Source organism: Dryas octopetala, chromosome 2 (assembly GCF_963921425.1).
Source record: "Dryas octopetala chromosome 2, drDryOcto1.1, whole genome shotgun sequence".
Lineage (NCBI taxonomy): Eukaryota > Viridiplantae > Streptophyta > Magnoliopsida > Rosales > Rosaceae > Dryas > Dryas octopetala.
This window is the reverse complement of record NC_141367.1, coordinates 29164993-29220224: the sequence shown is the minus strand read 5'-3', so window position 1 is coordinate 29220224 and position 55232 is coordinate 29164993. Positions and strand designations below refer to the sequence as shown.

The 55232-nt window shown below is 36.5% G+C and overlaps 12 protein-coding genes and 1 pseudogene across 16 annotated transcripts; 5 read left to right on the top strand and 8 right to left on the bottom strand.

Annotated features, from left to right (window-relative positions):
* Positions 1-758: 758 nt before the first annotated feature.
* On the top strand, positions 759-4500 carry NIK2 (NSP-interacting kinase 2). The gene is made up of 11 exons (XM_086232205.1): positions 759-1173; positions 1266-1398; positions 1501-1572; positions 1656-1799; positions 1884-1955; positions 2048-2107; positions 2214-2311; positions 2602-2751; positions 2854-3195; positions 3348-3727; positions 3822-4500. Exons 1-11 carry the CDS (start codon positions 1071-1073, stop codon positions 4140-4142), a joined length of 1875 nt encoding a protein of 624 aa, XP_086088331.1. The 5' UTR covers positions 759-1070; the 3' UTR covers positions 4143-4500.
* Positions 4501-4759: 259 nt separating this feature from the next.
* LOC147295349 (F-box/RNI-like superfamily protein) lies at positions 4760-7190 on the bottom strand. Of its 2 annotated transcripts, XM_086232941.1 has the most exons (4): positions 6997-7190; positions 5561-6395; positions 5269-5427; positions 4761-5158 (listed from the first exon to the last, which is right to left on the bottom strand). In XM_086232941.1, exons 2-4 carry the CDS (start codon positions 6371-6373, stop codon positions 4865-4867), a joined length of 1266 nt encoding a protein of 421 aa, XP_086089067.1. In that variant the 5' UTR covers positions 6374-6395; positions 6997-7190; the 3' UTR covers positions 4761-4864. The 2 variants fall into 2 exon arrangements, with proteins under 2 accessions (XP_086089068.1, XP_086089067.1); XM_086232942.1 differs by lacking the exon at positions 6997-7190 and having other exon boundaries at positions 4760-5158.
* A 1909-nt stretch (positions 7191-9099) lies between these two features.
* On the top strand, positions 9100-12382 carry LOC147295348 (uncharacterized; annotated as a pseudogene).
* Positions 12383-13130: 748 nt separating this feature from the next.
* Positions 13131-19642, bottom strand: LOC147295347 (Phosphoribulokinase / Uridine kinase family). Of its 2 annotated transcripts, none has more exons than XM_086231753.1 (12): positions 19459-19642; positions 17715-18071; positions 17102-17216; positions 16586-16781; positions 16389-16502; positions 16104-16277; positions 15759-15953; positions 14852-14974; positions 14634-14746; positions 14324-14447; positions 13926-14198; positions 13131-13707 (listed from the first exon to the last, which is right to left on the bottom strand). In XM_086231753.1, the coding sequence occupies exons 2-12, from the start codon at positions 18049-18051 to the stop codon at positions 13486-13488; spliced, it is 1986 nt and encodes a 661-aa protein (XP_086087879.1). In that variant the 5' UTR covers positions 18052-18071; positions 19459-19642; the 3' UTR covers positions 13131-13485. The 2 variants fall into 2 exon arrangements, with proteins under 2 accessions (XP_086087879.1, XP_086087880.1); XM_086231754.1 differs by lacking the exon at positions 19459-19642 and adding an exon at positions 19347-19413.
* Positions 19643-25007: 5365 nt separating this feature from the next.
* LOC147295346 (Peroxidase superfamily protein) lies at positions 25008-26617 on the bottom strand. Its single transcript, XM_086234051.1, has 4 exons — positions 26192-26617; positions 25812-26003; positions 25553-25718; positions 25008-25435 (listed from the first exon to the last, which is right to left on the bottom strand). The coding sequence occupies exons 1-4, from the start codon at positions 26423-26425 to the stop codon at positions 25008-25010; spliced, it is 1020 nt and encodes a 339-aa protein (XP_086090177.1). The 5' UTR covers positions 26426-26617.
* A 521-nt stretch (positions 26618-27138) lies between these two features.
* Positions 27139-28358, bottom strand: LOC147295345 (trigger factor). The gene has a single exon (XM_086233542.1). It carries the CDS (start codon positions 28234-28236, stop codon positions 27418-27420), a length of 819 nt encoding a protein of 272 aa, XP_086089668.1. The 5' UTR covers positions 28237-28358; the 3' UTR covers positions 27139-27417.
* A 526-nt stretch (positions 28359-28884) lies between these two features.
* LOC147295344 (ASC1-like protein) lies at positions 28885-33551 on the bottom strand. The gene is made up of 7 exons (XM_086232036.1): positions 33316-33551; positions 31600-31829; positions 31286-31441; positions 30826-31011; positions 30180-30364; positions 29617-29692; positions 28885-29310 (listed from the first exon to the last, which is right to left on the bottom strand). Exons 1-6 carry the CDS (start codon positions 33451-33453, stop codon positions 29661-29663), a joined length of 927 nt encoding a protein of 308 aa, XP_086088162.1. The 5' UTR covers positions 33454-33551; the 3' UTR covers positions 28885-29310; positions 29617-29660.
* Positions 33552-36602: 3051 nt separating this feature from the next.
* LOC147295343 (Acyl-CoA N-acyltransferases (NAT) superfamily protein) lies at positions 36603-37440 on the top strand. Its single transcript, XM_086233153.1, has one exon. It carries the CDS (start codon positions 36722-36724, stop codon positions 37298-37300), a length of 579 nt encoding a protein of 192 aa, XP_086089279.1. The 5' UTR covers positions 36603-36721; the 3' UTR covers positions 37301-37440.
* A 125-nt stretch (positions 37441-37565) lies between these two features.
* Positions 37566-38692, bottom strand: LOC147295342 (chaperonin 60 subunit beta). The gene is made up of 2 exons (XM_086233154.1): positions 38305-38692; positions 37566-37874 (listed from the first exon to the last, which is right to left on the bottom strand). Exon 1 carries the CDS (start codon positions 38461-38463, stop codon positions 38320-38322), a length of 144 nt encoding a protein of 47 aa, XP_086089280.1. The 5' UTR covers positions 38464-38692; the 3' UTR covers positions 37566-37874; positions 38305-38319.
* Positions 38693-39250: 558 nt separating this feature from the next.
* CPN60BETA4 (TCP-1/cpn60 chaperonin family protein) lies at positions 39251-43752 on the bottom strand. 3 transcript variants are annotated; one of them, XR_015120306.1, is made up of 14 exons: positions 43482-43752; positions 43258-43383; positions 42752-42889; positions 42496-42591; positions 41758-42313; positions 41456-41625; positions 41267-41344; positions 41093-41164; positions 40904-41008; positions 40595-40687; positions 40381-40473; positions 40081-40288; positions 39550-39973; positions 39251-39438 (listed from the first exon to the last, which is right to left on the bottom strand). XR_015120306.1 is itself a non-coding variant. In XM_086231491.1 (14 exons), the coding sequence occupies exons 1-14, from the start codon at positions 43632-43634 to the stop codon at positions 39951-39953; spliced, it is 1833 nt and encodes a 610-aa protein (XP_086087617.1). In that variant the 5' UTR covers positions 43635-43752; the 3' UTR covers positions 39503-39950. The 3 variants fall into 3 exon arrangements, 2 of the variants coding, with proteins under 2 accessions (XP_086087617.1, XP_086087616.1); XM_086231491.1 differs by lacking the exon at positions 39251-39438 and having other exon boundaries at positions 39503-39973; positions 41758-41992; positions 42071-42313; XM_086231490.1 differs by lacking the exon at positions 39251-39438 and having other exon boundaries at positions 39503-39973.
* A 1070-nt stretch (positions 43753-44822) lies between these two features.
* Positions 44823-47527, top strand: LOC147295340 (F-box/kelch-repeat protein At3g23880-like). The gene is made up of 2 exons (XM_086232571.1): positions 44823-46230; positions 47249-47527. Exon 1 carries the CDS (start codon positions 44934-44936, stop codon positions 46218-46220), a length of 1287 nt encoding a protein of 428 aa, XP_086088697.1. The 5' UTR covers positions 44823-44933; the 3' UTR covers positions 46221-46230; positions 47249-47527.
* A 1739-nt stretch (positions 47528-49266) lies between these two features.
* Positions 49267-49737, top strand: LOC147295339 (phytosulfokines 2-like). Its single transcript, XM_086234412.1, has 2 exons — positions 49267-49457; positions 49606-49737. Exons 1-2 carry the CDS (start codon positions 49329-49331, stop codon positions 49735-49737), a joined length of 261 nt encoding a protein of 86 aa, XP_086090538.1. The 5' UTR covers positions 49267-49328.
* A 2243-nt stretch (positions 49738-51980) lies between these two features.
* Positions 51981-53053, bottom strand: LOC147295338 (uncharacterized). Its single transcript, XM_086232291.1, is given in 2 exon segments — positions 51981-52448; positions 52450-53053. Coding segments are annotated over 2 exon segments (630 nt in total). The 5' UTR covers positions 53008-53053; the 3' UTR covers positions 51981-52376.
* Positions 53054-55232: the final 2179 nt, after the last annotated feature.

Here is a 55232-nt window from a genome sequence, read left to right as displayed (position 1 = left end):
CTTAAACTTCTTTTTTGGTTTTCTTTATTCTAATTTGAGGTGGAAAAATTCGAATGTAAAAATCTCTTTCAATAAAATCGAGAAAAATATATGTAAACCAATAATTATTAACATGATCGACTAATTTTGAGATTTTTGAGAATCAAAGCGAACCATAAAAATGAAGTTCTCGACCCTTCATATAAATATAAGTATAAAATATCGATAAATTTAGAACCTTTAACATTTTGGGATCATAGTTGCCTGCTTCACCTACTTAGAGCCACCCTCATGGTTGATTGGTTTGGTATAGTAAAATTAAAAACAAAACAGAATTGATTGCAAATCTGACGTGATTCTAACTCACTTAATGGAATCAACTTTGTTTGATAGTTACTAGAAAATATAAGATGGAATTTGAGAATCAATATATAGCCAACTTAAGGGAATATGTTGGATTCCCAGGAACCACTATGGAAGCTTAGCATATCAGACCCAAATGCTGTAATGATTTTCCTTCTCTCTCTCTCTCTCTCTCTAAATGACAGCAAAGCTTTCAGACCAGAGCATAATTTTTGATTAAGTTGTCTTAATTTAACTTTTACAGTGCTTAACAGGTAATACTTCATTTGCTTTACATTTTATAATCAGAGAATAATGAATAAAATATTTTCAAGCACACGCAGTCACGCACCTTTTTCTTTAAGCCAATACATGATTGAAGGAATTTTCTTTTGCAATTATCTAGACTTGGTTAGTGACTTAGTGTTGCTCTTAGCTTTTATATATTCCTTTTACTTTTCTTTACTGAAACCAGTGGCAGGGCATGCTATTGCTACTTCTCTTTAGCTCTGCTTCTTGGCTCTTGGGTACACTCTGACACTAGGCTGTGAGTGAGTGAGTGCAATTCTTGTATTGGAAAGCACGAGGGGTTGTACAAAAACAAAGGTTGAAGTTTTTTGGAATAGACCCAGTTGGAGATTGGTTGTGTGGGAGTTTTCAAACTACTTGTACCAGCTCCATAATTGTTTCTTCATAGAAAAGGACCTCATATCATATCTGGGTACCTGTTCTTTTGGACCTTCAAATCAATGGAAATTAGGAAGGGAGGTACTGGTTTGTGCTTTGTGAATCTTTTGTGTTTGTGGACTTGCGTAAGTGGTTCGCTTTCTCCAAAAGGTGTCAACTATGAAGGTAATTGATTTCTGCAGACTTTGGTGTTTGCTTAATTAGCCATTTAGCCATTTAAGACATTGTCTCTTATATTTTTTGAACAATTTTTTTAGTGCAAGCCTTGGGGAGCATTAAAGCCTCTCTGGTGGATCCTCGTGGTGTTCTTCACAGTTGGGATGATACTTCTGTGGATCCCTGCAGCTGGAATATGATCACTTGTTCTACTGATGGTTTGGTCACTGGCCTGTAAGAAATTGAAAAATGAATGCACCATGCATAAAAATAAAGACAAATAAATTAACAATTAAGCATATTAACTATTAAGTAGTTGCAATGGTTTTTATGCAGAGGAACTCCAAGCCAGAATTTATCAGGCACTTTGTCACCAAGCATAGGCAACTTGACAAATCTCCAGCTTGTGTGAGTGACCAATTCTTACTGAAGTATTTTGGTGTCTGCTTATCATGTTTTACTAAATAAATGAGGTGTTTTGCAATTTGCAGGACCTTTCAGGATAACAGTATAACAGGATCAATCCCCTCTGAGATTGGGAGGCTCCACAAGCTTCTTAAACTTGATCTCTCTAACAACTTCTTCAATGGTCAAATTCCCAGCTCTCTATCCCACCTTAAAAGCCTACAATACCTGTGAGTTATACAATTCAGAAATTTTCTAAACTTATTTAATTTTTTTTTTCAAAATTGAAACTTATATATTTGTGTTGCAAGCAGGCGGCTAAACAACAACAGTCTCTCTGGAGAAATTCCTTCATCTTTTGCTAACATGACCCAGCTTGCCTTTCTGTAATTCTCTTCAAACTTTACACTTTAATATCAATTATACTTTCTATATATTCCTGTTGAAATATGATCTGAATAATTCTTTAATGGTCTAGGGATATGTCTCATAATAATTTAAGTGGTCCAGTACCCAAGTTTCCTGCTAAAACATTCAAGTGAGTCATTTCATTGTTGTTTTTTTTTACTCCTTCCATTTTTTCCCTCTTCAATACAGAAGATGAACAACTAAAACTCATTCATTTAGTTTTTGAATTGACACAGTATTGTGGGAAACCCTCTGATATGTGCCACTGGAAAGGAGCAAGACTGCTTTGGAACAACCAGGATGCCGGCTTCTTTTTCATTAAATAATTCGCAAAGTAATTATAGTTCCTGCTTGTTGCTGGTTTCTACTGTTCAAAATTTGAAGTTCTGTACTTTAAGTTGTGTTGCTTCTGTTTCTTTCTCAAAATATTACCATTTTTTTTTTAACTTTAGTTTCAAGTTAATGATTGAGTGCCATTCACCGGCTTTAAGGTTATGATACTGTCTGGGTCTATTTTGAATTTCTCAGTCTACTTTTTCATGTTGTTCTCTTGCAAGTTGTAATCTTCATGATTCAAAAACTTCTTGCAAATGCCCTAATTTGCTTTTCTTCATGTTTCTTAAGATGCTCAACCTGCTGGGAGACCCAAGAGCCACAAAATTGCCTTGGCCTTTGCCTCAAGCCTAGGCTGCATCTGCCTTCTGATTCTTGGTTTTGGTTTCCTTCTCTGGTGGAGGCAAAAACACAACCAGCAAATATTCTTAGATGTTAATGGTTAGTATATAAAAAGGAACTGATTCAATTAAATAAAAACTGGAAGTTTAATGAAATCGATTAGCAGCGAGCTGTCTTTACTTACACTAACTAAAATTTCAGAACAACATCATGAAGAAGTTTGCCTTGGAAACCTGAAGGCATTTCACTTTAGAGAACTTCAAGCTGCAACAAACAACTTCAGCAGCAAAAACTTGGTTGGGAAGGGTGGTTTTGGAAATGTCTACAAAGGATGTCTCCGAGATGGTACAGTAGTAGCGGTCAAAAGGCTCAAGGATGCTAATGCTATAGGCGGTGAAATCCAATTTCAGACAGAACTTGAGATGATCAGCCTAGCAGTCCATAGGAACCTTCTCCGGCTTTTTGGATTTTGCATGACAGCCAAAGAGAGGCTTTTGGTTTATCCCTACATGTCTAATGGGAGTGTTGCTTCGCGTCTCAAAGGTAAAGAGCCTTTCTCCACTCTGTTTGTATCCAATATACTTGTATTAATTTATATAGAATAAGATGTTATGATGTCTAATCTAATTGCTTGCACTAGAGTCTCTACTTCTTTAGCGTCTTTAAAACATTCATAATTTACTTCCACTGTGTAGCCAAGCCAGCCCTAGATTGGGGTACAAGGAAAAGAATTGCATTGGGAGCTGCAAGGGGCCTATTATATTTGCATGAGCAGTGTGACCCTAAGATCATTCACAGGGATGTGAAGGCTGCAAATATTCTGCTTGATGATTACTATGAGGCTGTGGTGGGAGATTTTGGGTTGGCAAAGCTGTTGGATCACCATGATTCACACATTACAACTGCTGTGAGGGGCACCGTTGGGCACATTGCCCCGGAGTATCTCTCAACTGGCCAATCCTCTGAGAAGACGGATGTTTTTGGGTTTGGGATCCTTATACTTGAATTAATATCTGGCCAAAGAGCTTTGGAGTTTGGGAAGGCAGCAAACCAGAAAGGAGCCATACTTGACTGGGTGAGCCAAACTAGAAGAAATTCTTGGGTTGATTCAAAACCTCCTATATATTATGCTTCAGTTGGTGTACTTAACTTATGAATTTTTACTGCAGGTGAAGAAAATTCAACAGGAAAAGAAGTTTGATGTGGTAGTTGACAAGGAACTGAAAAACAACTATGATTCAATCGAGCTTGAAGAAATGATTCAAGTGGCTCTCCTATGCACTCAAAATCTTCCAAGTCAGAGACCCAAGATGTCTGAAGTGGTTCGAATGCTCGAAGGGGATGGACTCGCAGAGAAATGGGAAGCTTCTCAGAGAGCTGAATCAAATAGGTGTAGAGCCAATGATTTTTCTTCTTCAGAGCGGTACTCTGATCTTACTGATGACTCTTCATTGCTTGCACAAGCAATGGAGCTGTCTGGACCAAGGTAATAATACAAGTCTCAGAATAGAGAGTTAAAAAGAGACCCAAAGGATATCCAAAATAGAAGCTCATACCAAGAAAATGAGTCAGAAGTAAGTTTGTTGTATGATTGTATCGTTGTATATTAGCATCATTATCATACTGAAGCTCCAATGAGCTGTATTGCTGTACAGAATCTGAAATGAGTAATTGACATGTAAATTGAGTTGTTACATTGCCATTTTCGTATCCTCTTGAGTGAAAGAGTTTTATCTAGACTGTCCAACTTGGGGTCTTGAGATTGTAAGAATAATGTTCTCTGGTTGAATTTTGTTAGATTTCTTGATTTCAATGGCATTTTGAATCCTTTAATAGGTTCACTGTTCACTTATCATTGTCACAACAGGAATGAAGATTTTATCTGTTTTTGTACTAGCAATTTTCATATACTTTTCAAGGTTTGGCCTTAGCAATTACGTCGAAACAACACTAAATCATTGCGTATTTCATGCAAACAAACTACCACCTCTATTGCAAGGAACAACCCTGCCGTTTATTGTTGTCTATTCAATGAATGAACCTGAATTTTCAATTCATCTTTAAATGTGACAAGTTATTAAATGTGAATTTTTTGCTTTCGACATGAATGAGAGACCCTGTAAACAATATTAAAAAAAATTCATATTCTAAGGAAAAATTTGCTTCAAACAAACACGAGTGAAAGCCCAACTCTGTCAAGCATACAGACACATTAATCTTGGATGAATTCAATTACTGCATCAGGAGATGCCCGTCTAAACCTCACCAATTCAATCAACATATTCAACCGTCCATCCATGACATATGTACAAGGCGTAATACTCATGGTCACAAGCACTGGTGATTTTCTCAACAAAAATTTGATGAATTCCATCTCATGTGGCACTCCAGACATATCTGTCATCTTCACAACTTTAAGTCTTTGGAATGTGCAATCCGAAGGGCATTCTTTCTCCCAGAAATCCAAATCAGGGGCTTCTATTGCTGCTAAAGTGTTTGAAGATCCCTATGTTGGCAGTAACCTTTACTATTAACACAAGTGTAAAACTGAAAACCAAAATGTCCATGAGTGAAACAAAATACGAAAAACCCTACAATATGTTGAAAATAACTTACCGATATTTGAAGTTCCTTTAAATTAGGAGAGTTCGTAATCAAGCGAAGAACAACAAGTATCTCTTTCATATCTTCAAAACTTACTTGATATAATTCAATGATCTTTAAATGGTTATATGTAATTGGAAGGATTCCTGGGTCATTACCTACACTCAAATACTTGAAAAAAAAAAAAAAAAGAGAAATAAGAAGACAATATTGCTATTAGAATCATAAATGTACCTGTAGACTACCTACACTAAAGATTGAAAGAAAGGTAGAATTAACAAACAAAAGCAACTCATAATGTTACCTTTGTAAAGTAGATATGCCCAATAAGCCTCTCAAGAAGTGGTATGCCACCAAGAAACTTGGTAAAATTGTAATTTGAACTTTGCTCAAAGTGCTCAAAAATGTCATCAGTCATATACATAGCAACAGATATTGCAACCAAAAGGGGAGTATTTTCAAGACATATGTCCTTGAATTCACCTTCAAGACACAAGTATTTGAGATTTGGAGCACGAATATTTAGAGCTAAGCTATCGAAGTATGACAAAGCCAGACTCTCAAGTAGAGGGCAACTAGAAATAAGACTTTCAATTGCCTCAGGAGCAACCAAAACTTGATGAAGATTGAGGCTCTTCAAACACAAAAACCCTTTAAAAGTAGGAGGTGGATCCAACTCACAACGAAATAACTCCAAACGGGTCAACTTTTTACAATAGAAAAGACATGAAGGCACCCTAAACCACTCACCTTCTCCCAATTCAAGAACCAATTCTTTTATGTCATTCCTTGAAAGGAAAAGTATCCATTGATCTATATCTGGGCAGCTCTGTAAGTATGAAGTAGAAAGCTGGAAGTTGTGAATGGGTCCTTGGTGAAGAAAGAGAGCTCGAGTGATAAAGTTTATAAGGCTTTTTTCGACAAAAGTTCGGTCATTAGATAGAGTGACACATTTTTCATCGAATACAAGATGGGTGAGCGTAGTCCATTTGTACCTCCATTTCCTTGATAATGAACTAGTTCTGATAGCATCTCTTATTGGCAGACGTGTGAGAATGCTCTCTATGATGCTCTGAGGCAGATTGCTTATCAAATCACGATCCAGAGTATCGCCCATTTGTATATTCCAACTAAATGGACTGAAAAGCAATGTAACAAACCAATGAGCAGCTGAAGCACTTTAAGGAAACTAAAATGCCACAGTATAATATATATTCATCAATCTCCATAAAGCTACAACAAGATAAAAAATAGAGCAAAACCCACGACTTTTCTGTATATGTTCTATTTGTTTATGAAGAACAAAATAGGAAAAGTAAAGAAAATTCCAATTCCTAAATTATAGATTTTTCACCATAAGGGTCTGAAAAAGAAAAAAAACAAAAATCCACTGCTCAGCTGACTCCAATATAATGTTTTCACTCTAAGCTATAGTGAATTTCATAATTATTCATATAGCAAATCAGCAAACAACATAAATTTCCACTCTTTCTTTTTTTCTTTTGCTTTCTATGGCTTTCTCAGACCAGAGGTTTTACTGATATTTATCTCTCATTTCACCAAACCATGCCCGTCAATCAAAATTCTTTAAAATTGCAGTGTAGCCAAGAAAACCCAATTAACCAAAAATCAGATCTTGGAGTGAATGAAAACAAATGAACAAACACCAATCTGGGTAAAAAAATAATAGTAAAAAATATATAAATATTTAGAAAAAAGAACATTAGAAATGAAAGATACCCAGATAGAAGAATGAGTGGGAGAGCTTTGTTGTCTTTTCTAAACGTCGATTTTTTCCTTTTTCTCTGCGTAAGAGGAGTGAGAAGTCCAGGCTTGCTGAGGTTAACACTTAACACTGAACAGAGAATTCAGCTTACAGATCGGGTCGGGGCATTTCCATTCCGGGTTTCTCTTATGCTCATGGGTTAGGTGCCCACAAGTACCCAATGCGCATCGAGAAATCAGCGGCTGAAGTAGGGTTTTAAATATGAGAGTTTGGGTTTTGCAAATGTAATGGCTGAAAAAAATTGGGCCAAAACTTTCATTTAATCACTATTCCCCAAAATCTAACATCGAGCTTTTTATTTTTAATTTTCTAATTTTACCTCTCTTATTAATTTTTTATTTTTTTACATTCATTAAAAAGTAACAAATGTTAATTCAAATAGTGAAAGGCTAAAAAATGTATTAACTTAGTATAATGTAATTAAAAAAATATTTAATAACTTAAAAAAAAAAAAACACAAAAACTAGAGGTGGCCAGCCGCCTCCCTCTCAATCAAGGGTTTAAATTTCGAAGTTTTCGGCGAAATTTCGCCGAAAATTTCGTTTTTTAGGAGTTCCAAAATTTTAACACCTATTCGACTAAATTTCGGAAAATTTCGGCGAAATATTCGAAATTTCGAATGCCCTTAACAACCATTTTTTTTTAATTTGAGCAAAATTTCGCTCAAAATACCCAGATTTCACATTTTCACCCGAGCTCCAAAACAGTGGCAAAACCTCAAAATCAGAAAATCTCAGATTCTCAATTCTCAAATACTGAAATACCCAGCCTAACCCTCGCAGCCTCGCTCAAATACGGTACCCAGCCTAACCCTAAGTCCCTCACTGCCTCACATTACAAATCACAATCTCACCTCGGCGGCTCGGCGCACACCTTCGATCCGATCTGCAGCCAGCGCAGCGCCTCTCTCCTTCTTCTCGGCTCTCTCTCTTCTCTCTCTCTCTCGCCTCTCTCCTCCGTCTTCTCGGCTTGCAGCGCCGATCTCGGACGTCTGTGTCTTCTCGGCTTGTAGCGGCGTTCTCGAAGCTTCCGGCCACCTCGAAGCTTCTCGGACGTCTGTCTTCTCGGCTTTGACATCTCTGTGTTTGTGCGAAGTCCAGTCTGTGAGTATTTTGGGTTTGTGCGAAGTCAAGTCTGTGAGTGTTTGTGGCTTTGTGCGAACTGCGAAGTCAAGTTTGGTTAATGGCTTTGACATTAACCAGTCAAAATGTCTTGATCTATATCTGAGATTCTGAGTATATCTAAATTGATCTATGAGTATATGATGTATATCTGAGTATATCTATATGAGTATATCATTTAGACATTTACCCACTTTTAAATATTATCTAACATCAATTGATTAATATCATATTTTGGGTTTATATGTACATTATGTCATTATGTCATTATATTGATCTTGGGTTAATTTATATAAGATAAATTATATTGATTTTGGGTTGATTTATATAGATTTGGAATTAATTGTATAATTTTGGGTTGATTTTGATTTGTATAATTATATGATTTTGGGTTAATTTTGAATCTTTAATCGTATAATTTTGGAATTGATTGTATAATTTTAGGTTGATTTTGATTTGTATGATTTGTGTAATTTGTATGATATATAAATATTGATATGGAAGTTGAAAGTGGTGATTTGATATGATATGGAATTGGAATTGGTATGATTTGTTAATAATTTATATGGAATTTGTATGATTTGTTAATAGCATCTAATATGTATCATGTATGGAATTTGCCGAATTGGTAATTTAAAATTAGTGAAACTAATATGGAGTTAGTAATAAATTAATAATTAATATGAAATTAGTAATATGGAAATGAAATTGGTGATATGATATAAAATTACAAATTAGTAATATGGAAATATGGAATTGCCAATTGGTAATATGAATATGATATGAAATTACTAATTAGTAATAAGTTAATAACTAATATGATATTAATTTCTTGGTGATATACTGATATGATATTAATATGGAATTTAATTGTTATTGTTATTGTGTTATTGTGTTATTGTGTATGTCTTTTTGTTATTAGGAATTTAGGATTCAATGGCCAGTGAAAGGAGATCACGTGATCCAGCTTGGGATCATGCCGATCCATTACCGGGTAGCAGACAAGGTTCAATATGCAAATATTGTGGCCTTGTAATGAAGGGTGCTGGAGTGACACGATTAAAATACCACCTTAGTGGTTTGGATCCTGGACACAATGTGCAATGATGCAATAGTGTCCCACCAGAAGTGAGACAATTCATCATTGCAGGGATGCAACACAAACAACACCAAAAAAGCAAAAAAAATACAAAGGATGGAAGAGCTCAGAGAAGAGCTTCGAGGACAAAGTCAGATTGAGCTGAGTGATGATGAAGATGATGATGATGAAGATCATAATGATGATATGGGGCCTCAAGAGCGAAGAGAATTTCGAGCTGCACTTCGAGCCTCTAGAGCAGCAGAATGGGAGAGAGAACACTCACATAAAGTCCCAAATAGGGGACAAGGTTCTGGGTCTAGTAGTGGTGCACAGATGCAAAGAGCATCAAGCATGAGGGAATCACGAGATTCACGACCAACACCTCCAGTGGCACCAAGCTTGTACAAGGCAGCTCAAGCACGCCAAAAGAGTGTTAAAAATCTCTTTTCCGGAGGGTCAATCAAAGATGGGATGCAACGCTTGATCAGCAAGTTCTTCATATATGAAAATGTTCCTCCTTCAAAAGCAGCATCTCATCATTTCAAAAATTTGGTGATAGGATGTCAACAGGCAGGAGTAGGAGTGGAACCTCCAACACCCTATCAGATACGCACCGGATTTTTGGACCAGGAGTTTCAAGAAATGCAAGAGCATGTTAACAAATTGAAGACTGATTGGGCAACTTATGGTTGCACAATCATGTGCGATGGTTGGACAGGTCCAACCAAACTGTCTATCATTAACTTCATGGCCTACTCAAGAGGGAAGTCGGTATTCCTTAAGTCCGTTGATTCTTCAGATTGCATAAAGGATCATAAATATATTTATGGGCTACTGAAGGATGTAATCACGGAGGTTGGAGAGGAGAATGTTGTTCAAGTTGTGACCGACAATGGTTTCGCATTTGTCAAAGCAGGTAAGAAGTTAATGAACAAATACAATGTGTACTGGACGTCGTGTGCAGCACATTGCATTGATCTAATGTTTGAAGAGATGGGGAAGAAAAAGCAGGTTGCTAATGTGATTAAAAAAGCCAGAATGATCACGAATTATATTTACAACCATAACTGGTTGTTGGCAAAGATGCGAGAGATCACGAAGGGAGATATTGTTCGTCCTGGTGCCACCCGATTTGTTACAAACTATATTGCATTGGATAGTTTGTATGGTAAGATGATGGGGCTGAAGCAATTGTTCACCAGTGATGATTGGGGTCGTAGCAATTTCCGGCGTTCAGATGCAGGCATCACAGTTGAAAATACAGTTCTTGATCACTCTTTTTGGCAACAGGTGCATAAGGTGTGCGGTCTTTTTGAACCTCTCTACGTAGTTTTACGTATTGTTGACACAGAAGTATATCCTACAATGGGATCAATTTATGAGTTGATGCGTGTCGTGAAGGAAGAGCTAGAAAAAAAACAGGGTGCACGGTGGGTAATAAAAATCATCAACGATCGATGGTTTAAAACGTTACAACACGATTTGCACGCAGCAGGTAACCTAATAATTTATTTGTTATTTTGGTTCTGCATTTTTTTTAATTGATTTAGCTTTCAATTAATGAACTAAATTACTAATTATATATTTCTATATTTACTTGATACATGATTGCAGCCTATTATTTGAATCCTCGCTATCAATATAGACCTGGCGTTGGAGATGATGGTGAACTTATTCGGGCTGTGCACAACGTATTCTCCAAATTGGATCCCTATTCACCAGAAATTGGTCAATTTGGAAATGAGGTAAAAATAATTTACCATAAGGCCCATAAGAATCCTTACGAAAAATATTAATACTTTATATAATTTGATTGTCTTAAATTATTTATTTGATTGATATTGTATAATTTGTATTGTATTTGTATCTAGTTAACATATTTTAAAGATGCCCGAAAAATGTTTGGAGAGCGAGCTGCAAAGGCTGCTAGATCACGAATGTCTCCTAGTGAGTATACATCTTACTTGTATTAGTTAGATTAACTTAATTATTTATTTTTATAGTTACACTTACACAAACAAATTTTTCATTTCAGGTGAATGGTGGATCATGTAGGGGAGTGATGCGCCTACTGTGAGGAAGTTAGCCATCAAAGTTTTATCACAAACGGCGTCATCATCAGCTTGTGAAAGAAACTGGAGCACTTTCGCACTCATACACACCAAACAACGAAACAGGCTCTCATATAGTAGGTTAGAAAAAATGGTATATTGCTACTATAATATGAGGCTTGCACTTCGAGACAAGAAAGCAGAGGAGGATCGCGTTGATGAATATGATCCGCTGGATATATATGATACTGCTATAGGGGATGATGATGTGGAGGAAAACCAGCTTTATCAGTGGATTAGGCCCCTCCATTTAGATGATGATGCAGGCAATCCAGACCCTGATATTGCAGCTCAAGCACGTCAGGAAGGTATCAATGTGGACAGAGTTCTAAATGAGGAGGTGAGCCCTACTACAAGTTTGAATAAACTTATGCAACCAAGGTCGACACATCGTACTGAGTCAGTTCCCACTAATCCTTCTCGATCAGGCAACTCTAGCACAAGATCGGGCACTCCTACCAACAGTGGAGGTAGAGGTAGTGGTGGTGGTGGTGGTGGAAATGAAGATGTCACTGGACATTCTCAAGAGTATATGAGCCCATTTTCTGTCGAAGCACACTACACACATGCAACACAAGATGAGGATCATGGGAGTAGGCGTGCCGGACCAGGAATTGGTGCCATAGAAAAAGACTATAGTCGCAGATAAAGAGGTCATGAGAGTTTGGCACAAGAAGAAGAGGATTCATTATCCATCACTTTTGGCTCTATGGGGGTAGGAAGTGACAATTACAATTATGGGCAAAACCCTCCAATATTCTACCCACCACATCTGCCTTATTTGGTTGAGTCTGATAGTAACTTATTGGCACAACAAGAGACAAACTCTTCAAATGAGTATGCTTATGGGCAAATTCAACCACAACAGGTTCCTGATCCATATGGTTGGCATGTTGGCAATTACATGCAAAATTATGTTGGAGAAGTAGCTTGGGATGATTATTCTTCACATTATACCTACTCTGGACATGATGATACTGAAGACAGCGGAAATTTTGAACCTCCTAGAAACTCTATGTGGTATTGATTACTTTTGTAATTCATGTGGCAATATTATAGTAAAAATAAAATTGAGGTGTTATTGAAGTAATTATTAATTAGTGAAGCATTTTTTTAACAGTATTTGTCTCCAGCGCGCATTATATTCATCACATATCACATGAAACCTACCATATAATTTGGTTTTTTTAATGTTTTTTATCAATGTAGTAGATCATATGTTAAATAAACATATGGTGAAATTTTTCAAAAATTTCCGTCGAATTTATTTCGAAATTTAAAAATCTTCGAAATTTCCGTCGAAATTTCCTCGAAACCCGAAATTTTATTCCTTGCTCTCAATCACATGGGAGTATGGGACTGAGACCCCCATTTTGGGGGCAATTTTCTTTTATCTTTTTTAAGTTTTATAGAAAAGAATAAGAATTAACGAGGGGAAAATTGAAAGCTTTGGAAAAACTTGGATACCAAATGTAATGGCCGAATTTTTCGGTGAGTAGCAACACTTTTTTTTCTCTTCAAAATCTCTGACCATGTTGTATTCAAGTTCAATGGGCTTTATAGTTTGTTTTCATGCTATGAGTCTATGACCAACAACACATCTCCAAATTGGTTTCAGAAACTAGACGCATATGCGGCAGTATGTTAGGATTCCTTTATTGTCCCTTGTTAGTATAAACAAATAAGACTACAAGTAAACCTTCAAAATAAGTGTAGTATTGAATTTAGCCGTATATTTTTTGGCGAGGGAATTTAGCGGTACTTTATTATAGAATTAAAGCATAAAGCAAAATTAAGAGAACGAGGAGTTATATTAACGGAAGAAAGGAGATTAACTATAAAATTTCTCTCTTTCAATATCTGCTTTGGAGAGGATGTTAAAACTAGAAAATTAAATGCAATAACTATAAACTAAAGGAAGTAGCCCACAAAATTTCAAAATCGCTAGGGTACCCTTCTTTACAAACTCTCAGAGAAGCTAGAAAGCTTATATGTGCTTCCTAGCAGTATCTCTATCTGTTAGCTGTCTTTCCCGAGCAGAAGGGTAGTGCTGCAATACACTTAGTAGAGAAGCACACGAGGGGAAATTAAAGTAAAAGTTGATCAGTTTAATGAATTTTGAAAATGAAATCAATTTCGAGATATACCCTTGTATATGAGGACTCCTAAAGCTCCAACAGCCAGGGTCGTCAATGCAAGACGGACTGTCAAAGGTTCAGGATGAGCTATTATACCTTTCCTACTGTTTGTTCTTACAATGCGATTTTTCTCTCCCATGCTTTCCCGGAAAAGATTGCTGAGGTTGTCTAACTGATGCATGATTTGACGTTGTCCCCGTGCAATACTTGACATCTGACAGGATACAAAAAGAAAAAAGAAAAAAAGGAAGAGGCAAAATAAGAAGACTAATGGACGAGTCAAGAAGTGATGTAGCCAGAATTGCATTTTCAGCAAGATTTTATGATCACATGCTTCCTTGCTACTTACTAATACGCATGTCATAATTTGTTCCCCACAATCATTAACTATGCAAATGTTGATTGTAGGTAAAATGAGATCAATGATGGTACCTCTTCCATTACCGGAGACTCCTTAGGCAACTGCGAGGAAGACGAGGAATTAGGCATTATGGATCCAGTTAAAGAGCCATTGCCTAAGTTAGAGATGAAATAAGAAGTGGGCGCAGAGCCATTGCAGGTTTCAGCTTGAAGAGCCATGTTTTGTTGGCTAGGGGAATTTTTCTTCACAGTCAACTTGGAATTCAGCTCTTCAATTCGACTTGTAAACTCATCCATTCTATCATTCAGCGAAGAAATTTGTTCTGATAGCTGGGTGATGACTCCCTGCCACAATGGAAATGGGAGGGGAAAAGGAAAAAAGAAAAGAAAATATTGGTAAGTTCATATATTAACTTGCTAGGGCCTAAATGCCAAAAACACAACATAATGACCATTATGACTGACTCTACCTGGCTTGCTAGTGTTGCTTGTGACTCTGAATTTCTGTCCTCAAACCTTTGACTGTTGGAAGTATATCCAGTAAGCTTAGATGAACTTTTATCCCTTTGGGTTGTATATGACTGTGACATACCTCTGTCCAGAATAAATTCAGGTCACTGTGTTTAAGGCAGCCAGCTTTTAAAGGAACGTTAGAAGAAAAATGAAAATGAACAAGACAGAGCAGGTTTCTATCCTCGCTAAAATGCACTGTCAGCATCTAAATTCCAATTTGTACAGGGAACTAAACTGAAGATGGATTAAAATAAAATAAAATCAAACCTCTTGAGATGCTTATTTCTTCTATCGGCAGAGGCTCTAGAAAGTGCTTCTTTGGGGCTTGAAACAAGATCCTCATCAAGGCTAAGTTTTGTCTTCAAATCATCTGGCAAGGCCTGCAAGATGATCAAATCAGGAAAACAAATGCAAGATAAGGCATCAATGCTTTGGAGCTTCATCCCACTATGATACTCAGAGAGAATAAGATGTGCTTATCATACCATGACCTCATTTACAAGCTTTTCCAGTTGAATTTGTTCAATATAGGTACGAGGAATATATGAACCTTCCAAGCCAAGCTGCTCTGCAACACATCTTACAACTACCCTATCTTTTCCTTGCACCTTTTTTGTCGATATGCAAAAAAGTAATGTTAATATGAGTTGCATAGTAAACTACAAATGAGAATTAAGAAAAGATGAACAAAAAGGTTGCCATTTAACCAATATATGCACTCAGATAGTGGAAAAAGATGAAAAGTAAGGTTGCCACTTAATCAACACAGTCAGATATGTAGTACTCTTCTATCTGAGTAAGCAATGCAGCGTAGTGATGCAGGAAAGGAAAAATAATAAAAGAGAGAGTGAAGCAGAATAAGAAGAAAGAAAAAGAAATAGATGAAGAATAGAGAAAAGATGAGAGAGAAATGCAGAAAAGAAATTGCAGAAGAGAAGTTAGAGAAGAGAAGAATGGTTTAGAGAGAAGAAGAAACAAAACAAGAGGGAGAGGCATTAATTTAAGGTTAACTCAAAATTTGTATCCTTAATCAACACGGCACAAACTCAGATCCAATTACACGGGGGCCTATTTATATTCACAACCTATTATACAGTCCCGCTAGAATAATAACAACAACACAACCCTTAAGCACTAATAATAAAAGTTAATTAAACAAGTTTAATTTCCACCTTTTCTCTGTGCCAGAATGTCCTTGTTTTGCTCACCAAAAAAAATGTCCTTGTTATGTTTCACATCATGTAATCTTGTATATATTAGTATCAAGAGTAGAAATTAAGATGAGCTATAGTGTCCATATTAAAACCCAATCATATGATATGAAGCATCTAAGCATTAAGGTAGAATTTGGATTCAACAGAAAATGAGAAAAAGAGGAAAAAATAGCAGTACCTGAATATATCGACGATTTAGTTGCTCTAGCCAATCAATCTTTACACACACCCCCTCATTGGAGAATACATGGCTGCTTCTTTTAAGGATAGTTGCAATTGTGTATCCCAAGGCCATTAGTCCTCCAAGAAGACGCACACTGACCTCAAAAGTTATTCTCGGTGATATAACAAATGGATTATCTGTTACCCATTCCTGAAATATGCAGTATACAATCTAATTATGCATATACATTTACTTAGTCCCAAGTGCTTGGGACTTGGCTATCTGACTCTTTTGACAATGCAGCTAAGTTTACTTTTAACCCTCACACAAAATACAGAAACTAAGCTTTGAAAGGCGAACCTCAAACATGAGACTATATTTCCCATCTTTATCCCGCATCCTCAGATATGATTGGCAAGATTCTGGATCTTCACCAGGGGGTAGAAGGTATATATCATAGGTCTCCTCCTTTGATTCTGTATGATCTTCAGAAAAGACAGCCTTTACTTGATCCACTTGCAAGTTCTTTGCTGACTACAATAAAAGGTAGCACTCAATTTTCAATGTAAATGAAGATGTAGCAACTTAAGGTTAGAAATCAACACGAACACAACTATACTAATTGAAAAAGGACTGGAGATCAACCTTTAAAATGTAAGTGGGGCTCTGAAATCCAGTAAATGGGTTGAACTTGTTGATAATTTTTATATGTGCTGTTTGAAGATCTGGCTCGATAAAGGCCTTGTACATTGGATATACCTGTAGACAGGAGAGAAGTTCATAACTTCTGGAAAAGCCACAACTTGTCAAGTGCTTAATGATATAAAGGAGGGAAAAATTACAGTTTCAGATATTTGATGAATTATTTCTTCTGGTTCTTGGCCAGCTCTTTGTATGTCCCTTAAAACCCTTTTGACAAGGTCAAAGTGGACACCGCCTGTGACTGATACTCGTAGATCCAGTAAAGGCCGCAACTTTTCACTCAAAGCATAGATGCCCTCAATGATCACAATACGGGAGCTTGGGACTTCAACTGTCCTGTCACCAGTACATTCTTCAACATAAGATTTAAGCCACACCAGAAAATATAAAAAAATGTAAAAAATTCAATCTCTTTCGATAAATAATTTTACGAAGGCATAGCACTATGCAAGCACCCAGGAAGCATACAAGTGAAGCTGTGGACCATACAATCTAGACTAATCATGAGTATTAAAATCACATCTAGGGGGGGTTCTCCTGAAGTTTACAATGCCTTAAAGCATCCTAAGATAATGTAACCAAAAGATTTCTCAAAGAATTTAGAAATCCATGGATGCGCTAAACTATGCAGGTTTCCAAATGGAGAGGCATTCAACCTGTATCCTGTGCGGGAACTAGACTTGAAGTCATAAACTGGAACCTGAACCTGATTCCCTGCTTTTAAGTCATTGACATTCTGGAGCAATGTGTCGTAGTCCGTCAAGCGCGGATCTGTTAGAAAAAAAAAGATGAACAAAAATAAAATGAACAAAATTATAAAACCAAAAGCATTATGCACTGTATTGTCTCCCTACTTGAAAACATGATCTCACTGTCATGGATGGCACTTAACCAAAGATATAAATGTTGTTCAAAAATAACATATGGAAGGATCTAAAGAGGATTTCATGCCATCTTCACAATGAATATATACATAAACATGCTCACTTCTCCCACACAATGATCCACGAGAGACTTGTTTTTAGTCTAATATAAATCACAATCATTTCTATAAAGTAATTATCATAACCAATTAAACCATGCATCACAGAATGAGAATGAAGAATCTTACATAGTTTTCAATAAGATTGTATGAATATTACAACAGAACTTATCCATTTAGGAAACTTATGCAAGAACATCTAAATTATTGTACTTCCAGAGAAGAAAAGGAAAACAAATATACTAAAACTTCATAACAGGCGAAAACTAAGTGAGGTGATGATTTACCATCAAAGTTTCCATCAACAATTCGACTGGCATCATTGTAGTTGTCCATTGATATGACAGCAACGCTGGGCATAAAGTTGAGTATCTTTTCTGTAAACACAGTCTTTCCAGCCCCAGAAGGACCCGCGACTCCTACCAAAACAATTCCATCATTCTTTTGGGATAACAACTGGCATGCACGGATTACTGCAAAGAAACCCTTCTCAAATGACAAAGGGTTTTGGATTGCTGCAATCTCATAATGATTGGAGTCCTTTCTCTTAACCAATCGAACTTGATCTTTTAAAAGGCCTGGCCGCTTTTGATGTGAATCAGAACCAGACATATCATGAGCCATTAATACTATGTTGGCTACCTCTGGTGGGGAAAAAGAAAAGGAAAGGTAAATAGATATAAAAATTACAAAACAGAAAGACCATGAAATGTGACAACTAAAGAGTGTCAGTGTGAAAGCTTAAAAGGCAAAATGTAACAATTAGATAGCAGGTCACAACCACAGGCTTCTTCATACCTACTAGTGCATGTACAGGATGTGTGAACACACCTGAGCACATGTACAGGATGATGATTATGTTTCAACTTAGATGAAATTCAATAAATTAAAAAATGGCATCCAAAAGTTAAGGAACTGCCAATATTAACTATTAAGCATCAGCGAGGGATGACTGTTGCACCAAGAGACAATTTATCCCAACTATGCGATTTACAGCACTGATTACAACTACTATTGATAATAACTCCACGACATAAACAAAATTTTCAAAGATGGCAAACCTCTGTGTCATATGAACCATTTTCGGATGCTGCCAATTTTCTGTTCACTAGAGCATAGTGAGAATTACTATAATTAGTCTTGAAATCAAGAACTTGACAACTATATTCCTAAAATCGTTAAATTATCGAAAATTTCATTGACCTTCGGCCACAACACCCATAGTATGATTGCATAAGTTACATACTAATAGGCAAAGGCAAAACTATGTCAACATAAAATATTACTGTTCCACATTCTCGTCTCACTTCTATCCTTATACAAGACTGAGAGTATACTTGCAAGTTTCCATGATGAGAAAGTTAAAACATTCCCATAAAAAATTAAGTCCTTTGTAACATAATCATGACAATTCGTAAAGATTAATTATCTCATTACATTTCTAATAGTCAGGTATAGTCACATACTATAACTAATTTGTAGCACATATGACAACAATGCCACATACATGGTAGCTCCAATTTTATAACCAAAATGTTGCAAAAGGACCTGTAGACTCTAATGAACAAGGCATACTATGTTTTCTTTAAACTTTGTCAGAAAATGAACATGATCAAACTATGAACAAAAAAAAATAACAACAAACACCTTTTGTACTCTTCTTGAAAAATACAGGGCAAAATCTTGATCCAAACAACATCCACCATCACAAAAGATTAATTAAGGATCACCCAGATAGCAAAATCACAAGCACAACATAGGCAGAAAACAAAATCAACAACAAGAACACATCCATACAGACAAAAATCCATAAAAAAGGCTTAACAAATCTGTTCTAACCCCTTCTTTGGATCTAACCATGAGTGCCAAAGCAAACCGCCTCAACACAAAACGAATTAAATGACAAAAGTAACAATTACCCAGAAATTGATATGGCAGAATAACCAAAACCAAGTGCTGAGTAAAAATTCCAATGATGATAGGGATCAAAACCAAACCAATGTGTGTGCTTGTGATGATAGGAGCACTGACCGACTCAGTTAAACGGCAATGAGTCGAAGTGAGTTCAGCAACAATAACTCAGAAGCCTGGCCATCCTATTAAGGTCGGTTTCTCCTGTAAACTATTTAATGTTCTTTGATATTTTCCTTTCCTAGAATAGAAAGGAGTGTGATCTTTTCTTCCCTGAATTTTTTGGGAAGTGGGAATTCTAGAGAATCTGCAAACTATCGAGAGAGAGAGAGAGCAGTCTAAGAAGAGAGAGGAGGGGCAGAGAGGAGGGGTATTTAATAGTAATTAATTTCTATATTCTTTACCGGCCAAAAAAAAAATTTCTACATTTTTTGTTATATAATTAATTTCTGTATTTACACCATAATAATATATTTGTTTAGAGTTTAGACTTCCTTTCGATATTTACCGTCAGTCAAGGATTCTACTTCCACTAAACCACACGGTCCACACTTCTACCTCCAAAAATATTAGAGAGAAATATTGATGGATTTATGAGTGAATGTTTCTAGTACATCTAAAGAAAAGTGTGTTTATATTTCTTTTTCATGATTTCTTCTATTTGTTGGTGAAAATAATCAAAATATTATCCATTTAATTTGAAAATATTATGCACATTTTTTGCAATAGGAAGCAGAATATGTTCATACTCTCTAAGTGAAATGGTTGCATGTTGTATTAGAGATAGCAAAAAAAAAATATATATATATATATATATATATATTAGTTTAGCATGTTCCGAGACTTTTTTTCTTTTTCCTTTTCTCATTTTGGCTCTACCACTTTAGTAGTGGAGAAGTGGCATTCATGCTGTATTCTCTCGACTTATTGATTTATGTATGTCATCCTCTTAAGAGTCTTAGGCAGGGGCTATGCTAATTATCTAAAGCAAAATTATTAAGAAGATCGACATGTTTACATGTACTCTCTAATCGAATGCTTGCACGTTTTCTGAGTGATAGAAGCAGTGAGTTTAGCTTGCTTTGAGGCTCATGTTTTTTTTTTTTTTTGCTAATTTAAACATGACATGAACATGATACATATTAAACATGGCACAAGCATAAGCACAAGAATAAAATGATCCCAAATTAAGCACAACTAGTTTAACATTTTTTTTCCTTTTTTAAAAAAGATTCAACAAAAAAATTAAATTTTTTCGAGCAAAAATGTTATTATGTAATAAAAAGAAGAAAGACAGATAACGTACATAAGATAAGTTTAGCATACAAACTGTTAATATAATTATATGTTGTGCGAGTGTAACCGAACTCTTAAATGCATTGTGAGACATTAGACTTGTGAGTTCTTTTTTCTTTATTTGGTTTTGATCAATCAAGCAATAAAATTAGCATGTTTAGCGAGACAATAACATTACTGATTCCTACTTAAACTCATTTCCTTAGTTGGAAAATTCCCAAAGCTACAAGCCTACAAGCAAGGAGGAGAGGAAGTTCCCAAAAACAATGCAGCATCCTGTGTTTTGTCAACTTATAGGGGTGTGAATGTGAAGCAAATAAGAACACATAGTACTCGTTGAATACTGCAGGATGGGCATACAACAAAGCAATCTCTATGTATAGAAATTGCATGATAGCGTACTTTACTATTTAGGTGTTTATGCCTCACATGTTACATGAAGAAAGTGTCAATGGTACCCTTGCATGTTCTCCCATTGTAAATTTGTCATGGCTCATAAAAGCAAGAGAGGTACATAAATGTTGTGCATGTGCCAAAGAACAACACGCCTTTACTTACGTGTTGTAGCAATGCAACATGGGTAGCAATAGCATACAACCACACATTGTAATAGGACAATTTCTTACCTATTAGAGCATGCTCAATGCAAGAGTAGCAATAACAATGCAATAGAAGCTTTTTGACATCCCATGCACTTTATTGCATTATAATTCTATGTTGGGCTCCAATGACAAATGTCAATAGGAGAGGGAAAATGATTAAATGTGGCTTAAAAAATCATTAAATGTTAGACTACAACCTACGTAAAGCATCTGCTGCACAGCCTTGACCAAATTTCCGTATGAACCTCCTACAAACGCTGCAAAGCTGGTCGGTGGATATCGTGGCCTCTCAGCCTTTGTGTGTGCAATGCAATATGTTATGCAATTTGTAACATCGTTTATGCCATTACAACCTGATTTCTTCTGCATTGGAGACCTCAAAATCACTGAAAGTGTCATTTGATTGCATAAAACCTAGATTGCAATCCAAGTTAGGGATGCTTCATAATTAAGGACTGATATATTAATAAATGGGATATTGTCACGTCAATTAGTATTAAAAAATTGGATAAGAGTTTGTATACATGAAGAAAGTGTCAATGTGACCCTTGCATGCTCTGCTATTGTCATGGCTTACCAAGGTAATTAGTAAAAGAGGTGCATGTTATACATGTGTCAAAAAACAACATTAACTTTGATTTTATTGGATAAGAACAACGTTTACTTACACGTTGTAGAAGTATAACATGGATAGCTAACACACAATCGTGCACCCTGATAGGGATGGTCTAATGCTATACGATAATTTCTTACTTATTATAATTTAATGAATTTTAAATAATTCAGGTATCAACAAATGATATCGTTAATTAGTATAAAAAAAATTGAGATAAAAATCAGTGTATGTCCTTACAATTAGTGTTGCGGGCCTTGCGGCTACTTTCTTGGGATCGATATATGTTACTTTTTGTACCTTAGTCACGGTTGAATTAATTCTCATGATCTCACAAATAAAAAATTAATTCTCATGATCACTAATTTAAAAGTTAAAACCCAATTTCTACGGGAATTGAAAATTTGGAATAACAACAAAAATACAACATATTTGAAAAAGTGAGAGCTCTTTAATGTGCAATTTGACAATGAGGCTTCTGAGCCGCTGACTAGCTAGAGAAGAACTGGCCTGCACCCCCTATTACACCAGCTGGCATCCCCATCCCTCTCTCTCTCTCTCTCTATTTCTCTCCTCTCTCTCTTTTTTTCTTTCTCTCTCTTTTTTTTTTTTTTTTCTCTTTTGTGACACCACCTGTCCCCTAACACGGGGGCAGGTAAGTTATTTTCCCAATTAATACTTGCTTCATTTGTTATTGCTTATCATTGATGTGCATACGATCTTGGTACCAATCCCCACCCAATCACTATCTTTCTTTTGTTTTGTGTTTTTCTTCTCCTTTTCCTAAAAAACTTCCAATCACAACCCTACAACTAGAGCTAGGGGTGGGCATTTTAACCGCGTACCGCCAAAACTGGCCGAACCGCACCATCCAAAAACCGCAAAAAACCCCGTTGACCAAAAAAAGTCAACACCGCCAAAAAAACCGAACAGCACCGATTTTCTCCGGTTCCGATTCTACACCTTATTTAACCGCACCGAATACTTGCAAAAAATATTTTTTTAAAATATTTTTATACATATATACACCATTATATATATTTATATATATATTTATACGATTATTATATACTTTTTATACACTTTTTGTACACATTTTTATACACTTTAGACCATAAACCCTAAACCCTAAACCCTAATAAAATATTATAATTAATATTAACGTAGCTATATTTTAGGGTTTAGACCTTAAAATATATTTTATATAACCCTATGACCTATTTTCTAGATATATAATATAATAATAAATTAATAATATTTTAGTATATAATTTTAGTTATACCCATTACCCTATATAATAAAATTAGTATATTCTTTATATTCTATATAAAAAAAATTAGTATATTATTTATAGTTTATACTTTATATACTAAAATTTTTAATTGTTTATAGTTGTAGGGTATAATATATAGTTATATATATATACTATATAAGTGTATAGGGTATATGCCATATAAGGTTTATAACTTGTAGTAACTAGTAAGTTAGTAACTTTGTTTTAAGCAGGTTCTTAATTTGTAGTTATAATCATTGGTTGTATACTTGTATAATTGATTTTGTTTTTAACTTTTAAGTTTTAAGTACTAAGCAGGTTAAGCAAAGTTTAATGTGTGAGTCTTTTTGGTTAAGTTCATTGAATTAACTTGTAAATTTGTTTTTTTGTTGCCAAAACTTGTTAATTAGAATGGATTTGCATCATTAAATAATTGGGCTTAGGCTTAAAAAAATAAATGTGAGGCCCAAAAGTGCTAATCTGAATAATAGCCCATTAGGCCTAGAACCGCGGTGGAGAACCGCACTGCACTGCACCTTGAATGGTTTGGTTTGGTTTGGTTTGGTTTTTTTATTTCTTTTACGGTTTTAAGCACCGAACCGCACCGTGTATTAATGTCCGACGCGGCGCACTGTTCCGGGAAAAAAGTGAGTCGAACCGCACCGCGCTCACCCCTAGAGCACCTCCATTGTTACAACTTACAACTTATAAGCAACAATTTCGAATGTTTGAGGAAAACCCAAAAAGCAAAAAGGAAAGTAAATAAATATATAAATAAATAAAAGGAGAGTATAAAAGATCAAGTATGACACATGATTGAACATTGTAGATATAGAAAAAATCTTTGTCAACCACCGAATGACCTCAAAAAGTGTTTTTTCTCTTCTTATTTTCTTCCTTAGTCAATTTAAAAGGGCTGTTATTTAACACAAAAAATTATTGTATGTGACTGTAATACTATGTTGCATAATGAAATATTATTGCTAATCCACTTAAATTGTAATATATAAAATTATTAATTTTTAAAATCTTAAATTCTAAAAAATATCTTTAAAATTATATACGTGTTATAATTTAAATAAAAAAATAATTTCCCTTGCCACTATTGATGACTTGAATAGTCTTAATCATGAAACATCAACAATGAAGCCGAATATTGCAAAAAGGGAATGCTTTCTCGGATTGTAAGGAATTGATATAGGGACCCATTAAGTCATTTTCATTAATTAAAAAATAAAATAAAGAAACTCCCACTTTTGGATAACTTGACCAATAAAATTGACCCGTACATGATTCAAGATATGTATTGATCAAAGCAATGATGGTGCGGGATACGATCCCAAATTTTTAGTAAAACTTTTTTATTTTTCTTTTTTCTTTCCTTTTATATCTTTATGGTGATTGGTGAGCCTGCGTAATTTTTTTTTTTCAAAATCAGGTCCTTTTTTTTTTTTTGGGCAACTTCAAAATAAGGTCCTTAAAAAGTTAATTAACACTTAAACTAAACTCGGCCCATCAGGTCTTGATTAAATTTGTGGAGGCCCATGACAGAGCCCGCCCACCAGCATTGCTCGTTGGGTTGAATATGTCATGGTCCTCATGGACCTCCTCAACATTATTTATGGGCTTGAACCAGGTTGAATTATGTTATGGTCCATGATAGTTTCGCTTCATTTTATATATTTATATCTTAGTTCATCACTTTTTATAGATTATTTTTATATTCTTGGCACAAGATGAAATGAATAAATATAAGCATCAATTTCCATTAGCTCTGATACATAAAACCTGTGAATCTGTAATCATATATATTAAAAAGCAAATATGGTTTGCCAACTGAACCTTTTTGTTTTCTTGACTCATGAGGACTAATTGCAGCAGCTGATCATGTGTTCACAAATCTGCAATTTTTCCTGACCTCTCCAGTGACAAAGCTGTCCTGATTAGTAATATTCCCCATTTTCACCATTGAATCTGAAAATTGCTGGAAGAAAGCAACTGGGTCTGCTGCATACTGCTTGACAAGTCCCTTGGTTTGAATGCCAAACATGCTTGAATACATTTCCTGGTCTGAGCTCAGCAGTCCCTCCCCTTTCAATAGTAAATGGTAGAAAGAATTGTCGAACAGGTTGGGAGTGACATAGTCCATGGCTGTTATGTTATTGTCCCCTCCACCAATTGGTGGGCAAGTGGATTTCAAGCTGCTGAGGTATGACTCAGAAAGAGGGTTGGTTCCTGCAGTTGCTTCAAAGTCACCACCGTAAATTCTTGCTCGGAAAGTCTCACAGCGTGCCATGCCAATGGTGTGAGCCCCTGAAGATTATTGTACACAAAATGAACAATAGGAATCAATGCATCACTTACCAAAGCAAGCCCTGAATAATGTTATGAGTAATTGAATATGACTTCCATTAAGAGGAGCTAAAGTACCTGAAAGAGCTACCATATCTGTGACTGACATGCCTTGGTAAAGAAACTTGGAAATGATAGATACAAGGCCCTCATTTGGAGTAGGAATGTTGGTCTCTGCAAGTTCAGGACTAGCAGTTGTTGAATCCTTTCTTCCTAGAGGAACATCCCAATAAGGTCCACCAACCTGCAAAGTGAACAATTAAAGAAAACTTAATTTACATACACATCTGAGAGCTTTATAATATATGGTACTCATAGTTAATACTATTCTTAGTACCAGAATTACAGCATCTCTTGCTGCAATGGTGAGAATATCTGCACAAGAGACAATTCCAGGGCACTCTGATTCAAGCATGTTCTTTATCTTATCAACAATTCTGAAACCTTTTAAAGAGTGTATGTTGGGGGAAGCTTTCTTCTCTCCGTTTAGTGTGATTGTGTCGTCTAGCAAAACTGACCCATCACAGCCCTGCATCCATGATTTAAGAAACCAAATGTGGTTCTCTCAAATTTTATAAAATTCTACACTAAGTGACTAGACTACAGCAGCAACTTGAAATTATAGCCAATTAAAAGAACTATCATATAGTCTTAACAAGTGTTGCAAGATGTGAAACAGTACTAATGAGTAACTGAGAAATGAATAAAATTGTGGACCTGAACGAAGCAGTCATGGAAATGCAAGCGGACTACCAAGGCGGCGTTGCGAGGATCTTCAAGCACTGCACATTCCATTTCTTTCTTTACAATCTCGAACAAAGTGGGACATGCAGATGCATAGTTGTCCAGTGTTAGTACAGGGTCACTTGCAAGTAAACTGGTGCTCAAAATGAAGAAAACTACAAGCATGAATTGCAGAGTGAAGGGTCCAGAACAAAGGGGAGGTCTCATTTTTGCTTGTTATGGTTTTCTTGGACAATTGAAATTAGAGAGTGGGAGAGATTGGTGGGACTGTGAGATATATATAAGTAAAAGGTACATAGAATTTTGCATGGCACTTTTGAGTAATTTGATTGAAGTTATCTGGAGTCAATAGAGGATGCAACTAATATTGGCCTGGTTGGTGGGTATTCTCAAACCAGGAGAGTTCCCAATATGAAAGAGTTAAAAGACGTGCTTTTCCATTGTATATTGCTTAAAAAGAATGCACCAGCCACCAAACAGAAGCTAATAACAGCTAATGTTTACCTTTAACCTTTAAACAAGCTTCATTTTCTTCTTTTTCGATCTCGTCTAACAGTAAAGGCTTCTGGATACTGATACCATCTTCAACAAAAAGGGTCCCATTTCCTATACATTAATCCCTTGTTGAACAAAAAGTTAAAATCTGATGCTTAATTATATTTCTCTGACTGTTATTTGGTGTGGACTTCAATGGTTGGATGATCCAATTATTGATTTCTTGTAGTAAAATTTTAGTTGAAAAAAATGAAATTTCATTTTGTTTTCTGCAGGGCGGAAGTGCGGAACTTGTAGCCAAGTTGCACGCCATCCTCGTCACGTTTTCTTCACAAACACGAATGCATATTTGATATTTCTCCCTCATTCCTGATTGCTTTCTTAAATGAATCGAGTCACGGTTATGTGAAGTGCAAGATTAGGGTCTATAATTTAGTAACGAGTTCATATCAATGCCAATATCTGTAATTTTGTAATGGGAATTTGGGGTCCAAAGAAATTTTCTTAGAATCCATAACTAACATGTTGGCTTTCACAGCATCAATTACTTACAGACTACAAGCAGCAGCAAATGCACCTTATAACCCAAAAACACAGGATTGAGGCCAAAATTCAGTATTATTACCCACAAAATAAAGTTCACATTTTTCAAACATTCAAGTGCTGAACATGACATTGAACCCAAAAGAACCAAGTTTTACATATCAGGTATACAAATCAGAATCAAAAGGATGATGACCCTTATCTTGGCGTAGAATAACATAATCCTCAGCACCATCTTTTATGCTCAAATCCAAATCATCCAAGGCAGGCAAGATCAAGGACCTGATTAGCGACAGCGCAGCACCACCAAACTCAGGCCATGTCACACAAAGCGTTGCCTTGATCTTCTTGATTTGACACTGAGCCAACAGAGCCGCCGCCAACCCATCAACGACGCTCGCCGAAGGCAAATTCTCCAAGTCCACGCCTTTCAACACCGACGGGGCTTTCCTCTCCGACGTCGTTTCCAGCTTGAACGCCAACGCCTCGTCCCGCGAGAGCTTACCCCGGAAGTTTCGGCTCTGAATCGAATCCAGAATCAGAACCCTTTGAGGAGCGATTTGCTGGGCAATCAGCAATTTGGCCACGGCGTGGCATCTGTCGGCGTCAATGGGGCACTGGAAGGAGACGAGGAGGGTTGTTGGGTTTTTGTTGTTGTCGTTTTTGGGGTGGGGAAGGAAGTAGATGTTGCACGACTTGTCGTTGAGGGAGGGCTCGACGGAGTTACCAGCGAAGGGGGTCTCCGGGAGGACGAGGGTTCCGATTAGGGTTTTGGAGGAGACGCTGTGGAAGAGATAGAGGGATGGGGAGGATATGGCAATGATGAGGAGAGAGGGGCGAAGAGGCAGCGAATCGGAGTGAGGGCTAGAAGAGAACAAGACGAAAGGAGTGGGAAGGGGTGGTGATGGAGGTGTGAAGTTGTTCAGATCTTCCTGGAAGAACCGAGAAGGTGGCGGAATCTCTGTCAACACATCTTCCATTGCTTCTGTCTGTCGATTGTCAAATTATCAGAAACCCTAACAAACGAGAAAAGAGATGGCAGAACTGAAGTGGAGGAGTCAGGACCTACCAAGTTCACAACTTTAGGTTAGGTTTTTACTTGAAGGATAGTAGATTACTAGATTTGGTTTAAATCTTATAGCATGTAAAAGAACAAAAAAAAAAACTCAAATAAATCTTTTTACTAATCAACTGTCAGCTATGTAATTACAATTTTTTATAAAAATTAACTATGGTCTAAAAAATTTGGGGTCTGTTTTACACTATTTTGTGAAAACACTTTTACTTAGTAATAGTTTTACTAAGAGTTTTTATTAAAAAGCACAAACACATTTCTATAAAAATTCTAACATAACTCAAACAATTAAATTATCAAATTATGATGATAATATCCTTCAGATTCGATCAGGTGCGGACAAGACATTTGACAAGACATCGGCACCTAAATGAGCCTAATTGTACTTATAGCTAAAATAACTTCATTTTGTTTTCCCCTTATTGCCTAAAAGGCACATAGCCAAAAAAAATAACTTAATTTTAAATATCGCATAATTTTATATCCGTTAAATATATAATCTGGTAATTTAAATTTATGGAGATAAAGCCATGACAAGATAAAAGAAGTAAAATAAAAGGATGAACAGTTATGGAGATTAAGAAACATGCCAAGATGGCCTAGACCACCAATGAACAACTCAAAGAAAAAAATTGCTCAACCATGGGGCCTAAAGAAGAGAAATGATCCAATTACAGCTGAGTTGAAAAGTGCAAAATTATTACAGTTCCAATCACATATTGACTTCCGTGCAATAGTGATCAATCATGAGCCAGCAGACTAAAATTCAAGGCAGTGAGAGTTGTATGAATGGGTTAACAGCAAGGTCAGGAATCAAACTTGTCTACCTTTGCAAAGTCATGAGAGTTCTTTCAACCTGCTTCCATATCTTATCTGGGTTTTAACATACAATCATCCCTTCAATCACGACGCTGTGTGCTTTGACCAAAATCTTTCACTACCAAATACATCAAATGTGTAAATGTAAGATGTTCCTCATCTGCAAGACAAATCAAATCACATGAAACAACTTTTCTCAGTCCATCTAACTAGCAAGGGAAATAAAGAAACATAGCATTTCAGGAGTCCTATTTCTTTTTGTGGTCCCTTGATCATGTATATGACATATCATACTAAAATTCTGAAACAGCAGCCTCAAATTTTTATAATACAAGAAAAGGACAATCATGGTGACTCCAGTTGAAACCACATCTTGTGGCCTGAGCTTATTCTACATGAAATGCAATTTGAGAACGTGGTTTCTTTCTTGGGGAATCCCAATGGCTTCCCCAAAATTTAAGAGCACCTTTGCTTGAGGGTTACATAGTGGCTGTAAATTCTGTTTCCTGGTCAATCTTCATGGTCATCTTCACCTTCAGAATCTGCATAGGAAAAAATGATAGAGTAACATTGCATCATTCGCCAAATATATGTATACAGCATTCCAACACCTCATAATCACATCAGGTACTTAGTATTTAACAGGAAGAAAAGACTAACAGTTCACTGTAGTGACCCATGCATGAGTCAATTCATCATAGTATTACTGTATTAGTGACCTAATCAACCCTGCTGCCCCAGTCACCAAAATAAAATAGTACTAAAAAATATTAGGCTAATGTAGTGCCCCTTCAGAAAGTGCAATCAAGGAAGGTTGTACATATCTCACCTAAAATGAGCAAAATCATTCATGCATCATTATCATCTATCCATTTAAATACCATTGATATCAATGGTTAGTTATCAAATCCCTCAATATTTTTTCCCAATTCCACTGGAAATTAATTTTTGTTTCAAATTTTATCCCATGATGCAATTATGTGCATATGTAGCCTAAAAAACCATCTACGAAACATGATTATCACTCACCTGACCGAACATCATCACTAAGCTGGCCTCTTGCTTGGATTTGTTTAACAAGCATCCGATAAATCAACACCCACCAGAAAATGTGAAGAACGAGCAAGCAGAATAGAAGAGTATTGAACACATAGTAATATATTGGTCCCTCTACAGCATGCTTTTCCTTGTCCAATGCCTGCATAACTTCATAGCTGCCAGAAAGAGAAGCAAGCAAAAATGAAAACAAGATAGACAGACAGATCATTGAGTTTAGAGCATAAATGCAATACTTCATTTCAATTAAATGTTCTTTTAATTTTATATGAAGTGATGTGTAGCAATATATATTTGTCTCTATCTAAAGGAAATAAAAAATGAAATATGATTTTGACGCCCTTAAAAATTTTCTTCCACACACTAACTTCACAAAACTGTTGTTTCTATTTGAAGAAATTATGCATGGGACATTTCTAGAGCAACATTTCTGAAGTTTGACATCACTGTTAAATTAGAAACAACATCCTGGAGACCAGTGTGGTTGTAACACTATCAAGGTATGTTCTTCCAACAAGAATTTGAAAGATGGAATATTGCTTTATATTCACCTGGATCAACTGATTTATGACCCTGGAAATCAGACAAGTTTAATATTGAGGGGTAAACTTAGACAAACCTTGTACTCCAAAGGATCCAGAATGGATAGTAAATGAGACGCAGTATGATCCAAGACACGACAAAAAGAATAAATGCAATGCTAGCAGTCGTTTCAGCACCACGGTATTTGGACATCTTCCCTACCTCCAGAAACACATCACTAGCATCATGAAGAGCTAAAACAACTGAACCTACACGGGCAAATCTGCAAGAAACAAGTAAGAAGAGAAATAATTAAATGAAATTTATTGTAATAGCATTGTATCTTTTCTATTTTCCTTAATGTTTAAACCATGATATTCAGAACCCTAGTATACATAGTTTTCTATAATGCAGTAGGGGGATGAAACACCTAGTCAGTTATGACTCCAAATAAAGCCCTTCCTTCATACCTTTTGTAGGTTGTAGTATTCTTGCTTCCTTGGTTTTGTGACTAAAAGAACATGAGAAAGCTACAAACTCACTCCATCAGAACATACCTGAAAATGTAAGACAGCACAATGAGAATGACAGTTGCTACATGATGGCTCATGGACACCCCAAAGTCGGAACGCCTTGTTTCCCAGAAAATCAAAGCAAATATGGAGTATGTGTAAAATCCAGCTGCATACATATACATTCCCTTCAATTTCAACCTGAAATTCATAAGTAGTCATTTTATTGACTTTGATAAAGCTCAGATTTTGATATTATTCAAACTATGATTCAGTACAATAGTTTCAATTCCATCACATGTGGATACCTTAACAAAACAAACACAAATGTGACATAATAATTTTTAAAAAAATCTTACTTTATTTTCTGGTCAGGCCAGACCTGATCTCCTGGCCCTACCCAAAAGTATTTTGTATTAGTAAACCAAGGCTCATCATAAGTTACATAAACCGCCAGAAACTCTGCAGAAAGAAAATATATGCATTTCCATGCCGACTCCTTGAATTTTCTAATCTTCTTCCTTTGTTCATCGCTTTGTAAATCCAGCATCTGATGCCCCTTTCCAAAAATTAACCGTCTCCCCAATTTCTGCAATATGCAATTCCAATTTAGACTGACCTAATATAGATCTTAAGAGAAAGAAAAGCAGTCACATTCCCATCTTGATTAAGAATATATATCGGTATAGTAGGAAATAAAAATTAATAAAATAAATAAAAGTCTAAATGAAAAGAACTGGAAAATGAAGCTACCCTAGCCTAAACTAGAAAAATTAAGCTTGGAGATTGGGCAGTGTATATTGTATAGCTTAGTTCTCCATAATGGGCTCATTCTACTCACAGACCTGAGTGTAACCTATCACATATAACATTCTCCTGGGAAAGTCAGCTCTATATTCTTCCATAGTCTGCATGGTATGTCAATATATCGACTATGACCTTTAGGGCCATCTTCTAGGATACAGTTTAGCTGGGGCAAAAATAAAGCTCCTTTCAAACATAATCAGTAAGATAGGATTTTTAAGCTGAAGCATGTACCATTGCAACATAACTAGTAGAAATATTGGAGAAAAGAAGGTGATCCTCCTAACAATGATCTTACATTGACAATCAACACTGAAACCCTTTAACTTATTGTGCCGACCATGTAATTTAATTGGCCATATTCAAGAAGAGGATGAAGTACTACCCGTGGTTTAAATTGCTCGTTGGACATCAAAACATTTACACTAATACAGAAAGCCAAAAGCCATTTACTCTTCATTCTTTAATTTCTCAAGAATTCCCTTATTAACCTTAAAAAAGTAGAAAGATACAAGAGCCACATAGAATTTCTATAGAGAAAAGCTTCCACTAGAAGATAAGAATAAACCACTCTACTCTACCCATTCTCCTCAAAAAAATAGCTTGTTCCCTTTCTATATGCAGTTACCAATTTACATAAAAATTGTTCAACCATTGTCATCTTCAATAACAAGCAGCTCTGCACTCGCTAAAGGTGATGGTATTAAAACTAACACATTGATGTATAAATTAAGAACCATGTAACGACTTCTGCAAGCTTTAAAATTAAAGCACATAGATATTATATAATTCAAAAAAGGCAGGCATAATTTTGACACAATCATGCTAGTATGCATATTGAAAAGAACCAAGTGGACTACATAGATTTAACTGACAGAAATTTGCCATGTATAAAACAAGTTGTTCCCTTGGTCATTCTATAATTCATCAATAACAAACAGTAATAAGATCTAAAGAAAAATATATGAAAGACAGGTCAGCAAACATTGAATCTCAGAGACTCAAGCGAATTTCAATAACAGCATCAAACCATAACCCGTAGACAAGTAAAAGCTCTTCAAAAACTTCATAAAATATAATGTTGACTAATTTGATATCCAATAACTATATATGCATATCAAAGTAATACAAAACCAAACACATCCCATCAATTAAAAGTGCATTCCCCATATGGTTCAATACACATCGTTAACGATCTAATAATTTGAATGAACAAAATTCACACAAGAGAGCTACTCCAATCAAATTTGTATCGATGTACAGCACAGTACCTCAAAGATGAATTTGTCAAGAAAAAATCGAACAGTGGGGAAGCACAGAACAAAGAAAGGAAGAACTACGAAATCTTCATATGCTGGGTAGGCTTCTTGCTCCCAATCGATTGTCCTCAAGTATTCAGTCAAACCCATCTCCGATTTTAGTTCCTCTGATCCAAACTTTCCCGGGAAACAAACAAGTCGCTAGCTTTGGATCAGATGGAGAAGCAGAGACATTCAGCTCTGGTATCTCTCTCTCTCTCGCTCGCTCCTTTATTCTAAAAAGGATTCTAACTTCGAGGCAGTAATTCTAAAACTAAGAATTTTTTAATTGGATGGTGAATTTTTATAATCACCCCTGGTTTCCTTTGATTCTCTGGGTTACCACTGTATTTTTCATTATTGACGAAATTGCCCCTTTTGGCTCGTGGGCAGTGGACTAGAATCTACCCATCCCATTCCCATGTGATCCTGACTGCGTGGAGCTGGAGACCACTTGCTTGGGAGCCACGTGGCAGTGGGATGAGTGGCCTACCCAATTTATGACTTGTCATTTGAGGGACTTTGTGATTTTGAAAGCTAGAATTTAATGTGGTTTGGATAAAATGAGTTGAACAAAAGTTTCCTTTATGAGTGTGCATTCTTAATGAATTGTATATGCCTGAAACTTGAAAGCGATTGAAAGCAATTTAATCTTCATTCTCTTTTTCTTAATAATAGTTTGCAGTTTATTAATTACATGGGGTACCACAAAACTCTTGGACAATTTTTTCTTCTTAATGAGGACTGAGGTGATCATGGGTCTTTCAAATGTTTTTATCATAGACTTTTTATTTTTGGACTGAATCATTGACATTCTTTTACCATTAATTTTCAAGATATAATATAAGGAATAGAAAAAGAAATCCACTAAGTAACTAAAATAATGGTTGGAAACTTTAAAAGGTAACTTCATTAGAAGTCAATTAATTATAACAAAGCATATTGAGTTATGCAAGAACCATTAGTTGAAATTAATGGTCACCCAACTGTTGGAATGATCCTATTTGTTCTTGTAAGATGAAATTACTTTTGTATCCCTCTTTTATTCTAAAGACCTGTTTGAATTTTTGAATTTGAATTTGGATTTCAACTTGTATTTAAAATTCTTATATTATTTGGATAAAAATTTTAAATGTGAGGATTTTTTTTTTTTTTTTTTAAGTTTAAGAATTTAAACATATGATTGGCAATGGCCCACACAAAGAGATGAAGAGTGGTGGTGAGATTTCAAATACCTAATTGTAGGAGTGATTTTAAATCCATGAATTTGAGCCTTTAAATTCATCCTCGATTTGGACCAAATTCAAATCCAAATCTCTTATTTAAATAGAAGTTAAACAAGAGAATTTGAATTTGGGCTTTAAATCCCCCTTATGAAATACCTTCATCCAAACAGGCCGTAAGTGAATTTTGATTACTGCAAGAAATCTATTCTGAAGAAGCTCACTCGGTTCAGAAACAAGAGCAAGCCAATAAGCTAGAAAGGTATGAAGTGGACAGCAGAGTTTTTGTAATGTCATAATTGTACCCAGCTAGCATCAACTTCCTGGAAGGGACAAAAGAAGAAAACTTGCTTGTTGGGCAAAAACCAGCTATTATAAGAACAGAACAGAGGCAAATTAAATGACCTTTATCCCCACCTCATCCCAATCCAATCTAATGGAAAATGCCAAGACTTATATGGGTACTCCCCTGAAAAATTTCACAGGAAAAGGGCTGCTCTTTCTCAGATGATGAAACAGAGAATTGAAGGGCTGTTAAGAGGCACTGTTTGAACCCTTAAAGAAAATAGGTATAATTAATATACAGTCCTATTAAATAGGGGCCCATCTGTTGCCCAACTCAAAAGCTGCTCATTTTTTATAAGCTACACAGAGAAGTAGAGGTTGTCTTTTTCAAGTAAAAGGGTGAGGACAAGTTAGCTTTTTCAGTTGTTTCCTACTTTCCTGTGTATGTGCTTCAATATTTATCCTAGCAATCTCTTTTTACCACCAAGAGCTTGTCATCTAGTGATTGAATCAGTTGAGCAATGAAAACATGGTGATAGGTTTGCCAGGTGGTGACCCTGGAAATTCAATAATGAGGCTTCATCATTACAAATATTGCACCTTTGAGATAGGTTTCTTTGTCCTTTTGTGTGGAGAAACTGCATTTGGTTGAAGAGAAGTAAAGAGGCAGATATAAATGCATTTCCAAAGTGATGAGAATTGCACATTGATGTGTAGGTTGCTTAGAAAAATCTGTCTAGTCTCAAACTTGATACACTTTGTTATCTAGAGCTACAGTAATGAAGTCTTCCCATGCTGTTGGAGCTACTAGTGCAGAGAAATGGAGTAGTGGGAGTGAGTCTGGGTGGACAATGTACATTGGCTCCTCCATCCAAAGTGACAATAAAGGTCATGTTTATTACAGTGTTGGTGACAAACATAAAGAAGGGAATGACAAGCACAATGACAAGAAAGCTATTCTTGACTATGAGGGTGATGAGGAGGATAGTGATGACTCCATGGCTTCTGATGCCTCCTCAGGCCCAAGTCACCATGAATTGCTACTTCAATGTGGAATTAATAGTGAGGGAAATCGCGCCGGAGGTCTACATCTCAGGCATGCAGCAGCTAAGGAAGAGCAAGGCAAAAAAACTAGCATGAAGGAGAAGAAAAGAGATGAAAGAAGGATCAAAGCAGAGAAAGACCAGGAATTGCTGTACACGGCAGACAGTGCTGGCAGTCACGTTTGAACTTTGAAGTGAACCAAGGTAAGAGAAGTTATAAACTAGATGGCTAGAGATTATAGAAGAATTATGATCTTGTTCACTTTTCTTCAGATGATCATGATCTACTACAGCAGTTGCATATATACTCTTGCATTGTAACTGTAACCGAAAAGTAGAAACTAAGCAAAGCTTTCATGCATACCTATTTTGTGGTTCCAATTAAAGCTTCCAACAGTGTGAATGTTGAATTAATTAAGATGCATATATATATATATATATATGGCACAATAATATAATGTACTCAGCAAATTTCAGGGGAGAATGAGTAATCTTATATTAAAAATAAAAATAATTGATCTATTAGAATTTCTCTTCACAAAATTAGAGAGATTATCATTATAAGATAGAAAAAAAAAGTAAAAAACAAAAATAAAATTAAAAACATTATCAAACGACGACGTCAAAGTTACTAAAACGACACAGAGAGCAGCAGAGTGAAACGACGACGTATAGTGCCTCACACACTCAACCATCCATATTATCTACCATCGGTGCCTCACAAGTCACAACCTCAATTCTTGTACAAGGGATACATACAAAGACAATGGAGGTGTCAGTTGTGGTGGAGTTATCAGCTTATCATCTCTCTTCTTCTTCTTCCAAAAAATGCTGCTACGTGGCACAATCTCCGCCCCCCTCCCTTGTCTCCGTCTCAGAACGACCTCCAGTCACCCCCAAAACGTGGGCGTATCTTGTCAGGCCGGTCCAACCAACAAGTACGCAATCTCCGACCAAGACCTGGACTCCCGAGGCTTCCTCCTCCACCGAACAATAGAGCAGCTGAACCTGGACCAGCTGAACACGGTGTTCGTGGCAGTCGGATTTCCGAAGCGGGACCCGACGAAGATCCGAAAGGCTCTGGAGAACACGGACTCGGTGCTGTGGATGGAGTACAGGAAGACGAAGCGGCCGGTGGCATTTGCTAGGGCGATGGGGGACGGCGTGTTCAACGCGATCATATGGGACGTGGTGGTAGACCCCTCGTTTCAGGGGATTGGTCTCGGGAAGGCGGTGATGGAGAGGCTGGTGGAGGACCTCGTGGCCAAAGGCATTTCTAACATTGCTCTGTATTCGGAGCCCCGAGTTTTGGGGTTCTATAGGCCATTGGGCTTTGTGGCGGATCCGGATGGGATCCGGGGAATGGTATATTCCAGAAAACCCAAAAACAAGAAATCATTCCTATAATTCTATAAATAGTAAATACTCTTTTTTTTTTCTCTTAATTTTAATTGATTACCATATTACCAGGCTACCAGCTTTTGCTTGCCCAAGTTTCTGAGATTGCAGAATATGAATAAGATATGGATGTATACATTGTGTTCAAACCTTCACCATTATCCACAATTTTAAACATGTAAATCAACTAGCTATTGGTTTAGTTTGTTGGAATTTCCGCTCCCATATATAAAAAAAGCATGTAAATTTCCACACAGGGTTTTTGTTAATTTTTGCAGAATTAGGTAAATGGGCTTCCATGCTTAAGTTGTGTTAATCCATTAAGGAAAGGTTTTTTAGGCATATGAATACCCAATCAGTTTGACTGACTTGGGTTTAGTAACTTGGGTATGTATGCACTGTGCAGTGTGATACAAACAAATGGACAAAGTAGTTGACTCAAACAAAAGAGAATGTAATTTTATTGAATCCAACAAAAATACTTCATTACCCTTCCACTCATTATTTATGTTTACAACATGAGCAGAACCAGTAAGGGAGCTTGTTGCCAAGCATATCGGTCCTGCAGTTTGGTACAAAAAACCTGGAAAGGCAAAATGTGTCAAAATTGCCAAGTAAAAGACAAACAAAGCAACCATCATTTTTTTTTTTTTTTTAATTGACAAAATTCAGTTTAAAATAAACAAAACTACCGGATAAATATATAAGAGACAACATGAATTATCTCTTCCTTTAACATTACAACAACTTCAAGCAAATCTTATGTTTGGATTGATTTTTCAACAAGCACACCTATATATTACAATTCAATGGTTGAAGGTCAAACACATAAGAATTCCGACGCTATTAAAGTCCCAAAAACAAATCAAATCATTAACGTCAGTAATCAAAGAAAAGAATTCATCTTGATGAAGCTACAGAACATTGTAATTGAAATTTTGAAGGACTTCATAAAGACCCAGAACAAAATTCAAGCAGGTAAAGTCGTGTTGAATCTGAAGTGGGAATTTTACCTTCAGTAAATGGAATTAAGATACAACCTTGGCGCTGTGCAAGAAAGCAGCGGAGCAAAGAATGGAAGCAATAAAAGCAAAGATGCCCAAACCAATCATCAGAGAAACCCCTGCTACCACCAAATCAATTATGCTCTGAATGCTCAAACCCATCATCATCTTTAAGCTCTGATTGGGAAACAGGAAAATTTGAACTGGGCTTTCTAGTTTAAGCTTCTAAAAGAATTCTGTAGAAGGAACTCATCATCAGGCCTCGCTCTACCCACATTTATACAAAGGCTGCGAGGGTGAGAAGAGAACAAAGGAGAGCAGAAGGAGAAGAAGGAACAAACAAAAGGCAGAAACATTTTTTGGGGATTTGGGAAGGGTTTCCGGTTTTGGGAGGGTGTGAATTATGATTCTTGCACGTGTCCACATGGCCCTAGAAACATATACAGATATACTTGTATTTCTGGGCTTCGGTCTTTTGGGTTTTCAACTGGGCTTCAATAGTTATGGCCCAATGACTTATTATGGTCCCATCAAATATGATACAATACTGTTAGAGAGTTTTAGTATCATTTTTCTAATAAAAATGAGACTTATTAATAGTGATACACAATGTGGTTTCCTTAACATTTCTCACTATGATATGAATCAGAAACAAATTGCCTGAAATTTTTTTTTGGCACACAGACTCTTTGTCGTAGAAATATATTTTTAACTTCTAAATTTTGACGATTTTATTTTTTTTATAGTGAAGTACAAAAATTTTGGATTATTAAATTTGTTTGTATTGTATGCTAATATGCTATACGTGGCGAATGACCAAAACAAGGGAGAAGGCATTGCAAGGCAATGGAAGGAAAAATTCGAAATAAAATAAATAAGAAAGCTGTGGAACCGTTGGTATTATAGGTAACTATGGAACATGGAATCCTGACCTCTTAGCAAGACTTCAATCATATATGGAGTTTAATGAAACCAATACAAGCTGCACAAATTTTTCAGCATCAGAAATCAGTCGGTGGCCACTTGGCTGTTGTTAATAATTAATTGGTGGGCTTGCTGTGTTTTCCAGTCTTATCTCATCTCCATCTCCTTGGGACATGTATCAAGCTCTCTCTTTCTCTCACTCTCTGTTCATTGTGAAGACTATAAAGAGAATGTAAATGAGCAATATTAGAAAATTGCCTCTCAATGAGGATGCAAAAGGAAATCTTGAGAAATTAAATTTGATTATGGACAAGAAATAATTCCTATTACATGTCAATCTTGTACCCCAGAAAATTAGTTAGGGACTCTGTATTAACATGGTGGGATGTTCTGGTCATGCCTGCCACCCATCAGCTAGTATATCTTACTTACACTGTGGAAAAGAATTTCCTATTAACAGTGAGTCATTTAATTTCAAGGAAATTTTCAAAGTAAGCAACAGCCTTTTCTTGCTGCATTCCCTTTCAGAGTAGTACCATTCTTTCCCCAATGCAAATTTTTGGTGGATGCGCTTTTGAGACCATTCACACTTGATGTGAAGGAGCTGAATTGTGAATAGCTATATTGTTTCATGACTATTTCATGACCCCTTCAACTTTGCCAAGATATGGAAGCAGGGTTTTGTGGGCAGTGGGCTGAATCAGTGTAGACATTTAGTTTCATCTGCCATACTAATAGCCAAATGGTCCAGCACCTGAATGATCCCACATTTGAATTCATCATCACTTCAACCGCCACAAGATACCAAAGGGCAGCTAAAAAGTCAGAGAAATAAACACTTCTTTAAGAGGCAGGAATTACCTGAGGTTGGCATGGGCATTGGCATTGGGCTTGGCCTTTGCCTTGGGGTTGGCATTGGCATTGGCATTGGGTTTGGCATTGGGGTTGGCCTTGGCCTTGCCATTCTTCTTGGGATGGGGTTTAATTCCTTAATGTCGACTACAACAGCATCAGACATCAGAAAAGTTTTGGCCACTGATGCTGCATGCTCCAAACAGCATCTAACTACCTGCTCCAAATTTTAATAGGGAACTGTGATTTTATTTACATTTTCACTCCAGACTAAAAACCAGGTTGAAAAACCATTGAATATTCCAATACCTTTGATGGATCCATGATCCCAACTTTCATTAGGTCCTCGTAACAGTCTTTTGCAGCGTTATATCCATACCCCATATTGTCATTAGATAGAATCTGCAAAACTTAACAAGTCTCAACAAGGCAGTTTGTTTGATTCAAGATATCCATTTGTAGACCATGAAATGTATTAAATGTAAAACTATGTTAAGAAGATAATGCATTAACATGCAGAGACCTTCTCTACTACAACATTGCCATTTACACCAGCATTTTTAGCTATCAGTTTTGCAGGATAGCTTAAAGCTCGCTTGAAGATCTCTGCTCCAATCTGCGCACATGTAGATAGTACATCGCAGTGGTTATGAGAACTCAGTGGGGACAAATACACGGTATGAAAACATGCTTATGTGAATTGAGATAATATTTGATTGAAAATACTGATATGAATAGCCAATTCTATTTCTCATTTTAAGGCACTGAATTGAATATCCAAAAATTATAATTGGAGAGAGAGAAGTAAAACAGAATTGAAAAGGAGTGGTACCCTTTGTTCTTCATTATCCAAAAGTTCTTTAATACCATCCACCTTTTTAGAGAGCCTCAAAAGGCTACAGCCACCACCAACTACTACACCTTCCTCAATTGCTGCCTATATTATGATCCTAGTTAGCAATCAACCACTAGTGATTGGCATTCAACTTCTTAAAAAAAAAAAAAAACAGCAAGAGGCTACCTTTGTTGCATTCAAAGCATCTTCAATTCTAAGTTGTTTATCCTTCAACTCAACTTGTGTTTGTGCTCCTACCTATGACTCAATTAATGGAACCAAATGCATCAGCTTGAAAGGAAGTCAGTCTCCAGACACTCCGATAATAAAAGATGATGAGCGCAATGGATTTTTGATTACCTGCAGAATAGCAATTCCCCCTGATAATCTTGCTATTCTTTCATTTAATATCTTCTTCTGAAATTCTTCTTCAGTGTTCTGAAAAACAAGAATTAGTAGTGTTGTATTTATCAGAGAAGACTAAACAATATGTAGAATTCCTTCTACACTTCAGCAACAAAGAAAAGTACTAAGGGATGTTGGATGTACCTCAACAAGCCTTCGTATTTGAGAAACCCTCTTTTCAACAGCTTCTTGAGTGCTCCCATCTGTAACTATTAAGGTAGAATCTTTAGTTATTACAACCTTAGTAGCAGTGCCCAATACCTCCTTGCCAGCCTCATACAGGACAATCCCCATCTCATCTCTTACTACAGTTCCTGCAAAATACATGAAAAAAATGAAAAGAGAGTAGATCTTTCTAACCATGCTGGTGATTATATATAGACACTTCATAAAACAAAGGAAGAAGAGAAAACTTGATTCTAAAGTTTTGTTGTTTAATGTACTACCTCTGGTCAAAATGGCGATGTCATCTAAGTAGTGGCTTTTGCGCTCACCGAAGGCAGGAGCCTTAATAGCAGCTGCCTTCAGCACACCTCTGAGTTTATTTCTAATTACTGGAGCCAGAGCTTCCTGCTCAATGCCCTCTGCAACGATCACAATTGGATGCTTTTCTTGAACTGCATTGTCCAGTATTTTAAATATCTCCTCTGGGTGTGTGATTTTTTTGTCCACCAAAAGTAACTGCAACCCAAGAATTGCATGATCACTAATTACTCCATAGGAGAGCATACCATATTGTATATAACCAACAGTTCTTACCTTACAGTTTTGAAACTCCACTATCATTTTTTGTCGATCAGTGACAAAGTATGGGGATAAGTATCCACGATCAAACTGCATTCCTTCTACAATTTGTAGACTGCTCTCTGTGGACTTCCCTTGTTCAATGGTAACCACACCCTTCTTTCCTACTTGACAAATGGCATCATAAATCATGTTCCCCACTGTATAATCGTTGCCTGCACTAACTGCAGCAACATCTGCAAGCTCATGATCCTCAATCTGCATAGTAGAATATGTGCAGTCTAATATAAAATATTGCATAGCTCATGATCCTCTGCACTAATTTCTGGTAGCTGATAAGCTGAATTTAGTATAAAATACTTGTAACTGAAATATTAAAGATCCTCTTCTGTGTCTTTGATATTTCAAGCAATTAGAAGAAGAAAAACAAACTCATTTACCTCTCTAGACATCAATTTGAGTTCAGAAACGAGGGCCACTGCAGTCTTCTCAATCCCACGAGCAATTTGAATGGGATTCATACCAGCTGCAGTAACCTAGAAGAAAGTTTATGTATAATACAAAAAGTTGTCAGAGCTTAATTCAATGTTGAGTCATACATTCAAGTAGGAGATATGCCTAATAGTGAAGAAAACTAGTATCACTGTTAGATATTAAAATTGACCGATAAGAACATAAGCCACTTCACATTCATACCTTCACACCTTCAGTAATTAAACCATGAGCAAGAACTACAGCTGTAGTGGAACCATCTCCGGCGAGGTCATTTGTTTTTGCACCAGCTTGCCTCACCAATTTAACTCCCACATTCTCCACAGGGTCCTCCAACTCGATCTTAAAAGGGAAAATAATCCAATCAGAAAACTTGTAAGTGAAGAAGCAGTTCATGAAATCCGACCACTCAGCAATTCATGAAAAATTAAATGACTTATTCATTATGCAGCAACAATATCCATTTGGACTACTATAACAGTAAACAGAGCTTAAGTAATTTAGGAGGAAGATGTAAAGGCCATTGAGTTCACATATGAGCAACTAACAAATGACATTAGAAATTTGATGATAGCTAACAAATGATATTGGAAATTTTAATCACTGAAACCTTAATTGACTAACTTAAACCTAGAACTAAGCTGTATAGCCCAATGAGGTTAAATCGGATAAAGCGGAGGGTAATAGAGTTGTGGGAATGTGTGCAATACCTCTTTGAGGACAGTTTCACCGTCATTGACAATCTTGGGGGGTCCATACTTATTCTGCAGCACCACATTCCTTCCTTTTGGACCCAATGTAACCCCAACCAGCTCTGCCACCATGTTCACCCCTGCCTGCACCACCAAATCAACCAACCCATTTCAATATTTTTCATGTCAAGCAGAACCTAGCTAGTTGTGGGCTTTAAAGGGTCAGTTTCTTAAAAGGGTACCAGAAGCTTCTTAGTGGCTGAACCATCATGGTTGAAGTAGAGCTCTTTGGCTATGCCTTTTGAGTTTAGGGTAGAAGGGGTAGAAGAAGGCCGTCTGGGCAGTGTTGGGTTGGTAAAAGAAAGTGCAGAGATGGGAGTTGGAGAAGATGCCATTGTTGGGTTCAGTTGGTGAACTTGGTTTCAATGCTGGAACTACAAATATCATTTGACGTCTGAAGATAACTTTAAAGATAGTTCAGTTGATGAAGTTTTGGAGGATAAGAGAGATGGTTCTAACGGAACAAAATCATGGAAGTTATTTTGGCGCTATCCCAAGGCATGACCAACAAATTTGTGCTAATCTCGTAACTTAGTCCCGTTTGGGATTGGTGTGGAGGACCAAAAACTGTGGATGACAATTCTCAATCACGCACAACAGTTTTGGTGTTTGATAAAAAAATAAAAAAGTACTTTGCCCCATAATTCTCAACTCCCTACAGCAAAAATAGAAAGCAAGTTTATAGGTGCTTTTGAAAGCTGCAGTGAATCACAGCAACAATGAATATTTTATTTTACCCATAATACCCTCATTTTAGTAATTATAAATAGCCACAACAGTTTTACATTACAATTTACCAAACACCTTCATATTGTTTTTTGTACTCACAATACTTTTGAAAATATAATTTACCAAACACTCAACTGCTTTACTTCACAGCCGTTTTTTCTCACAGCAATCCCAAACTAAGCCTTAATAACACTAAAGTAAAAATCTGTTGGTTACGGACTTTTCGGATTCGGTCGGTGGTATTGGGCGGTGCGGTTTGAGTTTTTGGTATTTCGAGGGGTGGCATCCAAACCGTTTCCGATCTCGACCGTGGCGATGCAATTCAATTGCACGACCGAAACAAATGAAGCACAACCAAACACCGAACTGATCAGTTCGGATCAGGTCGGTTGTTAGTAAAAATCGGTATGTCGGCAAAAAAACCCAACCTTAAGTGTTACATATAGCAGTAGGAGTGACGAATTTTGACACGACACGATAACATGTTTTGAACTGAATCTCACACAAAGTTAGCGGGTTTGGGTTGACTATTCTTGACGCGAAAATGAATATGACATAACATTCTAAATATGAATAATAAATGAATAGGATTAAAATTGATTAATATTTAACACGAACATGAAATAATAGGACAGACCCATTACTAGCCCTATACAGCAGCACTCAAAAAATAACTTATAGCGTCAAAAAGGGCCAATACATCAGCAATAATAAACAGACGCCAAAACAAGCAGCCCAAGAAGACATAAAACAAAACAAAACAAAAACAGAAAGCAAAACAAGCGAAGCCCAAAAGCCCACCCCCAAATCAGTCAGTCACAAACCCTAACCAGCCATTGAAGGACCTTAGACGTCGCGCGTCCCGGCCAGTCGAAACGCTAACCACCACCAGCAGGAAAAGTAAGATGGCGGATGGCATCTGCTGCCGGGAGAATCAACTGGTCCCCTCCGGTAGAGTGATTAAACGATCTCTTACTGACTACGACGATCTCATAGCTGAGATACTGTCAAGGTTACCAGTCAAATCTCTGTTACGATTTCGGTGTGTGTGCAAGTCATGGCGTGCTTTAATCTCCAATCCTCATTTCGTGACGAAGCACCTCAGCAACGCAGTCCTCAACAACTCCAAAAGCAGCTCCATGCTCCTCGTCTCAGGCAGACCTCCCCAATGCACGGACTGCGAAGCACTCGTGGATTTCAAAACCTTCCGCCACTTTCTTACATTTTCTATTCGATCTATGGACCGCAATGGAGGGTCGCACTGTGATTTATCCTTTCGTATCCAATCTATAGACTACGAAGCATTGAAGGATGCTGATGATGGTCATGGCCATTTTGCACGCAGTAGAGAGCTTGATATTCCGGAGATGTTCCCAGACATCGCTAGTTCAAAAACCGTGGGTTCTTGCAATGGCTTGATATGTCTAGAAAATTATCCTGAAGACGTTATCTTATGGAACCCTTGCACAATGGACTACAAGGTGATACCAAATCCTTATTCTGGTTGCAGTTCAGGTTGTAGAGTGTTTTATGGATTCGGTTATGATTCCACCATTGATGATTACAAGTTAGTATGGGGGATCAGTTATGAATCCACTAAGGAAACCATCATTCGGGTCTTTACCCTAAAAAGGGGTTCTTGGAGGACTCTTCATAGCCTCATTTATGTTGGCTTTGTAGGGCAGTTGCAGGGGTGCTTATTAAACGGAGCTCTACATTGGTTACATTTTGGTTTGGCAGCTGACAGTAAGATATTTAGTTCAAGAATCCTGTCTTTTGATTTAGCGGAGGAGAAATTTCAGGAAAGGATGCCATTACCCTGTCCCAGAAACGAAAGAACTGTCATCTTGGGAATTGGGATTGTTAGAAACTGTCTCCTGGTATATAGTGAACCAAATTCTATTGACAGAAATTGTAGAGTATGGGTGATGAAGGAATATGGGGTCAAGGAATCTTGGACTGAAGCTGTAACGATTCCTTTAGAGACGAATCACCATGGCTTGCAGGCTCTATGCATTTTAGAGAATGGTGAAGTTTTGTTGGATCTTATTGGAACCTTCTTGGTCTTGTATAATCCCAAGGACCAGACAGTTAGGAATGCTATTGGGACTCAAGTGTATTCGTGGTTTGATGCAGCCTTTTATGTAGAGACTTTAGTTTCACCAATAACCGGCAGTGCTGCAGACGTCTGAAACCAACAGTGTGAGTATCTCTCCTTCACTATTTCTGTCTGATATGATCAAGTAGTATGCAATGTGGATTGAAATTTGAAACCAACTTTTGGTGTGGATTGATTCTAACTTCTGTTTTAGACTCACTATACCTTGTGCATTTCATGCACTATTAAAATCTGCATGTCTTGGGCATTTTGTGACCTATCCAATTTCTTCAGCTTGGCATCTTTTCATGACCTTTCTTGTCATTTCCTCTTTTTGCACTCTTTGTTCATTTTTTTCACACTTACAAGCACAATAATAACACTACTGGAAAACTTAGTTAAATGTTTAATCTCATGCCTACTAGTTGGTTAAACTTCATAGGTTTTGGGGATGTGGCATGCTAAAGTTCATTGATGGCTATATAAGTACGATTCAGTTGTAGGCTTGTAGCTCTCTTTTATTTCAATGCTGTTGGAAGTGGGAATTTAAATGCTTTTAATCATGTTGGAAGTTTATCATAGTTACTGGAAACTCATTTGTATACCTAATCTATCATAGTTTAAATTATACATCTACTACCAAATTGGAATAAAATAAAAAACTTTACTATGAAGCTCTCAAACTTTCTTTGAGATCTGTAAGCATATTTTGGTGTACTATGTGTCTCACATAAGAGACAAAGATCCTTCCCCAAACTGGTCATGGTCGTCAAATCACGTTTTGTTTATTTCTCTGCCCAAACTGCCTAATGCCTTTTCTTTGGAATTCACTTATGCTGTGAGTTTATAGCTGTTTACAAAACAGACTCCAGGTGCCTATGACCATTGCAGAAATTTGTACTATGACAAACACAATACACTTATCCTTTCTCCACCATTTTGTTTCAATGAAGTTATGGTGTTGGACCTATTAGAGCTTAATTTGTTTTTGTTTTTCTGTTTAATGGTATTAGCTTTAAAAGAGAAAGATATTATTTTGCAGGAGAGCTGATTTTCTTTTGTTAAATTCTTTGTAATTACTAACTACCATTCATAATTCTTAATTGTCAAATTTGTGGATAGGCTTTCATGATCCTCGAGGAAATCCTACAAAATATTTAAAGGTTTGTTGAAGCAAAGGCTGCAAGAGGTGCACAGTAGAATGAAGAAGCTAAGAAACCTAGCTGTGATGCTTGATCTCTCAATAGATTTGTGATGTTTGATTAACCATGTTTGACTGCGTTGCTCTGTGTATTTAGATATTTGTGATGCTTGATTATGACTCTCAATAGATTTGTGATGCTTGAATAACCATGTTTAGAGATGCCAAAGCATTTTATCTACATTTCTAGTTTATTTTAAAAGCCGCAGAAGGATGTTCTGATTTTCGGCCCACTAATAAAGTTGCATGTAAACCCGGCCCACCCACAACTCACCCGACCCCTTAGCCCTCAGCAGTCAAACTCCTTCCATATATTTTGACAAAACATTTTTAAGAATAAAAAAACCAGAAAATAAAGAAATTGACATGATCAATTGATAATACATACTCTCATGATAACTCTCAACATGTTAACCTCCTTTATTTTGTTTTTTTAATATGAACTATTATGTTAAATTTGCACCATTAGTTTAACATAGACATATTAATTAATCGCGAATAGAATCCAAAGAGAATTTGTAAGATCAAAACCAATACGGTCAACGAGCCTCGATTCAATAATCTGTGACCAAGTAACAAACTGACGCACGATCTCTTAAATATTAATGATGATTTATTTTATTTTATAATAAACTTAAAATGAGCTTCATGTTTCCCGCAAAAGCTCTTTGATTTATGTTGTTTAAATGCTGATTTATCCATATTTTATGGGGTTTCCCATCTTGTGTGTTGACACTTGACGGTGTGTGGCTTCAAAATTTTCATAAAACTTCAGTCAAGCAAGAATCAGCGATTAGCTAGCCAGGGTGCATTTTGGAGGGTTTGGGGGTTAACAATTCTTATGTTATCTGTTGCTGAAAACAAGGACTCAAGGATATGTGATAGGTACTTCGAAAATCCATTTAACACTAATATTAATGAACAATAATTTGATCCTCACCAGTCAGAATTTCTTCATGTTTACCCTTTGACATGCCCTCACCAAATTACTAGATGTATATATTTCAACTTTTTATAATCACTAAAACATGAGATGAAAATGTGAATGAATAAAATCATTTTGATGTGGGTTTTGCATGGGTGTGTTTCACCTCTATTAGAAAGATAATTTACAAGATAATCAGTTGAGATAATCTTAATGATATTACTCAATGTGAACAAAAGTTGAGTTTGAAACAGAAAAATATGAATATATATTTCAATGATTTGGGAGAATCTTTTGTTTAATGATAATAATAAAAAGTTTAATTTAAGGATGAAAAAGTCTTAATTGGTGAGAAACCGAGGATTCATGCATTTTTAAAAAATAATAATTCAAGCCTAAATTGAAACTTACCAGCTCTATTGATGGGATAAGCTTACTGCATTCTAATGCACTGCTGTGGGTTTATGCAATAATGTTGGACCAATATGAACAACCACATGATCATCAAGTGCAGCATGATTCAGTGATGAAATGACCAAGATATCCCCAACATCAACAGGTGTCCATCACATGCAGCTAAGGCATGTGACTTTCACATCTCACCCACACCAGCTGCTTGTAGAAAAGTACAGCTAGCTTCCCATCACACAAACCAGTACAACAACACTAAAGAAATCAAAGAAGATGATAAAAAACGCTTCTCAATGATGTCCTTAAATGGTGGTTTTTCCTAGGAAGAAAAATTAAAGACATCAGCATTGACCTGAATTGGTAATGGCAATGTTTTGACTTTCTGCTCTACCACACCCTGCACAAAATAATTTCAATGGTAGCTAGCTCATTCATGGAACCTTACTCCTCCATCCAAACACACAAATCCACGATCATTATATTCCATCCCTAGTTCCACTTCCACTTCCTCTCAAACCCCAACTTTTATACCCTTCACTTTTTCTCCATCCAATCTATAAAAGTTATAAAACAGAGCTTTTTCATATAGAAGCTGAAATTTTTCATACAGAGCTTTTCCAATCTCTATATTTTTGCTGAAATTTTAAGCTTGAGATTTCCAAAACATGGCAAATGGCCTCATGATTTTCTTCCTTTTGGGTTTACTTCTACTATCAAAGGTCGAACCAAGGCCAGTGCCTGAATCTGATCCAAGTGTATCATCTTCTTCCACTCCCATAAGATTACCATCACCTGTAAGTACATACTTTATTTCTTGTTAATTTTTTTGCTTCACATAAAAGTATAAAACTGGTATTGACTTTGAATTTTAGCTTGGTGATAGATTCTGGTGGTGGTGCCTATTAATTTTATTTATAATGTCTCTGTTTTTCTAATTTTTAGGGGGAACCAAGCCTGGAGGATGATGAAGATGCTTGCAAGGGTTTAAACAGTGAAGAGTGTTTGATGAGAAGGTCCATGGTTGCTCACACAGACTATATCTACACACAAGATATCAGTTCTACTGGACCATGATGATGCTAATATATATTTTCTTTTCCTTGTTTACTTTCTTTCCCAAATTTTGCTACATCCTGTAATGAAGGAAAGTATGGTCTTGTGCTTAATTTGATATATAAAAAGCTGGAATTGAGATGTTATTAATTTATTATCATAGTTCAGTTGATGTTGGTCACTCCTTGCTAGTTCATTAGCCCAGCAATGGAAACCCAAAGTGAAAGTTACTGCTTCTAGCCATGTACTGTGGAAGCCTAATGATTTTTCCAATTGGGCCTTGCAAGCCCAACTTTTTCTTAAGGAAAGTCCTAGTGTATGTCAAGTCCCAAACTAAAAGCCCATTATGTCATTGGGTCCTTGCTACCAGAACCCAATAAAACTTTTGTTTTTGGTCGAAAAGATCCCAATAGCAATACCGAAAATTAAGATGTTTCATGATTGGTTTATTTTAGGGTAGTGCTATTAACACTCCTAATTTGCCATCATGAACTCTTTTTGTGAATAGTTTTAAAACAATAAAATATTAAATTGAGAGTATAAAAATGATAAACTAGAAATGCGAATCGCGGCTAAGATTTAGTGATGACGCAAACACAACATGAACAACTAAACGTAGCACTAGAGTTTGGGCTTGTTTGGAATCAAGATTAGATCACCTTCACCTACAAAAAGGTTTAAGACATGCAGGGTCCAAATATGGTTGAACACATCTGCCATAAATATTATTAGGATAAGACTTAAGAGTACTGATAAGATATTCAAGTACTGGAGTTGTTCGCACGTACAAATTAAGGATAAAGTTTGATAACATATTAAAGTGGACTTCATTCGTCGTTATGCAAATTAACATATTTCATACTTCATAGTGCTCTTGTTTTGGTTATCACCTGTTAGCTAGGATAAATAGTGATAAGTTTAACTATTTATCATCGTCCGATATTGCTTTATTCCTTGAATTAACATATTTGGACTATGGTGGTCGGTAATCTGTATATACATTGTATGCATGTCTGTCATGATTATGTTTTTCCACTAATGATAAATTCAAAGGTTACTGGTCCCCATTTGTCAACCTTAATTATTACACGGAGGTAAATTAAAACTCCTTAGCTTATCTCTGCGCAATTTAGGTTACCAATCTAAATCACTCTCGTTTTCTCACAATTTTGGGCACACACGGATGCATGTGGGTGGGTTTATCTTTGTGTGAAGGTCAAAAATCTTCACACCTAGCAGCTGTTTGATTGAATGACCCATACAAAAGAAAAAGAAGAGATGACGTATAATGGTGCGGAGAGAACGAAAGTCGAACTCTTATTCAGTAAAATACTCTATTACTCATGAGCTGTTTGACTTTTAAGTTAAGGTTTTGGCCAATTGGGCCATTAAGAATACTTGAAAATTCTGTTTGACATCTCTGTAGTCTTGCTTTGAGGTTTATATAAAAATCCGACATGGTGGAAATACAGACAACGTGATCTAGGATAGATTCAGTACTCTAGGCAGGGATTAATGTGAACGAGAATGATATGCAGGTCAAGAATATAATTATGATGTCAATTCCTAATTCATTAAAATTTAAAACATGTTTCTCTTTTGCTTAGTTAATAGAAATATAGAATTATTCAGTAGCTGCTTAGGATATACATGTGGATCATGTATGAGTGTCTGTGTCTGTTTTTGTGTACTCTCATGCAATGTAATCATGGTGGGGCTCGGGATTCGGTAATGCATTGCATTATATGGCATATATTGCGTGCTACAACAGTACAAGAAAGGCAAAGGGTACTGTTCAAGCAACACCTGAAGCGTAGGCTCTTTTGACAGGATTCAAATTCATGAAAACAGTGGAAGCTTAGATCACAAAAAGCTAAAAACAAATGTTCATGTTCCTGGGTGTTTTAGCTAGTGGACAACCTTTTCAAATGTTTTGTTTCTTATAGTAGTAGTCTTGCATTTGTATGATGTGCCACCACTACCACCAGCGCCTCCACCACCTTTTGTCCTGTATGTTGGCCCTGCTACTCTGTGCAACACTGCTTCAGCAGTGTACTACTAAAGCTTGTTCCCACAAGCTGGTGACCGACTACTCCACAAGTACGTACTCATTCTCTTCTGTAGATTTTAGGCCATTGCAGTACAAAATCTATATATTTATCTCTATCGTCTAGTAGCTTGGAACCCTTTTCTCATCTTCGAAGCGCTGCTTCATGTAATTCCTTATATTTAATTTTTAGGTGGTTGGTGGGGTTCTCAAATGAGAAAAGAATGATAAAGTCATGCATATATGATTTAGTGTTTGATATATAATTCTTTGATGGGATACAAGAAATATCATTTCAGTAATTATGATCTGCAAGTACATTAGATATATGTCTGCGGCGAGTAGAGATTATAAACTGCACTTTCTTTTGGGGCTTGGAGTAGTATTGATTTTAATTTAAATATATATAAGCCAAGTTGATCATGAGCAGATAAGATGGTGGTTATTGGCTAAGTGCGTTCTTGCACGGTCTTTTGTCTTTTTAATCTCATACAGTGAACTAGTGAAGTGATGAAGGAAAAAAACTGATTAACAATTATAGTAAACAAAAGGCCTCAACATAAAGTAGCTATAATGGGATCAAGAACAGTGATTCTCATCTCATCTCAAATTCTCAATGGAGCAAGTCAGATGATGCAGCAATGGATTGGTTTGAGGATTCAGCTCTGAGATGAGCTGTGTTTCAAGCTGGGCACCTCTGCAGCTTCAAGCTCTGATCTCAAGGTGGTAATATTCATATTGTTAAAAGGGCTCCCAATTTGCAGGTCTGTGAGCATTTGGCGAAGATCAGAAGTTTCTTCTTTGAGCCTTGCATTCTCCTGAACAACCCTGTCATGGCACTCAGACACATGGTTCAACCTGTCTATCAGATTGTGGTTCTCTGTTCTCAGCCGAACCACCTGTGACCACAGCTCATCAAGGTGCTTCTGTTTCCTCATCCTTGATCTGCGAGCTGATTCTCTGTTGGATATCATTCTCCTCTGCTTCCTCTCATCAATGATTCTGAGTTGCTGGTGTTCTTCAGCCTCATCGGAGGTGCTGGAGTTGTTGCTGAGACTGGAGGATTGTGGAGTACTGAATTCATGGCCTGCAGAAGGGATTTGGGTTTGGGACAAGTTGTTGAAGAAAGTACTATTGAAATGGAGGGAGGGTATGTTGTTCTGCATTAAGCCAAAGTTTGCAGGGTTTGGAATTTGGCTTTCAGGTGCCAAATAATGGAATCCTGAAATCTCACCTTGAAGCATGGCTCAAGTTTTTAAGGTTATGTACTTGTGCTTGAAGGGTTGTATTGCAAAGGTGTTGTTTAGAGGGCAGGGGATTACAGCATGAGGAGTGAGAGGGGTTTTATAGGAGGGAAATGGGTAGAGAAGTGGGCCAGAGTTTTAGCAACAAAGAGTAACAGTTTCAGGGGCTTACATAAGCAGATGTGGACAATTATTGAAATGGCACAACAAGAAGTGTGTCTAATGTAGCATGTGGAGGAAGATGTGCATTTACCATAAGGACCATTTTTCATCATGTTGATTGTTGGTGGTATATGGAGACCATGTTATGAGTTGGTGATGATCTTTATGTGTATGTGTTTGTATCTGTATATGAGGTTGTGCATGAGCATGCGTTTATAAATATTTCAGAGATTTGGATAATCATTTGGCATCATACATGACGCTTAGAAGAGAAAAAAAAAAAGTTGATGATGTGGGGGTGTCATAATTACGGGGAGGAATGTTGTTTTGGTTTTGGAAGAGAGAAAATAGGAATTGAGAAATGGGGTTGATGTCAAATTAATTAAAGAGAGTTTTGCTTGAGGACTCAATGCGAATTGCAGAGTAGAACCTCCTAAGTCCTAACTCTGAAAGTTTAAGCCATTGACACCTTATGACTGATGACGCAATGAAGGTTAGTTTAAAAGGTAATTAATTATTAAATTACACTGAGTTGTGATGATCATGTTAATTAATTTGTATCAAAATTTCAATGACTCACTGAGCACTTCAACCTTGGACCCCATCAAGCTAGGGTACTGAATTATATATCTAAATTGCTTGCATCAAATACCTAAAACCCTCATCGTTGCCCTTAAGTTTAAAAGATTTTTATTCATGAGTTTAACTGGGCAAGAACATTATGCAGATTCCTGCGTGGGCTCGGCAACATGGTACTTGGCTTTTCAGCCTGCTTCCCTTTGTTTAGCTCATCTTTATGTTAAGGTAAAGTTTTAGGCTCCACCATGATACATAGGTTTTGATCATATTCTCTCCTCAAAGTTGATCTATATATAACATATATACATATACAGGAATATGGAACAAATCTATACCCAAAAACTAGTAGTCTTGGATAAAAGTATTAACAGAAACATATCTACATAACATTCTTAATTTGTTCTCTTTCTGATCTTCCCAATCCTTTAGTCAAGCTTTATTGTTAAATTAATTAAGCAGTGCTGAATTGCAGAGATGATTGGAAGGGAACTAAATGGCACTATTCCAAACAGGTCAGTGGTACCATATATAATATGCTACCTGCTGTGGATTGATTGGGTTCAAAAATTTAATGATGGTTAAGTACTTCCATGCCACTATATCTATATATGATTTGTAGGTTCAGTGCCTCTTCCAAGTTTACAAGGCCATTATTCTTTCATGATGTATCAGGTACTGACATCTCTCTGTCTCTCTCTATACACATAACGAAACAACTGTTCTAATTGCCTTAATTAACTACGTTATCAAATTCAAATCTATAGTATTAATTATATATGATCAACTTATGTTTAAGTAAGTATAAGCAATAAGTGGCAGCTAGTGAGCTCATGATATGAAACTATAGTTAACTGTTCTTGTTTATATATGAATCTCTTGTTGAGGCCTACAGTTTGCAATTATTTTAAGGAAAAAAGATGCATGCTACAAGAAGATTAGATCAACTAAAAAAGTGTTGGCAAATCTGAGAGCTAGACAGAGCAACTTGCAGACGCAAATCTTCTTAATTAATTATTCGTACATTTAAAAAGAGAGTACAACATTCTAGCTATCAGCCTATCACTACCTTAATTTATTACACTAATTCAAATATAAGAAGTTAATGCATGGTTTAGGTGCTTCCCCACTACTACAAAACTTCCATTCTGCTTCTAAATTCTAAAGCAAACTGGATAAGATCAATCAATCAGTGAGGGTGATTAAAGAACATTCCAAGAAAAAACTACCTGCTAAATTATTCGAATTTTCGTGCTAGGACTTTCGATGGATGCATGTATCATGTCTTTGTGTGCTTGGGCCACTATGAAACTAATTAACTAGCTAGCTAGCCTCGTCTTTCTATATATAGGGTCTGTTTTTTGAAGTATGAAAATTGATTTTTTTCTTTTATCAACAAAATATCTTCCAAACAAAGAAAAGATTGTGTACCATCAATAAATCAAATTATCATCGACTGTTATGCATGTGAATTATGAAAGTCTGAA

Coding starts and splice junctions, on each gene's coding strand:
- NIK2 (XM_086232205.1), top strand. CDS start 1,071: ATGGAAATTAGGAAGGGAGGTACTGGTTTGTGCTTTGTGAATCTTTTG. Junction 1,174..1,265: donor AAAAGGTGTCAACTATGAAG/GTAATTGATTTC, acceptor CAATTTTTTTAG/TGCAAGCCTTGGGGAGCATT. Junction 3,196..3,347: donor TGTTGCTTCGCGTCTCAAAG/GTAAAGAGCCTT, acceptor TCCACTGTGTAG/CCAAGCCAGCCCTAGATTGG.
- LOC147295349 (XM_086232941.1), bottom strand. CDS start 6,373: ATGGGCGATACTCTGGATCGTGATTTGATAAGCAATCTGCCTCAGAGC. Junction 5,428..5,560: donor GGCATATCTACTTTACAAAG/GTAACATTATGA, acceptor TTTTTTTTCAAG/TATTTGAGTGTAGGTAATGA. Junction 5,159..5,268: donor TAAAGGAACTTCAAATATCG/GTAAGTTATTTT, acceptor CTGCCAACATAG/GGATCTTCAAACACTTTAGC.
- LOC147295347 (XM_086231753.1), bottom strand. CDS start 18,051: ATGGCTCATGATATGTCTGGTTCTGATTCACATCAAAAGCGGCCAGGC. Junction 17,217..17,714: donor TGTTGATGGAAACTTTGATG/GTAAATCATCAC, acceptor TTTTTCTAACAG/ATCCGCGCTTGACGGACTAC. Junction 14,747..14,851: donor AGCTTGTAAATGAGGTCATG/GTATGATAAGCA, acceptor ATCATCTTGCAG/GCCTTGCCAGATGATTTGAA.
- LOC147295346 (XM_086234051.1), bottom strand. CDS start 26,425: ATGAGACCTCCCCTTTGTTCTGGACCCTTCACTCTGCAATTCATGCTT. Junction 26,004..26,191: donor TCCATGACTGCTTCGTTCAG/GTCCACAATTTT, acceptor TCATGGATGCAG/GGCTGTGATGGGTCAGTTTT. Junction 25,436..25,552: donor AGATATGGTAGCTCTTTCAG/GTACTTTAGCTC, acceptor AATAATCTTCAG/GGGCTCACACCATTGGCATG.
- LOC147295345 (XM_086233542.1), bottom strand. CDS start 28,236: ATGGAAGATGTGTTGACAGAGATTCCGCCACCTTCTCGGTTCTTCCAG.
- LOC147295344 (XM_086232036.1), bottom strand. CDS start 33,453: ATGGGTTTGACTGAATACTTGAGGACAATCGATTGGGAGCAAGAAGCC. Junction 31,442..31,599: donor TGGCCTGACCAGAAAATAAA/GTAAGATTTTTT, acceptor TATGAATTTCAG/GTTGAAATTGAAGGGAATGT. Junction 30,365..30,825: donor TGGATCCTTTGGAGTACAAG/GTTTGTCTAAGT, acceptor TCTTTCTGGCAG/CTATGAAGTTATGCAGGCAT.
- LOC147295343 (XM_086233153.1), top strand. CDS start 36,722: ATGCTGCTACGTGGCACAATCTCCGCCCCCCTCCCTTGTCTCCGTCTC.
- LOC147295342 (XM_086233154.1), bottom strand. CDS start 38,463: ATGATGATGGGTTTGAGCATTCAGAGCATAATTGATTTGGTGGTAGCA.
- CPN60BETA4 (XM_086231490.1), bottom strand. CDS start 43,634: ATGGCATCTTCTCCAACTCCCATCTCTGCACTTTCTTTTACCAACCCA. Junction 41,165..41,266: donor GGGGAATTGCTATTCTGCAG/GTAATCAAAAAT, acceptor ATTGAGTCATAG/GTAGGAGCACAAACACAAGT. Junction 41,009..41,092: donor ATGCTTTGAATGCAACAAAG/GTAGCCTCTTGC, acceptor ATCATAATATAG/GCAGCAATTGAGGAAGGTGT.
- LOC147295340 (XM_086232571.1), top strand. CDS start 44,934: ATGGCGGATGGCATCTGCTGCCGGGAGAATCAACTGGTCCCCTCCGGT.
- LOC147295339 (XM_086234412.1), top strand. CDS start 49,329: ATGGCAAATGGCCTCATGATTTTCTTCCTTTTGGGTTTACTTCTACTA. Junction 49,458..49,605: donor CCATAAGATTACCATCACCT/GTAAGTACATAC, acceptor TCTAATTTTTAG/GGGGAACCAAGCCTGGAGGA.